Below are 72,089 nucleotides of genomic sequence, written 5' to 3'. Positions count from 1 at the left end.
CTCTCATCTCCTCTCCTCATGGTTCCTTTTCTGTGAACACAACATATACACAATTATTACTTAATTGTCCAAATAGGCCACAATTTTACAACTTGGCTCATATACCACTTGTAACAACCGCCAACAACACAAAAAAATATATTTTCTTTTCTTTTACTTGGATTAGCAATTTATACAAGTTAATGATCTAACATATTGGGGTAATGTTTTATACCCAAATCAACTCTACGTTGCACAAATTTAGAATTTCACGCTTGGCCTTAATAACTAGGCATACATTACATTAGCACTTACATATTTACGTTTCATAGTTATGAATGTTTATACAATAATACAGGACTTATAATTTCGTATTGGGGTTTTGATATGTAACTTTATTAACATACACCATTGTTCTTTGGGGTTTCACACCTCTGTTGATTGGCATGTCTGAGAAGTGTCTTGATCCACCATCTGGCGCTCTCAGCATTTACTCCGGTTCAATCCATATAGGACATGTGTTTCCTTGGTTACTTTTGATCGCACCAGGTTTCAATTCGAAGGCCCAAGCTTTATAAAATAAGTTAAGGGTAACTACCCTACTCCTGGCCTCCCCATCCACCTTTCCATTCTTCATGTTCATCGTCACAACTCTGAAAACAAACCCTTCTGAAGCAAGGGTATTGGTTCGAGTTCACCATTGTAGTCCAAGATTAGACCACGTAAAGCTTCGTCATGGTTTTGTTAATAATATCAACTTTTTATTCACCTCCGAAAATAATTTTTCTTCTGGGGTTCAATTACAGGTGTTAAGTCACATGGATGGTTTGGTAAAGAAGAGTCCCACTATGCTTATGCTAATATTTCCAATGTTCTTCCAAGTAACTAAGTTTTAAGCTTCCATTCTTTTCTACCCTTTACAAGTTTTCAGTTATTCCACTAGGTTCTAAATTAGATATTATCTTTTACAACAAGGGTTTCGACCGAGCGACGCCATGACGCATTTCTTTAGGTCAGATATGAGAATTCTCTTTAATTCAAGAAATCCCCTTCTATATAATAATTCTCTTCTGTGTGTGTATATATATATATATTGAGAACTAACTATAGGAATGTTCAATTTGTTACTTGCAGGTAAAGGGCTCCTACTCCTTAACCTTATTTTTTACTACGGTACCGCTAACAAGGATCATGCGACAATCACTCTTACATAGGCTTCTTTTGTTGTCTAGGTGCTATTTTTCTTGACTGGAGGTTTCACATTGTTAGCTTTCTGAAAGGTCATAGACCTCATACTTCTAGCTTGGGTGTTTAGTTTTCTTGCCTTATGCCTTTGTTAAACTTAATTGTTTTAGACTATCAAGTAGTCCATCATTACTTTGGGTTTTGCATGCCCTCAAGAGTTTTTCTTTCTGGCTGTACCATTTTTAATGAACAATATTCGGTTAATTAATTATACTTCCTTTGAAAGGGATTTTCTTTGTCCAAATGTTAGAGGGTTCAACTCTTTCTATGTGTTAACCCTTCATTTGAAAGTTTATGTACTTAATTATTTTTTAAGGTCTTTTATACAATACGTCATGTTACTTTATATAAGCAATATGATTTTCCTTGACTAAGAGGAAAAAAAAAAAAAAAAAAAAACTGGTTATAAGGTCTTTTATACAATACGTCATGTTACTTTATATAAGCAATATGATTTTCCTTGACTAAGAGGAAAAAAAAAGAAAAAAAACTAGTTATATAGCATCTATATTTCTTGATGGGTGTCTGTTGGTTAATGTTCATTATTTTAAATTTGCATTTAGTACTATGATAAGTATTTGTTTCGGATCTCGGCTTCTCATCTATTGCATGTTCAAACTCAGAATTAATAAATTGTTCTTATGACTATCTATCTCTCAATTTCTTTGATGGGTATACTGGTGCTTTTTATTTTGATTTTTCAAGAATGGTATGAGAGTCAAGATCATATATAATTTATTTATATTGCTTTTGTTTTTACTACAATAGATTTTACATTTCCTAGCAAGGTAGATGGAGCTTGACCCTCCTCGGGATGTTCCCATACCGCGTACGACATTTCCGCTCATTTTGGGTAGGATTGTCCTTAGAACATACCTCCTTGGCCCAAGTATGGGATTAACATACTCACGGTTACCCCTTAATTATATTACTAATTTATTATTGGAAATGCCCTGGTGGCAATAAGCATAAATCTTTGATGTGTTTCATTTACATGTTCAAGTTCCATATAACTAAAAGAGACAAAATTGTTGTCTTTTATCCTAGTACGTTATCTCTATGCATAGCACCTAAACCATGGGCTATTAGGTTACATACCAAATTCATGTTCTTTCTTTGTTTTTCTTGTTCAATGTTCATAGTTCTAAATGTATGTTCCTTTAACACAGAAATTACCTTTTTTTTAGACAGAGGGGTTCACACCAAAATTTTCCCAGGTTATCCTTCTTTCAGGTCTAGGTCTAATGCCTCACTTCTTACATAACAATACATCTTAACGAAGTAGGATTATATTAAAGAAATACTTGAAAAATATTTCCTAGAGGTGGTTAATTAAAGACCCACTAATCCATTTTCTTCCATTCAAAAGAACATAAAAAGAACATTATCCTAGAAGAAATTTATAGATACTCATCTACAACTTACCCCTTATAGGGAATTAACCGAGATAGAAGACTCTTCCACCCAACTAACAAGATTAGAAATTACATCCCATGCAACTTACCCCTTATAGGGAATTAACCGAGATAGAAGACTCTTCCACCGAACCAACGAGATTGGAAATTACATCCCATTCTCCCCTCGAGCCTCTTATAATTTTTCTAGAGAATTTTTGCAGAAAATATTGATTCTTGAACCTCAAGACTTCTCATTCTAGAGCAGAACTCTCTAGATTTAGGGTTTCCACTAGCTTCTCACTAGCTCAAGAACATCCCAACAATGTTTTCACCTTGGCAGCATCATGCTCAAGGCCTTTCATCTTCTCCCTTCTTCTCTCTGTGTCCTTCCTTCCAAACTGAGATGTTTTCATCTCTAAGGGAGGAGAATGTAACTATCCCAACTACTTGGAAAAATTAAAGATTTTTATTTTTATTAATATCTTCTCTCATTAATTCCATGGTTTAGGATAACACATTTCCTTAAAAAACAAACAATAAGTTTTAACTACTAGAATTAGCTTTTACCTAATCTAAAATTAATTATGAAGATCAAATAATGCTAATATATATATATATATATATATATATATATATATATATATATGAGGATATACATTTCTTGTAGTTCTAAAAATATTTCAATACATAAATTAATTAACTATTTGAATATTGAGTTGTCTTTACTGAGGCTTTTTTGAAGCTTTTCCAATGGGTTTTTCTAGTCTAATTTCTCTTAAATCCAGTAGGAATTTATTGAAATCACAAGCTTGATGGGTAACCCCTACACATTCGAACTGCCCTAAGGTTTTTCCAGGGTGTTGAATTGGTTTTTTTAGGGTGTTGAATTCATATATACAGTCAAAACACTAGTTTAAATAACACAAATCAAGATTTCACCTCAAAATTTTGGGAGGGATTCTACCACATGAAACTCTAAGCACTAAAAACAACATTCTTTGAATATCATATTAACTAATTTATTTCCACGCCAACTTCATAAAATTTCAATGTAAAGGGTTAAGTAATATGGATGTATATTTAAAAATATATTGAAAACCATAAAAACATTTTAATGTGAATAATGTAGCCATTTCAAGTGTTTTTGGATCAATTTTATCTAAATCTAGCAAAGATTTATTAAAATCAAGCAGTGAATAAATTTATGTGATAAAAAGATAATTTAAACAATGAAAAATTATATATATATATATATATATATATATATATATATATATATATATCCCAGTACATGGGGGAGTATATATTTGTTGGGTAAACTTAAGTAAATTATTAAAAACTAGTATAGATCCATCTTAACTCTGGATTTACCAAGCGTCTTGAGGGATCAAATTTCTTGAGATGCAAAACTCTTTTAAAATAAAAAGAGATTTGGTGTCTAGACTTTTAAAATGAAAATGAAAAGAGATTTAATCACTCTCAGCCCTTGGTAGATCAAAAATTAAGATGGATCTAAACTATTTTTTAATACTTTACTTAAATTTTAATAAATAATATAATATAATTTTTATTAAATAATATGTATTTTTAAAATAATAAATTTAAAAATATAATTTCATTTAAATAAAATATATCTACTATTTAGTTTTTTGGATTATAAATTTTAACATTATTGGATGATAAATAAAACTAATATTTTATTAAAGATTAGTTCCAAAATTAAACGGATAAAAATACCCATCAATGTTTATTATTAGTATTACCCACATGATCAAACAAAAAGCCTAGAGGGAAAGGTCGTGTGTTAAATTTGGATAAGCCTCAATTATTCTCCTCCGTTAATGCATATCAAATTCAATCGCTATGCTGGCAAAGTTTTGAAGTGTATACAAACTAACCCCAACAAAAAGCCGAGAGTGAAAGGCCCTCTGTTTGAATTTGGATACGCCTCAATTATTCACCTTCATTAATGCATATCACTTTCAATAGCTATGCTGGCAAAGTTTTCAAGTGTGCGAACCCCACGCAGAAGGAAGATGCGAGAATGTTAAACTAATTCCAGAAACATCAAATTGAATAATTGATAGGGGTGATAATATTGGTTAACTAGAACACAAATCAAGTTGGTGAATTTTTTATCAGTATGCAGAAGTTCAGAAATTTCGTAAAGGCGCTGCTGACGTGACTCTATATATTCATTAATGCATATCACTTTCAATGGCTATGCTGGCAAAGTTTTTAAGTGTGTCCGAGCAAACCCCACACAGAAGGAAGATGCGAGAATGTTAAACTAATTCCAGAAACGCCGAATTGAATAATTGATAGTGGTTATAATATTGGTAAACTAGCACACAAATCAAGTTGATGAATTTTTTAACAGTATGCAGAAGTTCAGAAATTTTGTAATGGTGTTGCTGACATTTATAGAGTGGGGGACGAGTCCCATTAGAAGCTATATAAAGCCCATTTATTTCACAATTATTCAGAAATTATCGATATGTACAGATGCGTGATTTGACAAGAGGAAGATGCGAGAATGTTAAACTAATTCCAGAAACGTCGAATTGAATAATTGATGGTGGTGATAATATTGGTAAACTAGCACACAAATCAAGTTGATGAATCTTTAACAGTATGCAGAAGTTCAGAAATTTTGTAATGGTGTTGCTGACATTTATAGAGTGGGGGGCCAGTCTCATTAGAAGCTTAGAAGCTATATAAAACTTATTTATTTCACAATTATTCAGAAATTTTGTAATGGTGTTGCTAACATTTATAGAGTGGGGAACGAGTCCCATTAGAAGCTTAGAAGCTATATAAAGCCCATTTATTTTACAATTATTTAGAAATTTTGTAATGGTGTTGTCATTTATTTCACAATTATTCAGAAATTTTGTAATGGTGTTGCTGATATTTATAGAGTGGGGGCGAAGACATTAGAAGCTATATGAAGCCTATTTATTTCACAATTATTCACATTATCGACAGAAATTTTGTAATGGTGTTGCTGGCATTTATAGAGTGGGGGGCCAGTCTCATTAGAAGCTTAGAAGCTATATAAAACTTATTTATTTCACAATTATTCAGAAATTTTGTAATGGTGTTGCTAACATTTATAGAGTGGGGAACGAGTCCCATTAGAAGCTTAGAAGCTATATAAAGCCAAACTTATTTATTTCACAATTATTCAGAAATTTTGTAATGGTGTTGCTAACATTTATAGAGTGGGGAACGAGTCCCATTAGAAGCTTAGAAGCTATATAAAGCCCATTTATTTTACAATTATTTAGAAATTTTGTAATGGTGTTGTCATTTATTTCACAATTATTCAGAAATTTTGTAATGGTGTTGCTGATATTTATAGAGTGGGGGCGAAGACATTAGAAGCTATATGAAGCCTATTTATTTCACAATTATTCACATTATCGATATGTATAGCTGAGTGATTTGACAAGATAGGCTGTTACTCACAATTATTCACATTATCGATATGTATAGCTGAGTGATTTGACAAGATAGGCTGCCGTAACAGGGAAGTGGAATGGCTAAGTGAAATGGCTAAAATATGCTGCAGAACAGCCAGCATGCAACCGAGAGTCGATCCAGGGTGGGGCAGCGACAAGTCGACCGTCCAACCACTCGGGCTACACTACCCCGTGCATATGGCGCTGCTGACAGTACTCTATGTATATTAGTATAATTATAGCCAGGAGGTTAATTTTTTTTAAATAATGGAAATATAGGGAAGATTGTCATACAATTTGACTGAAATTTTTATATATTCTGGTTACACTTGCTAAGGTTCAGGAATTTGGATACCCAGTGGTTTTTTTTGGTGCTTAATGATTTTTTATGTTCTTGAAAAATGATTAAACACTCTTACAATTAAATATTAAATACTTTTCTAATTAAACATTCTTACAATTAAATATTAAATACTTTTTTAATTAAATAGGTTGAAAACAAAACAATAAAACAAATTCTAATGATTTTAATGATCTTAAATTTATTATATTATTAAAAAAATAATTTAAACACTCTCACAATCAAATGTCTCGAAAATAAAAGAAATAAATTCACATGCTTTATACTCTTGAGAATCCTTTCTGTATGAAAAGAAATTATGCGCATATGATTATAAATTTAATTTGGCAGCATAGGTTGTAAATTAGGAAGCATAAATTGAAATATTTTCATTCATTTCAAAATATCAAATGTCTTGAAAATAAAAGAAATAAATTCAAATGCATATACTCTTGAGAATCATTTTTATATGAAAAGAAATTATGCGCATATGATCATAAATTTAATTTGGTAGCTTAGGTTATAAATTGATAAGCATAAATTGAAATATTTTTTAGAAGCATAAATTGAATTTTTTTGGTAGATAAGATTCATGGTTTTTTGGATAGGTAAGACTCATGGGATTTAAACTAATTACCTATCACACAGAGTGTCTTAACAATGCATTCACACTCAATCCGAAACCCTATAAACATAAATTAAAATATTTTCATTTATTTCAAAATATCTTTGTTAATAAGCATAAAATAACAATATCACTCCTTATATAATTCAAATTTATAATCAACTTCTTCTTATTATTATTCATTTCATTTTGGATTAGCATAAAATGACAAAATCTCCCCTGGTACCATTAACATTTATGGCCAAAATTTTTAATTATTCATTAACATTGTGATTCTTCTAATATGAAAACTCGGTTATGGAAGCTATCGAATCTAGAAAGTTTAAGATACATGCTATAAAAGCCTATCAACTTGGTCATTAAATTAATAACCCTTTTACAGATGCATGTGGCAATGTAGATTAATCGGTTTGTGGTTTTTTTTGTTAAATAGATGCAAGATGGGAGCATGGTGGGTAGGATTCTAGCAATGGATTGTTGATTAAATATTTTTAATATAATTTATAATATTTAATTTTAAAAAATAGATATTTATTTTTCAATATTATTTTAAAAATATCTTTTTTCAAAAAAAATTATGTGGTTGTAATATTTATATCATAAATTATGTATTTCTTTTGTTGACCATTAATTTTTCTATATTATATATTAATTTGTAATTTTTATGAACTTGTAATTTCTATTTAAGTGAGACATACTAAGTTTTTTTTAGTTATTTAATGTATTTTTCTTTATGAAAAGAGAAACTAGATTTTTTCCTAAGCACATTTGACTTGGTATCCCAAAACTGGTCTAATTATATGGGAATAATTACAGGTTAGAGTACAGTTGTTCCTATCCATTAGACCAAGAACATGCATGTTGAGCATTGATTTTAGGTTTTGTTTTTTTTGAATAGGAGGCTTTCTCATTGCACAAGCTACTAACCTATCACATATCACTTAGGGTAGAACATATAACACATCTAGAGAGTGGAATATTAGAATTTGTTTGTAGAGATTATATGGAAAATTACAAATATATGCTTTACATTCACAATCTTGGTATAGAGTGGAACTTTAGAATTTTTTTTTGCAAGATTATGATGAATTACAAATATATAGTTTACATTCATAGACTTGATATTATTTATCTTAAATAAGTCTCAGTGTTTAAGTTATTCGATGATGAAAGAAATGTGTAACTTCATAGAAATGTATCCAAATACACCTGGAATGTGAAAGCCTCGAAGCCCATTTTCCATGCCATACACTAGAAAGGTGGTTTCTTCTGTCAAATTCGGCATACAAGTGCTTCCCATGTGCATGCTATTTGCAAATTTCTTCCATACAAATTGTATGTATAGGATTTAGATTGTGTATTTGCAAATTCCTTCTATGTTGATTATTTGTATTGGAATAAAATAATTTTTCTATTAAAAAATATTAATTTATTTGTTAGTATGAAAACCATTTTATTTCTTTTCCAATGAAACCATTTAATCTATTAACTATATTAAGCTAATATTATTATTTTGATATTTTGTCTATTAATTAGATTAAGCTAATATTATTATTTTGATATAGTTAGTCGAGAAAAGTCACATAATCAACTGGAAGAACTATCTCAGAACAACATGAGTCACAGAACTTTGTGTTGAAAATAGCAACAAGAAATGCTAAAGGATTTCAGGACATACTCCAACTCAGTTGGAAATAACAAAAAATAGAAATGATAAAAATAGCATTGTTATAAATAGCATTTCAGGATAGATTCCAATTTTAATTAGTCCCTGAATTAAAATTTCAATTTAGTCTCACTAGTTGTTTGAAAAATAATTAATTAATTCATCTTCAGTTAATTAGTTGGATAAAATCAAACATGAAGTCTATGTGAAGACATGCAACATCCTTAATTAAGGAGACAAGGATGAGTTGTATTTGAGTTGTAATTAGTTAGCTCATTTAACTGAGTTAAGTCCAGTTAGATTAGTTCCAACAGTTTGTGGAACTGATTGTGAGTTCAGTTAGTCAATGCATGCATGCACGCAACTAGTGTACTTCAAATAATTGAATATTCTCTCATAAATAACTCATGCATGTCAGTTCAGACAGAAACCCAGTTGAGATTAAAGGAAGCTACAATGTACTATCAGTTAGAGGAATTTTCCTATATAGGAAACTCATCCATGCAGAAGGAATCATCTCCTTCAGGATTGCGCAGTTATTTCAGAGGTCAGTGTTGTGTGTGAGGTGAGATTCACACAGGTTGCAGCTGGAGGACCCAGGAGAAACTACGCAAGGAAATAGGAGGCTTGGATGATTGAAGGAAGGCATATGTGTTGTCTATTATGTCTATGAGCAGCAATGAGGGGTTGTACTGAGAGCTAGATAGCTTGTGAGCTAAATCTTTGTGTAATCCTAAGATATTTCCACTTGTATGATAATATAGATAGCGGGGTTTTTAGCTGAGGATTTCCCCAAAGTATTCTTTTGTGTTTCATGTGTATTGTTTCCTCTTCTTGTTATATGTGTTCCATTTGATCTTGCTCAAATTGATTAAGCTTCCGCAAGTTTGATTGTAGAAGTAGATTAAGTATTTTGCTTTAGTTATATTGCATAATTAGATTGATCTACAATTAGAATTTCTACACTTTGAACTCATAGATAATATTATTATATGTTTTTATATTATTATTCTTTTTTGCTAATTGAAAAACATTGTTGTTCATTTCTTTGAATTTTGAATAGATATGGCTAACTGGGTTTATGGAATGTATATTATCAACGGACAGTCTCCCATTCCATCATCAAATTGAAAAATATAAGGAAATATTTTATTTAGAAACCACATGGATTTTGCAAATTATGGCTTTCAATTTGGTAATGATTTTCATGTTGATTCCATAAATGTTATCATACATACTCCCATTCATATTTTTACAAGTAGTCACTTACTAAGTTTTTGTTACCATAATTGTGTGAAATTTTACAAACTACTTTATTTTATTTATTTATTTATTTTAATTAGTATTATATTTATTTTCCTCTTATTCAGGAGAGAGGCTCAATCTATAGCCCAGTATGAGGGGATGTGTAAGTTTTTCTGTCTCTCAATCTATAGCCCAGTATGAGGGGATGTGTAAGTTTGTCCGTCGCTCAATCTACAACCCAATATGAGGGGATGTGTAAGTTTGTCTGTCGCTCAATCTACAACCTAGTATGAGGGGATGTGTAAGTTTGTCCGTCGCTCAATCTACAACCCAATATGAGGGGATGTGTAAGTATGAGGGGATGTGTAAGTTTGTCCATGCATCATCGTCGTGCCCCTTTAAAATAAAAATTAAAATTAAAATTATTTTTCTAAATAGAAAAATAAAGTTGGCTATAGTTAAAAAAAAATGAATATGTTGTAAAGTAATTAGAAGTAAAAAATTGTGTGAATCTCATGTGTCAATTTTATACTTTTCAAAAATATTTCAACAACGCATTTAAATAAACTATTTGAAAATCTATGTTAACTAATTTATGTCGATATGAACTTCATATATATATATATATATATATATATATATATATATATATATATATATATATGGGGTTAAAACTATTTGGTCTTTTATATATATACTTTATTTAGCATTCAAAAATACAATTTAAACAATGAAAAATAACATATTGTATTTGTAACTCTAAAAAAGTTTGCATGTGAAGAAATTTGATCCCTCTGGACTCATGTTAGATTTGTACTTAAAATGGATCTATGCTGGTTAATATTAAATGGTTGCCATATAAATATTCTTTTATCTAATATTATCAATGGAATTGTTTAGTTCTTATTAATCTATGTTAATAATGTATATTCAATAATATTTACAACTTTTCCATTTAACATGTTATTATGATTTTGGATATAATTTGTTTTAATATTTATTAGTAATTTCTAGATATTTTGTTATTAATTAGTAATTAATAATAATAATATATTGTTATTATTTGGTAATAAATTATTTTTCTATTTGTTAATATATTATTATTATTATTATCATCATCATCTAATTTTAAGGTCACTCCCTTGCTTGTGGGACAAGGGACCCACATGTGCACAACGATTTGACTCTTAAGTCTACGAAGGGATACATACTCTACCTCTTTTGGTTTTGAACATATGACTTCTTAGGAGGAAACACATGCTCTTAACCATTAGGCCCACTCAAACTGTATATAAACAATTATTTTATTATTATTATTATTATTATGATGATGATGATGATGATATATTTAAGTATTTTTATATTTAAAATTATTTGGCAAGACTAAGTATATAACTCTTATTTAATATTAAAAAATGAAATTTATTTTATTATAAATGACTTTGTTTATATTTTATAAGTATATTTTTTACATAACAATTGTATATAAATTTTACGTTATTAATTTATTTATTTTTAAACCAATTTTTACTTAATTAAAAATAATTTCTACTTTTATTTAAAAATATATATATATGTTATTAGTGACAAAAACCTATATTTGTCATAGCTAAAGTTATTTCTATAAAATCATTTACTACCTATAGCATCTAACCATGTTTCCATATGTAAAGTTAGATATCATCCTTACATTTTAACTATTGTTTTCGAGAGTTTTATCTCATTCTTTAAAATTATTAATGATTTAATAAAATATTTATATTATATTAAATATTTTAAAATAATTTATATAATCAAGTGTAATAAAAATGTAAAATTTAATATTAATAAATTAAAATAATATAAAATATTACAAATTTTAATATAAAAATTATTTTTACAAAATTATAATAATTAAATAAATTTATTTTAAATTTTAAATGTTTTAAATATTAAAAATTTATTTAAATCTTATTTCTATTTTTATATATTTAATCAATTCAAAATTAAAATAAATTTATCTTTACTATTATTCATTATTTGAAACTACATATAAACTTTTCGTTGTACTTGAATTTTTTAGAAATTCAACCATATGTGAGTTTGTTTTTTGTTTTTAATAAGAGCAAGGTATCTTATACCGAAAATATTTGTAAAAGTATAGTCAAAGTAAATATATAGTTTTTAATAATATAATGCAACAAAATTTTAGAAAGTTATAGTTTTTTTAAGGTCTAGAATGTCATGTGTATATAGTAATGTGTATATAGATACAGTTTAAAAAAAGTTTACAAAATTACAGCACTTTGTTCACATTAATCAAAATTTAAGTGTCAACTATGTTCTTAGTCATTTATTAAAATCAAATTCTACATTGATGTTACGCAGTTAAGATCCGGAATTTCAACTAATGTGGATTGTGCCAAGTTAGATGAAGACATTTGAATTCCATAGTCCTGACTGCCTTGTTGCTACATGCCCTGAGCATTATGCACTGATTGCTCGAGTCTCTATATTCGTACTTTGATCTCATGTACGTGTTAATGATGGGATGATAAGACGTTTTTCAATGTACCCACTTGTGCAATTATATGGTTAAGCTTCCTACTTAGCAATGTAATATCCACTTTTTCATTTTTCTCTGCTTCCTTATGTATCTCTTTTTCCCTTTTTTTTTTCCTTCATTCTTGCAACCTAACTTGCTTGTTTCTTGCAATGCCCTATTGAGTTATATCTTGCTCCCCCGCTGTTAACTATGACAAATTACCTGATTTCCCTATCGATCCCTAGTTCACCCTTGTTCCAAAAGTTGAAATATATTGATGCATAAACTATCACCTACGACATCATGATACCAACACTGCTCAAAATGAGAATATGAGAGATGATTACAACATTAACTACTCTATCCTTCCTCGTTACCTATGCCACAATCCTAGTCTAATTCATAAATCTCCCACTACCTATTCACATTGTTGAGGGGGGCGTGGGGGGGAGGAAGATTGTCATTGAGCTATCCTTTCATGGCCATCCCACATCTGTCACACAAGGAAGTCCCTCTACATCACCTAGTATGCCATCCCATTTGTTGAAATAATTGTCGAGTACATCTCATTTCTCACCAAAGGATTAAGATATTTATCATTGCCACTACATATAAAATGTCAAAAATAGAGAATAGACATAAATACAATCACTAACAACCATAATAATAAAGTATGTGACATGGGAAACCCTTTCGAGAGAAAACCCAACTATAAGGTGAGGTTGCTCTGCTCTCTTTTTCTCTAGATGGAAATGGACGCAAGTAGAAAGGAGTGAGACTTGTGGCCCAGGGGCAACTACAATGCACAAACCCTCTATGTTTTCTATGTCTCTATCCACTCTTAGCTACTCTTCTCATCTATGGAACAAAATACACTAGAATATAATGGAACCCCTTTTCCTCATAGTGGCCCAATTATAACACAAACTAAAAGCTTACTAGTGGAAAATATTGACTCCTTCAAATATCAAACATAGCCGCATTTTTTTACTTTTCTATACTCTTTTTCGTCGTGATCATATGGTTAGCCCCTTTTCCATGAATAATGGGGGTTGATGTGGCATCCTCTCAAACCATGTAGTTAAAATAGGAAGTCACCTTTCGAGTGGCATAAATTTTCCATGTAGCCTCTAATTGAAGTGATTCTTACATTATTGGAAAGGTATATGTGTGTAGAATAGTGATAGTGTGTATTTCTCTTAAGCAAGAAATTTTTACCTGCAAAAAAATATCATTTGATACCTCAAAATGCTTCTAGAAGGTTTTAGATTCCAATTTTTCCAACCAAGACCCACTAGTAAAAATGGTCCTTTGAGCTTATTCCTCCACTTTTTCCTCTATTCAAGCATAAATATGGGTGAAAAATAATATAATGATCCAATTCGAATCAATATTAAGATGTGTTACAACAAAGAGTGCATGATTCATACAAAGCTACCCAAAAATTCTTTCACAATCATTATCACTGAAACTTTGGCTGCAATCTAAAACCATCTCATCACATACATTCATATCATAGTCCCATACAAGGACTTATGCAATGACATTTCTGGTTGTGTCAAACCTTAGGTGGTTGCGCACTTTGTCAAGTCTTGTCACCTATGCCCTGCCTCGTTTGAACCCTTCACCAAATTCTTCATTTCACTGCACACTTTTGACTTGAATGTGCTTGATCTAAATGCCTCTCAAATTAGCTCTCCATCACATACATATACGTGACCACTCCAAGATATGGAGCATCACAATTTTTTTCTTCGAATGGGTTGATGTTCCTATCTCATACTTTTCCCAACCACTAAGTTGGGATGACCCATGCATCAACCCAATCTTGCGTCTGACCTACTCATGTGATGTCCCATTGCATCCACACAATCAACTCAACTCATTCCAAAGGGTGTTATTCTACTTGTTCAATTGTGCAACCTCATTTGATCATATCATGCACTACACACCACCCTTGTCAAAGTATTTATCTTGTCCAATCCATCTTGTGCAAGACCCTTGGCATGTCACACACCTAAGATGGTCCCCTCACATGCTATACAAATGTAATCATAATGTCTAAGGGTTATTCCAATCATTTTTGTTACTTGATCCATTGTTGTCTCCTCTTTATCTGTCACACATCATGAAGGTGTTTTCCTCGATCTAGCACCATGCATCTTACACTGGGGTTTTGTAAAGGTGTCACATAAATAAAATAGGTGAACCATCCAATGATTAAAATTGAATTTTTTTAGGTCTTCTTGGCCCACCAACAATCCCCCTATATTTTGGTCAAAATAATTCCCCTCCCACTATAAATTTCAGATCCTCATTATTCAGTTTTAATGCTTCCTGCACCTTCGAGGTTTCATTACGTCTTGGCACATATTTCGTCTTGATCCTTGAGGTTATTGCTTTGGTTGCTTGGTTTTGATGGATTTTGACTTATCCTTTGAATGATTGATTTGATTGACTTTCATATGCTCTTCCCCTTGAGTTGACTTTAAATGTCGTAACTTCTTGGTAACATCATTCACCTGCTCTTATATGTATATATTGATAACCTGATATTATTACATTTATATATATTATGTCAATATAAAATTTTATATTAAACTTATTACTATTTCTAAATGATGTAAACATAACATTAAGTTAAATTAAGATGTATATACACATATATATTCAATATTATAAAACTTATTTAAACTTAAGATATATTGTGTGTAAATATATTTTTATTTATGTGGTATATAATATAAACCTAAAGTATTTATATATTTATATATAATATTTATATGGAAAGTAATGTAAATACATGTATATTATGTATAATCTAAAAATAAGGCACCATAAAAAAATGTGAAACATAGATATAAATATATAAACCAGAATTAGGTGTATTCAAATAATATAACGTGTCTCTCTTTTAAAATTAATAATCATATTATAAATCGTATCAATGTTGACAAATGTCATGAAATAGATAACACAAGAAATATAAGTTACTAGTATAGATTCATTTTAAATACGAATCTAATATGAATTAAGAGAGATCAAATTTTATATTTCTAGAGTACAAAATACAATATGTTATAAAATTTTAACCAAATTCTATATGTGAAGTTGACAAGCTTACACATTCCTTAGACTAAGTTGTAAAATAAACCTTTCAGCTCAATAAAAAGTCATGGAAAAGACACATTATATTGTGTTATTAATGTGTTATACATACCACTTTAATTTTGATGAGTTATGTAACAAATGATTCAAGCAATGTTTAACTATCCACCAAAACCTCAATCAATTTGAAATATTCCGACCGTGTTACAGTCCATGTATACCATAGTTTGACCGATGCACCCACGTCACCATTTGACAAACTTTGTGTGTAGCCACTTGTTTTAAAGAGTACTGCAATGTTTGGCGTGTGAATTTTCATGCATCAGCAAGCCCAAATAAGTCGACTTACGAACTTACATATATGCATCTAACCAACGATTCATTAGTGTTGCGTTATTGAAATTACATATTATGGGATTAATTTTACAGTGAGTAAATGAGGCAAACAAAAAAACACTAAAACGTGTAGTTTTTGAATGAACTTATAAAGGCTATATCAATCATTTTTTCAGGAAGAAAACGTTGTATATATTCATAAAAGAAGAATTACATATTGCAGATTCCTGAAGCATATGCAGAAATGTGGACCAAGCCATAGACATAAATACTCCAAAAGAAGTATCCAGATATGCCCTCAGACAGGGCAGCAAATAAAGGTATAAACCCCAGAAAAACTGCTTAACAGTGCCCAAAATATTGCGCCCTCGAAAAAACAGTCCTGAAGAGACAACCCATCAATAAGGTGCAGAAGAATGCACCAATGCACCAAGCAGTCAAGCTTCTGTGGATAGAAAATGAGAACAAGTAGCGCTAGATCTGTCCGCCCAATACAAAAGGAGAGGCACAAAATGAGGAAGAGAGCAGCAAAAGTAGCCACTCCTTCCCCTCCCCCTCAAACTCTCCACTCGAATTAGATGAAAAATAGAGGTAGAAACACTGCCTCAATCATCCACATCTGCCTGCAGAAAAAGACCAGCGGGAACATCCATAGATGCGGCACAAAACATTGCAGAGCACCACTGTTCCCTCAACGCGCCAGAGGATATGCCGCGGCCAAAACAAAACCAAGCTGTCGCCGAGCAGGAGAAAACCCATCAGAGCAGAGGCGGAGCCGGGGGCAGAGGCGGCAAGGGCAGCCACCTCGCCCCCGCTCAGAGAAAATTAAAAGACCAGAAGATGAACTGAGCTTGAACGGAGGAGAAAGACAACCCGCGGAGTCGCCGGTGAAACCCTCTCTGCTCGCCTCTCGCCGCTCGCCTCTAGAGAGCTCGCACCCGCGCCGCTGCCAAGGAAGAACTGAGCCTGCAAGACGAGGACGGAGGAGAAAAACTCGCCGGTAAAAACCTCGCCGCTCGCCTCTGGTGAAACCCTCGCTGCTCGCCTCACACCGCTCGCCTCTAGAGAGCCCGCACCCGAGCCGCTGCCAAGGATGAACTGTACCTGAGCCTGCAAGACGAGGACGGAGGCGAAGAACTGTGCGGAGTCGTCAGAGAAACCCTCGCAGCTCGCCTTGTGCCGCTCGCCTCAAGAGAGCCCGCACGCCGCGCCGCTGTCAAGGAAGAAACTGTGCCTGCAAGACGAGGACGAGAAACCCACGCTGCTCGCTGCCCGCTCGCCTCTGGTGAAGCCCTCGCTGCTCGCCGCTCCTCGCAGTCAAAACCATGCTGCTCGCCGCTCCTCACAGTCAGACCCACGCTGCTCGCCGCTCCTCACAGTCAGATCCACGCTGCTCGCTGCTCGCCGCCCACCGCTGCTCGTTGTTCGCTTCTCCATGTATCATCAGAATTGTTCAAAAGGCTATGCTTGTTGCACCATGGCAACAAAACTCAACTTTATATCCCCATGACCTAATTTACTGAAGGGTTGAACTCATTTATAGATACGAAAGCATATGTCTTATTTATTTGTTTGAAGGATTATAATCACACCACTATGGCACATTTAGTAAACTCACTATATATCAATTTTTTTGGTTTGAAACAATTATTCACGAAATATGTTTCGTGGGGCATTATGACTAAAACTTACGTTGACTCTCCACATCAACGGTTGATTAATATACTATGGTTTTACCACGCTCTTTGGATTCATCAAACAACCACGTAGTTAACTGTTGCAGCAAAATACTTGCAAAGAATAACTATGAATACTTGGTGATGGTAAGAGAAGCGGTTATAACAAATCCCGAGAGGACTAGTTACGTTGATTGATGAGTTATAGTTCAACTGTGTTTCATTCTTAGATTAGTTTATATTTATTTAATACTCGATCTATCATGTTCCCAAAGGGATCAAAACCTTTGAGGTGCAAACTTTTCTTTGGAGTGTAGAATTTGAGGAAAAGTTTGACCCTGGAGGCATTTGAACCCTCCTCGCACATGATAGATCCAGTGATAAAAGGATGTTAAAAGGATCTAAGTTGGTCTCAATTGATGGTAACAATGTCACAATTTTAGTTTATCAATATTATGTATATGTTTGAGATTAACTTCAAAATTCACAAAATGTTTTCTTCGTTTGGCATGACCATGTCATTATCTTCTTTAATTTAGTCTTTGTTGCTTGAATGGTTTGTACATCTTTGTTTCGATGCTTTAGAGTAGTTTGTGTGTTTATGTCTTTGAATTTGGATGATAATGTTTTTGAATGGTAGAGTTGTTGTGTTATATTTTTATGTGTACGTAATTATCTATTAGAAATTAGTTGGTGATGAAGAAGCGAGACAACCATGTCAATAGTTTGTAGGAGGATTGATACTGCACATATATTTCATTTAGTTTTAGGTATCACAACTTATCACAACTAATTAATTCCCAATAGTGTCCCACAACATTACTAAATATCTCTAGAAGATTGGTTTTAATAATTTATTGCGTCAAGATTACTCTTGGAAATATTTTTTTCTGTGCTAATGTTTGAAATAATTTATTTCCTTCAAGAATATTTTGATAATTTTTTATCTATTATCTATTCAACAAAGTCAAGAAATAATGTATTTTTGATTTTTTTTTTTTAATGGGTGACTATCTATTTCATTTAATTTTAGGTATCACAACTTATCACAACTAATGGATTCTCAATAGTGTCTGTTAGGTCCTATAATACTAGTGTAACCCCTTTATTGTTATTAGTACAACCCCCTTATTATATTGTTGTGTCCGTGTAGTTCCCATATTGTTATTATTGTGCCCCATAGAAGCCCACTATTGTAATTATTGTGCCCTTACATTATTATTGTTATGTCGGCTCCTATTATATTATGACCCCTTAAAATCCTATATATAGAAAGGAGGTCTTGTCATTTGTATCATCCAAGAATTGTTCATCTGTGTAATGTAAAGGAGGTTGCCCCCTCGAAGAGGTATATTTTGAAGACATTTATCTATCTTTTCTATCTTTTTGTGAGCTGGTTTCATAATATTTGGTATCAGAGCTTTGGATTCTAGGGTTTTGCTGCTCCAAATAGGTCATCATGGAATTTTCGCTAAAATGTTTTTTGCGACGTTCTAGAAGTTCCAAAAAAAACCCATTTGATATGACATCTTACTGAACCTCGGGTCCGAATTTCAGATCTTGTCTCGCTATATTTTCGGAGATATGATCTCAGGAAGTTAAGGTTTTTGCAAGCTCCAGAATTTCATCTCAAACAGGTCATCGTGGAATTTTCACTATAATTGTTTTTCTACAAAGTTTCAGACTATGGAATTAAAACCCATTTGAGACAAAAACATGGTGAATCTCGGGCCCGAATTTCAGATCTTGTTTTGTTATATTTTCGGAGATACAGGGCAAGAAATTTAGGGTTTTTGTAGGCTCCCGAATTACATCCCAAATAGGTGACCTTGGGAAAATTGTCATAACTTTCTCTCTAAGCATCAGATTGAAATTTCGTAAGAAGTTACAGAAAGAGGACAGACTGTAGTTCTCGGTTTATTGGTTTTAAGTCCTAAAGTGGAAACAGTGACACGTGGTACTTCATACAAGTTCACTCTAATGAATTAGTCTATAATCAGGTCATTGTGGGAGATTTGACATAACTCTTCCTTGAAGAATCCAATCTTGATCAGATTTGCGGGGTTAAAAAGAGGACTGAGAGGGCTACTGCAGGACGCAATTTCAGAACTTGGAGATCTGAAATTACAAAGTTATAATCGTTTCAAGATCGAGCTCCTAAAATCAAGGAAAGGCAATATGAGGAAGTTTGATGACAAGGATACGTTAAATTGGATACTATAGGTGGAGCAATATAGTGATCTACATGAGGTGCAATTGTTACAAAAGATACGTATTTCATATTTATATTTAGAACCGACTCAATTTTATGGTATGAAGGGCTTTGTTGTCGTAAACCACTTGTCACGTGGTCAATTTTCACGGAGGAAATGATAGCACATTATGAGGATACAAAGAGAAACACCTTCTTTAGCCAATTGATAAATCTCAAACAAAAGGGTTCAATGGCAGAGCACATTGAGTACTTCCAAAAATTGAATATAAGGGTAAATGATATTCCATAGAAGTAAAGGATTGATGTCTTCACAGGGACTTTAAAGGATAACATTCAACATGAGGTTCGTCTTTGAGAACCTGATTCATTGGAGAAGGCATTCAGGTTGGTAAGAAACATTGAAAGCGAAATTGTGGAAACAAGGAATCCCACCACTCACAACTATAATTATAGAAGTGTTTTTTCTCCTAGTCTTCCACAACCTATAAGGTTTACACCACAACAATTGGAAGACAAAAAAAAGGGCTTTGTTACAATTGTGATAGAAATTACATTAAAGGTCATAAGTGTGCTGAGAATAAATTATTTTACATAGATTATGAAGAGGAGGGAGAAAAGGATCAAGAAACATCAAAAGAAGAGGATATACACCATGAACCAACCCTAGAGAAAGAAGAAATGAAACCGACCATATCTTGTAAATTATTGGCAAGAATTACCACTCCTCAAAATCTCAAGATAGAAGGACATATCAAGAAGAAAAAGGTTCAAGAAGTGAAAGATCACATCGAGAAAGAAGAAATGAATTCGATTATATCTTGTAATGTATTGGATGGAATTACCACTCCTCAAACTATCAAGATAGAAGGATATATCAAGAAGAAAAAAGTTCAAGAAGTGAAAGATCACATCGAGCATCAAGAAATGAATCCAACCATATCTTGTAATGCATTGGAAGAAATTACCACTCCTCAAACTCTCAAGATAGAAGGACATATGAAAAAGAAAAAGATTCAAGCAGCTAAAGATCACATCGAGCATCAACAACAAGTTCTCCAACTTTTAAAGGATAATGCCACTTGGGTGCAGAATCGAATGAAACAACAGGCATATCAACATCGAAGTGAAAGAAGTTTTTATGTGGGCGATTGGGTATTTTTACGACTACATCTCAAGTAGGCTATTTATGAGAAGGAAATGTTGGAAATTCTACATGCACTTAATAAATGATGACCTTACCTAATGGGAAGACACTTCAAGGTAAAAATGGATCATGATAGTCTTAAATACTTTTTAGAACACAGATTATCTTTAGAAGAAGAGAAAAAATGGGTCACAAATATGTTGGGTTATGACTTTGAAATCATCTACAAAAAAGGGAAGCAAAATGTTGTTGCAGATGCACTCTCAAGAAATGATGAGGGTGTGGAAGCATTGTTTTGTGCGAACCCTTCGCTATGCTCTTTGAGGGGAAGAAATATAGGTAGGTGATGTGACCTGGGCTTCTTCTCTTGAGGCTGGCTGCAAAGTATAATGGAGGCTGCTGGTGGAGTGTTAAAGTATAGGCAGACGACGGAGTCTCCATGAGCCTGCTCGACGTATGGATACCCTCCTGGTGAATGGGTGCCATGGCTATAGCCTGACTTACGAAATGAGCACCTTGTTCCCCCATTTTCACCTTTCTCCATAATGAATCACAATTTGAAGTGACTATCTGGAGATTTTCTTTATACCGTCTCGATAGGCTTTCTATTATCCAACTAAATTGGATAAAAAAAGCAAGGGATGAACGTAAGAAGGACGAAGAAGTGTGGTCACTCATTCAAAAGTTCAGAAGATCCTAGTTCAAACAATATTTCCAGAACTTGATGAGGAAGGAAAAATCATATTGGAACCTCGAGCAGTCACAGAAACAAGAACCCAACAGCTACGAAATCAATCAATTTTAAAGTATCTCATCAAGTGGAAGAACTTACCCACTAAAGATTCCACATGGGAGGACAAGAATCCTATACGAAAGCATCAAGAACTACTCAAGCATTGAGGACAACACTTTTTGAAGGAGAGGGGCTTGTTAGATCCCTATAATACTAGTGTAACCCCTTATTGTTATTAGTACAACCCCCTTATTATATTGTTGTGCCCACGTAGTCCCCATATTGTTATTATTGTGCCCCATAGAAGCTCACTATTGTTATTATTGTGCCCTTACATTATTATTGTTATGTCGACTCTGATTATATTATGACCCCTTAGATTCCTATATATAGAAAGGAGGTCTTGTCATTTGTATCATCCAAGAATTGTTCATTTTTGTAATGTAAAGGAGGTTTCCCCCTCGAAGAGGCTTAGTTTTAATAATTTATTGCGTCAAGATTACTCTTGGAAATATTTTTTTCTTTGCTAATGTTTGAAATAATTTATTTCCTTCAAGAATATTTGGATTATTTTTTATCTATAGTCTATTCAGCTCAAGAAATAATGTATTTTTTATTTTATTTTAATGAGTGACTAGAATTATAAAATCTTTACATTATTTGTTTCTCCAAACAATTATCATGTCTCCTTCAAGAATATTTTGATTTGTTTTGAATGTTTATAAATATATATTTTCCTCTTATAGATATTATGAATACATTATTATATTCAATTATCTATTAGTAATTTTAAATATACGAAATTTTGAATATATTTTGAATATATGTAATTGTCTATTAATAATTAGTTGGTGATGTAGAAGGGGGACAATCTTATCAAGGATTAATTTACACTTTGCAAGAGGATTTATTTTGCACATCTATTTCATTTTAATTCTAGGTATCACAACTTTTGACAGCTAATTAATTCTTAATCATGTCCTTTCAAGTATTACTATATATCTTGAAAATATTGTTTCTTAATAATCTACAACTTCAATATTAATAACATCTAATGCAAGAAATCAAATAATATTAGAAAACAACATCTATACTAAAAGAAATGCATCTAATGAAAACAATCAAATGTGATTATAAATCAACATCTACACTAAAAGTAATGCATATAGTGAAAGTAATCAAATAGGATTATAAATCCAACTCTACACTGAAATAAATGCATCTAGTGCAAGTAATGAAAATGGATTAGAAATCAACATCTACACTGAAATCGGTGCATCTAGAGAAAACAATCAAATATGATTAGAAATTAACATCTACACTGAAATCAATGCATCTAGTGCAAGCAATAGAATAGAATTCTAAGAAAACATCATCTACATTGAAATCAATGCATCTAGTGCAAAAAAATATAGTGCAAACAATCAAATATAATTAGAAATAAACTTCTACATTGAAATCAACGCATCTAGTGCAAGCAATCAACTAGGATTATAAACCATCATCTACACTATAATCAATGCATATTGTGTAACAATTTTTTTTCCTTCTCTCCCCCTACATCTATCTCTATATCTCCCTTCATCTCTCCTTCTTTGTCTCTCTATCTCACCCCCCAAACACACACTCTCTCTCTCTCCATATATATCTATCTCTCCCTCCCTCACTCCCTCCCTCTCTCTATCTCTCTCTTCTTCCCTCTCTTCACCTCCCATCTATATCTCTATCTCCCTTTGCCTCCCCTTGGTCTCTCTATATCACCCACAACGCATACACACTCTTTCTCCATATCTATCTATCTCTTCCTCCCTCCTACTCTCCCTCTCAGTCTCTCCCCATTCTATTTCTCTTCGCTCCTACTCTCCTCTCTCTCTCTCTCTCCCTTATCACTCCCTCTCTATCTCTCTCTCTCTCCAATTTTCTCTCTTTAAGTATTTCTTCTTACTTACCTATCTCTCCCCCTCCTTTTCTCCTCTCTATCATGTCCATTCTCTCTTCCTTCCTCTCTATCCTTTCCTCTCCCACCTCACTCTATCTCCCCACCGCCTCTCTCTCTCTTCGCCCTATAACTATGTCATTATCTCCCTCCTTCTCTCCTTTCCCCTTCTCTCCCCCCTTCCTTCCATCTCTGCTTATTTGTCTCTCTATCTCACCCAAAAACATACACACACTCTCCATCTCTCCCTTGTCACTCCCTCTCTCTCTCTCCACTTTTATCTCTCAACATCTTTCTTCTTCACTCCCTCTCTCCTCCTCCAACTCCATCTCTCTGTCCCTTCCTCTCTCCTCCTCTCTCTAGTCCTTCCCCTCTCTCCCTATATCTCCTACCTCCCTCTCTCCCCCCATCTCTCTCTCTCCCTCTCTCTCTGCCCTCTAACCTTGTCATTATCTCCCCCTCCCCTCTCTCTCTCCCTCTATCTTCCCTCCAACCTTGTCAATGTCTCTCCCCCCTCCATCTTTGTGTATCCCCCTCTCTCTCTTACCTTTCTCTCCCTCTCTCATCCCTCTCTTTCTCTCTCTCTTCATTCCTCCTCTTCCCTCTCCTTTATTGTATCCCCTCCTCTCCCTTGTCACTCCCCTCATCTCTCCACCTCTATCATTATATGTCTTTTTTCTTCCCTCCTTACATACCTAAAGTTAATATATATCATGCTATAGTAATTTATATATTATAATATAACAAATTGAATATTATATTAAGTTTAATATTGCATTAATCCAAATTTATTAAATTTAATCATACTAATATTATAATATCAATATTATATTTAGTGACGGTTTTTACATGGCATGATAACATAATTTATAATAAAATTATAGCTAATTAATATTTTCAAATATTACAACTTTGATCTGGAAATATTTATCTTTAAAGTTTTTAATATATCCCTAGGATATGGCTTTTTTTTTTAAGATTCATTTTATAAATGTTTATTTAAAAGAAATATTAAAAGATTCTCAAGGAACTATTATAAGCATGAGATAATTTACTATCCATTCAAATACATAGTTGTATTTTAATAATTAATCTTAGTCCATTAATAAGATTTAAAAGTTATATATAATTTAAGATTGACCTACATTAGTGAAAATTATTTTTATTATTTTTTTAGGACATGACATACTTACACATCGGGGTCATACAAGGCTGTAGAATGTGCCTCTCAGCGCAATCACCTAACATTTTACTTTTGCAGATTTGCAACTCAATTTCTAACAAAGTTAGATGGGATATTAAATGATCACATTATATTCCAATCATTCGTGGAAGCAAACAAAAGCATACAAGCTCTATTAATTGATAATAATAGTGATTTCTCAGTTAGCACAATGGATGTTTGTATGTTTTGCATGCTCATTGGAACATGAAGGAGATACATTTTTAAATTATTTGGCATCAAGTGAAACTGAAGGATTACTTTGGAAAATTCACAGCAAATAGAACATAGAATTTTTGTACAAGAGCATGGCGACACCTCTAGGTCAAAACAGTTGATCAAAACATAATAAGCACAAGGAGCACTTAATTTGTAAACACTAAAATAAACATGGTTGACCATGGTTGATTTTCATACTGAGATGATCCTTGTCACAATGTGACGGACCATGGTTCATTTTCATATTGAGAAAATCATGTCGCAATGCGACATTCAACCATGATTGACCATGGTTGGCTATCATTGACCATTGTTGACAATCATTGATATTATAAACCCAAGGGAACAACAAACCCAAGGGATTGGTATTATAAACCCAAAGGATTACTATTAAAATCCCAAGGGATTATGAACCTAAGGGAATAATATTAAACCCAATGGACTAATATAAAAACCCAAGGTATATAAACTCTAAGATAAATATTATAAATACTAAAATAAGCATGGTTAACCATGGTCGATTTTCATATTGAGAAAATCATTGTCACAATGCGACATTTGACCATGGTTGATCATGGTTGGCTATGATTGACCATGGTTGATCATCATTGATATTATAAACTCAAGGGAATAATAAACCCAAGAGATTGGCATTATAAAGAAAAGAGATTAATACTAAAACGCCAAGGATTATGAACCGAAGGGAATAATATTAAACCCAAGGGACTAATATATAAACCCAAAGTATATAAATACTAAGATAAATATTATAACACTAAAATAAACATGGTTGACCATGGTTGATTTTCATATTGAGACAATCCTTGTCAAAATGTGACCTTTGACTATGGTTGACCAAGGTTGACCATGAATGACCATGGTTGACTATGATTATCATATTGAGACAGTGTTTGTTATAATGCAACATTGGACCATGGTTGAGACAATGATTTATTTTCATATTGAGGCAATCTTTGTCACAATGCGATGTTGGACCATGGTTGACCATGATTGATTTTATAAAATATCGTATACCATAGTTGTACATGATTGAATTATAAAACACGGTTGACCATGATTGATATTATAAACCCAAGAGAATAAGAAACCCTAGTGATTAATACTAAAAACCAAAACATGATTAAAAAAAACAACAACATTTAAATTGAATTATTTCAAGTAACTTTAAATTGTAAATGATTAATATTTATATAAGAAAATCTATTGACCATTTTTTTAAACACTTCCTGAAATTAATAAATAAAATTAATATTACCAATTCAACACTCTTAATATATAACTTTACTATTTCTTTTAAAATGTAACACAATATTCATATGCATAAAATATATATATTTTTTATTTTTTATTTTTTTATTTTTATTTTATTTTTTATTTTTTTTATTTTTTTTCTTTTCAGAAGAAGAAAAAGTTGTATAGTATTTCTATTATATTCAAAAAAGATGATTGTATACATATGAGCAAGATTATATCCCCAGCATAGTATCCTAATCAGAAAGTATTTTCAGTATACATCATTTTTGTTCATAAGACAAGTATGAGGTATGTATAGAGTTTTTATCATCATGGGAAAGTATTCATCAGTTCAAAATTATGACAATACCTAGTCTAATAAAAACATTTAATCCTGAAAATGGGAGCATGAAGCATACCAGATTTTGACCACTTTAAAAACCCGACATAGAGAAAGGCAGGATGACGTATGTTGTAGATTCTACAGAGATGCTCAGATGCCACTTACCATAAGGAGACTGCATACCCTTTTTTAGAGTTCATCCACCTGTTCATTTTGTCCCCGTTTAATATGTGTGATAGGGAATAGTGAAGGCTTCCATAGAGAATTGATCCTGCCCAGCCATCCAGAAAGGCTGTCATTTTTTATGGTTTGATTTCCCTTCACGTGTTCTATGATTATTTTGGAGTCACCATAGATATTGATAGGGCCGATGTCCATGAATATGCAGAAAAGAAGCAGACCATGTAAAGCCATGGCCTCGGCTTTGTTATTTGTTCCATTGCCACCATTCCAATACATGAAGTATTGAAGCTCCCTTGATATACCGATATAAACGCCACATGCGCATTTGCCTTCTTTTGCAGCACCATCAAAATGTGCCCGTGGGAAGAGTAGCTGATGTGAGTCTGAGGCTGTTTTTTGATGCTTCATCTGTTGAGGAATGTTTGGGAGAATCGAATGATAGAAGGGGATAACCTTATCAAAAATATGCCCAAATTCCTCCTTACTGTTTTGAAAGATCCTTTTATTTCTCCACTTCCATATGAACTAGTTGACTATTAGCGGAATGGGATGCCAAACTGTTTTCTGAGAACCCCACCATTCATATGCATATGTTATGGAGGGGTGAGAAGTTTCAGGAAAACCAAAATAAGATGCCATCTGCTTCCATAAGTTCTGAGATAGTGGAAAATTTAAGAAAATGTGCATGTTATCTTCTGTATTAGATAGGCAGATTATGCATATGGCTGGTCCATGCTAGTTTCTTTTCTGTAAATTTGCCCATGTTAGATTTTTGTTATAATATACTAGCCACGAAAACATTATTATTTTTAGTGGACAGCCGGTCCTCCATAAAGAGTAGGGAAAAAGTTTTTGAGAGATTTCTCTTCGATGTTCTATCAAGGATAGATATATGTCTCTCACTAACACATTGGTTCGACCTCTCTTAACCTACCAAACAATCCTATCTCTGTCCTCAATTCCAGCATTTTTCATAGTTCAAATAATCTTGTCCCATTGGACAGCCATTGTACCTCTCAAGCCCAGCTCTCTATTCGATTTGCATAGAGGAATAGCCCCCTTCCATTCTTTTCTTACTTGTGCCCAGTAAAAGAGGCCTTTTTGGTGAAGGAGCGTGAGAAGTTGTGGAGAAATCGGGGAATCCATCTCTACCCCCATGATTGCATCCGATCCTATAAGAATATTGTTTCCTGTATGCAGTTTCCAAACTATATTCCTGATGAAGAAAGGGAGGATCTTTTGAAAACTTCTCTAGATCGTCGATCCTTGTGAGGGCCACATAAATCTGTTCCTGTACCAATAATATATATCCTTGTCCCCCATATATTTCATTCTGATAGCTTGACTCCATAGGCTTTCCCCAAAGACGGCTCTCCAAAATGATTTGCATAATAGTGCCAAGCCGAACAGACAAAGATTCATTAAGCTCCAACCTCCCATTTTTTTGGGGAGGGAGATTTTTTCCAGTTTAGTAGGATGGAATTTCTTCTTATCCTTGCATCCTCCCCAGATAAAGGTAGCCATTAGACAATTTAATTTTTTAATGATAGTTGAAGGAATATAAAACAGATGTGCCCAATAAACAGAAATCTGTGCTAGAGTCGACTGAGAGAGTATCATTCTACTAGCTAAGGATAAACATTTAAATTCCCACCCCGATATTCTCTTGTAAAATCTGTTAATGATCCATGACCAGTCAAAAATGTTGTAACCCATGGGCTTAAGATGGTATCCCAAATATTTGATGCCCTCTTTGATGGAAACTGCCTGGATGTTATATAGCTGAGATATATACTCCATCTCGTCCAAATTAACATTACCGAAATGAAAGGAGGATTTCCCTTCGTTGATAAATAAGCCAGTGGCCCTTTGAAATGATTTTAATATCTCATGCATAATGAGCCAAGATTGTCTACATAGTAAAGCAAACAGTAGGACATCATCCACGAAAAGGTTGTGTATAAGAGTTACCTCTGGAAATGGATAGAGGGCCGATATTTCCCACAGCAACCTCTCTTTTCAGATGTAGACTAAGAGTATCCATGACTAGGATGAATAAGAGAGGTGACAGGGAGCATCCCTGACGCAACCCTCTTTTAGCTAAGAAGAAGGATGTGGGATATCCATTGATGAGAATGGCGAAGTTGACCCCTTCCACACAAGCCATGATCCATTTAGTGCCCAGGTCGTTTAGCCCTATATACAAATATACACATATACATAATATACACATCTTATCACAATTAACCACTAAACCAATAATATATTTAATATATTTAATAAACATCTTACAATAGGAAAAAAAACATTAAAAAATGTTCATCAAATAAAAAAAACTCTAATAAAATATTGTTTATGAAATTTAAAATTTATACAATAAAATAAATAAAATAAAAAATAAAAAATCCAAAAAAATAATGTAAACATTTCATACATTGTATATATGATATATAATTCAGTTTATAATTATAATAATTATACAATATATTTCAATTTTATGTATTATCTGAATTCCCATGAAATGAAAAGAAACGAGACGCTCTGCGTTTGTTTTCTCCGTGGCGCATCTTCCCTCCACTCAAGCCGGACATGGATTAGCCTTCATTTCATTTTCCATTTAACGCGCAATAACGAAGTGATTAAAATGTAATGCTGTGATTAAAATGTAATGCTGGGTCGGTGAAATCACCACCGTAGATAACTTCTCAGACGAAGAATGTTCCACCTACATAAAATCGCAGCCGTCTATAAATAAATAAAATAAAAATCAACGACGGTACATTCACACGGGGCAACCGTCTATAAATAAATAAAATAAAAGTCAACCACGCTACATTCACAGGGGTCAATATAAGGAAGCCTCCAGCTAATTATTAAATATATCGTAACATTATTAATTATAAATTTAATGAAATTTAATAATCTATTTTAATATTATTACTTATTTTTTAATAATAAAATAACATAATAGGTTTCTAAATTTTTTATTTTAAATTAAAAAAATGTGGATATCACTTTTTAAGATTTTTTTCCTACTAATATCAAATATATTTACTTTTACTTAAATTTTTATTTAAAAATTTTGTGATATATAATATTTTCAATAATTATTAACACTTTGAGAGTATCCAATCTTAAGTTGACATCTAAATATTTTAAAATATTAGTATAGAAATGATTTATTAATAAAACTGTGTGATAAAGATACGAAACATCTATTATACCATGATTAACCACTTAAAAATATATATTCACAAATTTTAAAATATTATTATTAATAATAACTATTATTTATATATCTAATTTTATTTTAATTTTAAAAACTTAAAATAATCCTTATTAATTCTATTTTATCTCTACACTATACCTAATTAACATATTATTAATTATTATAAATTCTAAATGTTAGTTAGTTATAACTATACCTAATTAACATATTATTAATGATTATCAATTCTAAATGTTAGTTACTTATAATTATAATTATTAATGGTTCGGCAAATACTGAGTTAAAACATATGCAAAAATAAATTATTATGAAAAAGAAAATAAAGTATAAGATAAATTTTACCAATTTTATAATTATTTTCACATTATACATGATTAACATATTATTAATTATTATAACTTCTAAATATTTTAACTACTTAGAATGGTAAGTTAAAACATTTACAAAAATAAATTATTATTATAAAGAAAATAAATTACATCTTATAAAAATAAAACCCAAGTTATTTTTACATTATATATAATTAATATATTATAAGAAGAAATATTTGAAGAAATCACTATACATATTTAACATATTATAAAAAGAATTTATTCGGAAGAAATCACATCAAAGAATATGTCTACCTGTTTCGAACTAATCAGTGTGGTTCATCAATGAACCACGTTGGTTGGTTCGAAAATGAACCACACTGATGTGATTTCTTCCGAAATATTTCTTCTTATAATATGTTAATTATGTATATTGAGGTTGGTTCTAAACACGTCGACATACATTTTTTGACGTGATTTCTGCAAAAATATTTCTTTTTATAATGTAGATATAGATCACAAAAGATTAAACTCGTTAATTAACATATTATTAACCAACAGATCCATCTTAACTACAAATCTAACCTGAGCTGAGAGGAATCAAAATTCTTAAAGTGCAAATTTCTTTAGAGTGCAAAATACAATGTGTTAATTTTCATTGTTTTATTTCTAATTACTTTACAACATATTCATTTTTTTTTATTACAGTGGACATTATTTTTCTATTTAAAACTTAATTTTTTATTTTGAAAAAAATAGACAAATAAACATATTTTCACATCCCGTCATATTGGACCTTAAATTGTAAAATAAATCTCTAAACTCAATCAAATGTTTTAGCTAAATTATTAAACTGAATGTTAAGTTAAAACATTTACAAAAATAAACCAGAGATAAACAGCTTTGTCCCTTTATGCAATTATAATTAGTTAATCTTCAGCGTTAAAGTATAAAAATGTATTTACGATTAATGGTGAACTTTAATTCAGACTAGATCGCTATATTAATCAGTCGCAAGTGGGAAATAACAGTAGCATCGCACTACAAATTTCGTGAAAGGTGCTGGTGACAATGACGTAGTTCTTCGTAACGATTCAGCAATACTGCTCGCTAAATATCGGCCAATGATCATTATTAATTCAGAGGGCATTATAGTACATGAAATCTCGCATCTCTGTTCAATGTCGGCACATAGATGCAAGCTGTATGTCGATCCTTACAGCACGCGGATTCATCTAGAAAGTGATGCGATTCTATGTGACGAGTCAGCAATTCTGCTCGATAGATATCAACACATTATTATGAATCCAGTGGCATCATACTACTGGGAATCTCACATACTCTGTTCAGTGCCGCACACAGAACAAAGTTGTATGCCGGCGTTCTCTGTACGTTGATTTACCTGCTCAGGGCAGTGTCAGATCATATTATATAAATGGAGTTGACATTCAATCTTTGGGACAATCGAAGTTGTTCGTTGAGAAAATTTAGAGCATTACCTTCCTACGCAGACGATTTTCTTTGCCCTGTTACAGGTTTGTTCTGTAGTAAATTCTGTTTGGCTTCATTTTTTTCTGCTATTTGGTTTTTGTTTGGCTTTTAGGTTTTTTCCAATTCTATGTTTCAATAGAGACCTAGGCTAGTATCCTGTGTGGTAGAATTTAGCATCATTGACTCTGCCATAGTATACATTCCAGACCTTGTGACGCTATTAGTGCGAAAGAGGGTTATTTTCTTTTTGCGTTTCAGGGAATGGTTATTTTCAGAGAAATTGATAGTCTGTATCCGCTTGTACTTTGGGTACCAAACTGATCATCTAGATTTCTGCATGAAAATAAAAGCAGATAGCTTCATGGTATGCTGGAGAGTGACATATCTGATGCCAGGATTCAGGTAAAGCATTCAAAACATGAAACCATGGCTTTGTTTTTGCTAAATTTAGTTACAGTTCAGAGTCACGAGTTCATGGCTGGTGAAACAGGTCCAAAGGCCCTTTAGGGTTTGTCCAATAAATAGGTAGATTCAGTGTTATACAGCTATATGTAGCATTGGATGACTTAGGAATTTTTCGGCACTTGGCTCTGAAGCCATGTATTGCTACATGCATTTTCCACCATTGCAAAGTAGTCAGTCCAAATTTCAAAATTGTAAGTTACAAAGATAGTGGTTTCAATGGATCTATAAGTTGTCTGCTAATATGCTTCATGCTTGACAAATCTGCATTTGTTTGAATTTGGGATAAACAATACCGATTTTGTCTTGTCACATCATATCTTTCATACTTTCCACATTAGAGATGTGTGAGCCTCTTTACTCTTGAGTCTTTCCCTTAGGCTGGTAGTTGCAGTTGACTGCCACTACCCCTTCAACCTTCTACAATGCTCTTTGTAGCTTTTCAAGGCTCTCAGAAATAGGTTTACTGAAATTCAGAGAAAAATATTTATATATTCTTATAACTAGGCTCACTAGGTTCCAAAACTAATTAAGACCGTGATACTCAGCTGCTGGGTGCTCTCCACATAGTACAGGGGGCCATAATGGCAGAAGAAATTAAAGGATATCAGGGTCCCTAGAGGAGAAGCCCAAGAGAATGGAATAGGGGCATCAACCCTGCTTCAGCTCTAGTATGCTCTGTTTGGATTTTAACTTTGACTCAAGGATGCAGCCTGCAGGAAACAATGTTTAAAGTAAATGTCTGCAAATGTTAGTCCTTGATCTAAATTGCATAATTGTTTGGCTCTGAGAAACTGAAGGAGCATCTAATTTATGACATTTTCTGTTGCTGCTATTATTTCTAGATTATAAAGACTGAATTTGTCATTTCTTTATTCTTCAAACCAATGAAAAATTCAGTTTCTTAATCTTCCCTTTTTCTCAGGGATCGTCCCGCTCTTCTATTGGATTTCTTACAGTGTCTTAGCCAGAGGCTTCACCCAATATACAGAAGGCTTGCATTTGCTATGGGGTTATAGCGAGTGAATCAAGGCATAGAGAGGCATTGATTCTAAGAACTAACCAAAGTATTCATTAAAAACCCGAGAAAGAACTAAGAAAACAGGATGGCATTCTGGGACCTTCTGACTGTGGCATGTATGCCCATTGTGAACGTTCTTTTCATAAGTGGTCTTGGGGCTGGTCTGTCAACTCAATATGCTGGAGTGCTAACGGAAGAAATTCGGAGAAGTTTAAATAAGGTAAGGGTTAACCTGCTGCATAAATATACTGATGTCTACCTATTAGTTCAGCATACAGGAACTTCAACTTTTACACTGCCATTGGCGTTGTTAACTGTGAATTGGGTTTGCATATTTTAATGTTGTTTGAATCGCAATGTTACCTTCAACTAGTATAGTGCTGTTGGCCTTTTAGACTATACACAGCTATTTACTGAGATAATTAGGCATAATTGACTTGTGAAAGAAAACAAAACTAATTGAAATAAAAAAAAGAGAGGGAGGTGCTTGTGCCAGTAAGATATGGTGATGAGAGAAAACAATCGGAAGGATAGATTGAGTACAGAATAGTTCAATTCATTCAGGACCACATAAGTGCTGTCGCCTGTGAGATTGTTTACTTGCATAATCATGGAATTTTATGTTTGTCTCTCAACAGGTCGTATTCACTGTATTTACACCAGCTCTTATGTTTGCAAGCCTGGCACAGTCAGTGACATTCGATGATCTCATTTCCTGGTATGTAATATTTTTAGTTTCTAGGGCATTGATTGCAAGGAGGGCTTCCTTTTATTTTTAAGTTGTTTGTTATATTAATAAAATTGGTTTTTCAATGGGCATGGAATTGTACCACATACAATCTTTTGATATGAATTTTACTAACAGATAGTGATATAATAGAGACTTCTTATTAGATGAAATTGGTCAAAAGGAAATCTCTAGGACTGTATCATAGGAATTTTTTTGATAATAAATTTTAATTGGTAATATTGTAATTTTTTTTTTATTAAAGATCAAATTGACAAAAAGACAAACTAGGAGAACATCAATATGTGAGCAATAATTGAGAAATAGATCTGTCTACAGTAGAGCTATAGCTATGCTAGAGACAGATCTGTTTCTCAATTATTTTTAACACCTCCCCCTTAATTGAGGAATACATACCATATCCATTATATCTCTACAAATTAAAATGTTGGTCTTTCCCAAAGGCTTAGCAAAATATCAAAATCATTATCAATAATCTTTTCCTGATTTTCCATCAAGTCTTCTCTTATGGCTCTTCTTTCAACATTTGTCATGGGTGGCTTCTCTTTGCTTGGTCTCGAAACTACAACTCAATTTGGATTTTTCATTGTGGCCTTCATCCTTAAACTTTCTGCTCCTTCCTATAGCACCTGAAAAAATTAATTGCTGATATTCGTATAAAAAGAAATTCATCTACCAGGATACATGGCTTGCCAACCGCTGTACCTGCCAGTTGTCTAGGAAATCAACATGTTAGGCTTCCCCTTACTCATAACTTGGTCCCAAAAACTCTGAGATTGATATACTCTTCCCCATTTTAATCAAAAATTCATCTACTCTGATTAGCATATGGGTAAACCTTACCACATCCATACCTACCATGGTAGTTTATTCCACAAATTGAAATAACATCCTCTCTGTGCATGAGAGGGAATCACAACATGTGATTAGATAAGCCATCATGCTGCAACATGCCTACGTGAAAAACAAGGCTTCCAACTAACATGAGGAATACAATCTACCTATCACTAGGCTTTACAACTTGAACCAATTCAAGAATAATTGTCTTTTTCTTTGTTTGCTAAGTTGTGTGAGTCCTAAGATGACTGCACTCTTAACCTTTGGCTTGAGAAACTGCGACCCATGGGCATATAAGCCATCAAAATCACCCTGGGATTGCACCTAGTCTGGGCCACACCAGCCCTTAACATGGTTGGATTTTTTCCCCCAAAAGTTTTGAACCGGTGACTTTCACATCACAGAGTGCTTTAACAGTACACCATCACCATCTATTCTATGCCCCGTAGGAAATTCAAAAGTAATTGTTAACCTATAAAGCCTCTAAATATTTAAGCATGACACAAGGTTGACTTGGATTATTCCGAAATTCTTAAATAACCTTGATTTAGCCTTTAAAGCCTATAAATATTTAAGCATGACACATGGTTGGCTTGGATTATTCCTTAAATTCTTAAATAGCCTTGATGAAAGGTGATGAGGAAAAGAATAACTTCAGAATATATTATATGTACCTTGGATAACAAATGTAACGTGGCCATAATCATAGAATAGGTTCCCTATGTAGTTAAAGAAAATAATATAATAATCAGGTTAGTAGGTATAGACTCCCTATAAATACCCATGAGAAAGTACACATGGGATGTGGAAGCTATAGTTCATGTAGAGACAAAGATGATTTTATCAGCTCCCACTTAGTAAATATGTCATTGTCCAGAGAACATTTTTTAAAGGATCTGAGATGAATTTAAAATAATGATGCAATGAAGCAAACTGTAAAATGAAACAGAGCAAACAATCATGGGTGCATTATTATACATGGTAATTGAACTATGATAGGTTTCTTGGAGTAGTTACGACTTAACTTTTAATGAAAAAATTGAAAATAAAATGTAGTCCTACAATTCACAAAGATATTAGTTTTCCTTGTGACTTTCATATTCTCATGTCAAAACTTTTAAAATTATAGATGGAAAGAAATCACACTAAAACAATGATGGTGTTACTTATATAATCAAAATTCAATCAAGCTTGCTTCCCTCGAAGAAGGAACCTTAAGTACTAGTTTCATGGGAGAATATCTACAAGAATGAGTGAGCTTCCTAACAGAGAGTTGTTGGTACTGCTGCTTTTGTCAAAATCATGGCCATCACAAACAAAACAATAGTAAACTAGCCCTAAGAAGAGGTTATTTGACTCAAACAATAGGCTAGAAGATGGAAGATCAATTGGGCAACTTGTTATAATTCCAATTTCCTACGCTTATATATGAATAATGAAATTATTGCAAAATTGATTGCATGTATACCCTGAAACTTGGCCATATGCTTTACTTTTGGGCTGGAGGGGTACATTTGGAGTATATGGAATTTCTAAGTGACATAATGAAAAGGATAAATCTATTTTAACATTTTGAACAAAGAAAAGAAGATGGTTCTCGAAGACCTTGGTCTAACCCTGAGTTGTTGTTTCAAATACATGGTTGGTAGGCTGTCGGGGAATCAAGAGAATGAAGATCCTTTTGATGTTTAGATTACGATTGAAACAATGGTAATTCTCAAAAGAGAGATTTAGAAGACATTAGTTCAATTTTTTCCCAAGAAAGTTTATTTTAATTGGTCAAAGAGAAAACTTTCTGTTTAACAGACTTTGCTAAATGTCTTGGACAATAGCCAAGTACAATAATCTTGTAAGTGCTGACTTGATTACCGATTTCTTCACTTACCAATTTCAGTTGGATAAGTCTTGATGAATTTGAATCAAATTCTTGTAGAAATTGTTCATTAGCCATGCCTAGAAAATTGGGCATTTCCTTGGAAAATAGACGCTGTTAACTTTTCTGCTAATATTCCTTGGAGATTCTACTATGAAGTCATAATCTATTGGTATTCCTATGCCCCACTTTTTTAAACCATCTAATTTACAAAGTTTCTAAAGGCGCCATCCCTAGAAAATTGGGCATTTCCTTGGAAAATAGATGCCGTTTTATTCTAATATTCCTGGGAGATTTTACTATGAAGTCATAATTTATTGGTATTCCTATGACGCACATTAAACCATGTAAAATTACAAAGATTCTAAAGGTTATGGGAGAGTGTTTGCTGGTAGCCTTTATTTCTGAAACAGAAGAATTTTCATTACCATTTGCTTCTTATCACATTATTACTCAAAATGCCATGTCTATTTTTTCTATATTTCTTTTTCCTTCCTTAAAGCTAGCTGCATTTTTCTTTTCTCAGGTGGTCTATGCCATTCAATGTTTTTCTTACATTTTTCATTGGAGCTATCCTCGGATGGATTATTGTTAAAATAACCAAGCCTCCAGAATATTTAAATGGCATAGTTGTTGCAAACTGCTGTGGAGGTATGTGTACTTATATCTGTTGCATTGTACAGTTTTGAACATTTATAGCATAGGTTGTGCAGTTTTGAATATTTATAGTATAGCTGATTTTAGATGTAACATAAGGAAAGACAATGGAGCAACTAAATGCATGTTCTTCTGTTATGAAATGAAGGTTAAAAACCAGGTTGATCTTTGATGTATTGATCCAATGTTCCTTTTATTTCAAAAATAGTTTGTTGTGTTATATTCATTTGTCTGTGAAAGAGCAGACAGCGTAATTCTTAACCACATTAAGTTGTCTCTGTTAATTAGTTTTCAGAAATAGTTTAGCTGAAGGAGAAACAGACTACATTTTTAAATTAACAGTCCCAAATTTTGAAACAGAAGGAACTGCATCCTGAATAACATTGTCAAATTCTCATTGTATACAGGAAACATGGGAAATCTTCTTATCATCGTTGTTCCTGCATTGTGTCATGAACGGGAAAGTCCTTTTGGAGAGCCTGGAATTTGCAAACTAAATGGGATAGCGTATGTTTCACTTTCTATGGCGGTATGATTCTAACTAATTTTCTGGACTTTAAACTTAGCATTGACAATGTTTCTTTATTATTAGTAACCCAAATATGCTCATTTCCACACTTAAGAAGTTTACTTCCTTCTGTAGATGATAAATCCAAGCAGGGTGTATCCTTTGTTATTTTCTGATTGTTTCAAATTGGCTTTCTAGATTGGCAGTATCTTCACATGGACTTATACCTACAATCTTATACGATCAGCAAGCCTAATTAATGAAATGAAGGAATTAGAAAATGGACTTCACGAGAATATCCCAAATATCAATTATTTAAATGCTGGAGAAACATCTAAACTTTTGCAGAGAATAGAAATTATTCCAGCAGTGCCAAGTTCTGGAGGAGATTATCCTTCTGATAAGCCAAAGGCAAACGGCATGGTAAGGATTTCATTGCCATTCAAGAATTTCAATTAAGAGGTTGGAATATGCAATCTAAACGTTTGATTTGGAATTATTCTAGCATTTGTTGAAGTCATCTTGATGCCTTTGCAACATCTTCAAAATGAAGGTGGGCTGTGTATCCATTGCAATCTCACCATATCTTCTTATTTAGAAACTCTTGATCACCTTCACATTGAACATGTACCATGGTTTAAAATATTTGAATTTGAAAGTGCTTGTATCCCTGAACAAAATTTACTTGAGTGAGAATTTTTTGTTAGAGTTGAAACTTTCCTTCAATGTGGGAACGGTCCCATCACAGCACTTGGAAGTTCTGCTTAGACACACAATTTTTTTTGTGTAAGAAGTTGTTGCACTAAGAATGCATATATGATATTTGAGGAGGATTATCTTCTTATGTGTCATTTCCAACTTCACTGAATGCCACTAAGGAGAAAAGAAAGATGTTAACAATAGTTGGTCAGATTTTGCTTTTGATAGAAAGGCAGAATAGACAAGCATCTATGTAGTTTTGACACTATGTTCTGAAGCATATTTGATTAAGTATTAATTTTTTCCGGATCATACTGACTGAAATATATTGTGCTTTTCTTGTAGGTGGTATTCCATTCCTCGGATGAAAATCCAAGCTGTTTTCAAACCTTTCTCAGAAAAGGTAAACACTACATGAATGAAACTGCAAATCTAATTCTTGAGGAGTTAAAAGCACCTCCTACCATTGGTGTGGTAAGTCGTTCAGATATCGATGTGGATGGTTTTTTCCTTCTATATTTGTTGTTTTCTACTTTTAGAATTGCAATGAAACTTGTAAAGGAGTTGCTTGAAAATTGGCTGTGTTTATCCTAAGTTGTCAGAGAGTCTAACATCTAAAAGAAAATCAAATAGAGTCAAAAATATGAAATGGGCATGTTGAAACCAATTTTCCGCCAAGTTTTTGAGATGTGAGGACGTAGGAGTGGGAAAACACATCCTGGGGATGTGTGGAAGCACCCAGGGACATCATAGGGGATGTTAGGTCTCCAACATTTGGTACTTCACTTAAACAACTAAAAATTTAATAGTAAAACATATGAAAATTGAAACATAAATCATTGAAGCCCATGGGGTGTAGCTGAATTGGAAATCGCCATGATATGAAGTATTATGTAAAAAATAAGATTCAGGGTTCAAATCCCTGTGGTTCAAGCCAACAAAAAAAGAGAAACATAAATCATTGAAGTATTATACGCTAGTGCATAGCTATATTAACCTTAAATCTAATAAGCCCCAAGAAAGATCAAAATAAATAGAGACATAATTCCTTCTATGATTAAAAGATAAGGGGCTAAGACATAAGAATGTTGGATATATCTGGTTTTTATAGGCTTACTTTTTTTTCAATGTAGTTTATTAAATTGCAAACATGACCCTTTTGCTTGGGCTGTTGATACTGCAGATACTCCATGCTACTCTAGGTTCTAGGTGCAATAACAATGCACCAATAACATACATCATTACATAAACTATACAAAACTATACATGTAATGATGTAACTAATTATGATTCACAAATCAACTACCGCTATTTTATTTCTTAGTATATTTACAAATTTTAGCTGCAGATCTGTCTTAATATAACTAATATAAGAACATGCCAACGTCAATTTCTTAAGGCAATACCGCCCTAGACTTCTTTGTATGCAACTATTGCATGAAAGAATAAGGACCAACCGTGGACATGTCATGAAATCAAAATTATTTGCATTCTTTAGGATACTCCTTGGCATGCCAACCAACTGAAGGTGTTTCATTAGGTGCCTCCTCATCTACCTATGTATTAACTTACATACAGGATTGAGGAACAACCATGGGAATGTCCCTATCAAGACTGCTTGGGAGTGGGAGCGGAAGCGAGAGCGGGGAGCGACATTTTCAAAAGCTCCCGGGTCGAAAGCGAAACAGGGAGCAAATTTTTATATAATATATACTCTTATATATTTTGATGCATATATTTCAACAAAAGCATGTAGACTGATGAGTTAGGTATAAAAAGCATAAAAACATGGATTAAACCATATAACATCAATCATCTAGAAGTTATAATCTTCATCAACCATGCCCACAAGTTAGTAACATACAAGTTACAACATATTGAGTCTCATGATTGAAGATTCATCAATCTTAAAGTTTTGAGCTTTCAAAATTCAATATATAACATTTGTCATCATTGATCACTAAATTTGTACTTGTAACCATTACCATTACCAAGTAACCAAACTATAACAAAGAATATCTAACATGAAACGAAATGTTTCAGCTTTCAACTTTCACGAAGTATCATATTCCTAATTCATTATCAATGAGTTATAATTGCCAACCTCAAACTTAAATTGTCATAAATTGTTTAAAAAAATTATAGTAATAAATATGAAAGAGTCAATAGTTATAAAAACTACTAGAAACTAGAAAAGACAAGTAAATCTATTGTCTACTGCTTGGGCCTCTTGCCATGAGAAATGTCGAATTTATGAGGAGCTCGTGGTGTACTGGGAGTCTCCTCCCGCATAGTCGGACGACCATGTCCAAAACTAGAACCAGAAGATACATGACCTTCACATGAGGATGTAGATGGAGGTGGTGGCAGGAAAGCTTGTGGAACTGGAGCACTGCTACTAGATGATGGAGGTCGCATGGCTGCTGTTGTTGCACTTGCTTCATCATCATCTTTCAAAGGTTTTATTTTTAATTCTTCTAGATGTATAGCTCCACCCTCCAAATTATCTTCCTTTGGATTTTTGTCCCAAGTCAGATATGATATATCAGCACGAGCCCACTCACAATAATATGTCAAAAAGCTCAGTTGTTGTGCACAAAGCACAAAAACTAAGCTTTCTGCCTCGTTTTCATTGAGGTTGTTTCTTCTCACATTATGGATGAAGCTATAGGTGCTCCAACACCTCTCTACAGAGCAAGTATTTGCAACCTGTGAAAGCACTTTTTTTGTTAATTTTTCCAAAGCACCTTGGTGCCATACATGTCTCACCATGTTATAGCATCCAATCTATCCCTATCTTCCATTGCATGCAAAGAACCAAACACTTTAGTGATAGTGAAGTATTTTCCTAATTCTCCATGCAATTTAGCGCACTCCTTGTCAGGGACTAGCTTGTTTAATGTTGTCATATGGCCATTTTGTATCTCTGGATCTGTATGGGATTCGGTCCTAACCCCACCCCTAGGTGTAGGTTTGCACAACCAATATGGAGAGTAGTGTTTTGGCATAAGGATATATGCCGAGGCATGTAGTGGAACGTTAAGTTTATCCCACTGTGCACACACAAAATTGTAAATATGATCATACAAATTGGGATCTTTTGACTAAAAAATATATTTTATTTTCCCCAACATGTTATCCATCTACTCATACACCTCCCCAATCACTAGTGCATCTGTATTTGCAAAACGAATCATGGGAGAGCGACCAGGGGAGCACTCCCCCGCAGCCCTGGTCCCTATCTAAATGAGAATTATTTTCATTCTAAAAAACACTGCCTATGTATTAGGTTCACATTCATTTATTTTTTTACTCCTTTTGTCCTTGGTTGAAAGGGAGCATGGGAGTGTCTCATTTTTTTTGATGTGGATAAATTCCCCACTTCCCTCCCTTAGAGAAACCACATGCTAGGGTCACGGGGAGCATATTCCCTACCCTTTGGAATGCATCCCTGTGTAACATTGGTTGAAACAATATTGCAGGGTTAGGGGGAATGCGAACCAGGTACTAGTCCGTGCTCTAGAATCACCATTAAAAAGAAAAAAAAAGTTGATAATAAAGCAGATTTAAATGACAATAAAGTCAAAGGGGAATAGGTTATAGACTGAAAACTCTAGGCTACTGACAAATGAAAAACACATAAAAGGTGAGAGAAACCATTATTTCACTGTTTTTTATTTGGTGCCCCCATATTAAGCATTGTGTTTAAGAAGCAATAAAGGAGGAATTTTCCCAGAGAGTATTCTTATCAATAGTGAGCAGTGTGTGAGTTTGTCAAGAAGAACCAATTTTTTTTCAAGCGTGGGAATTTTGTAACGATTGGTTAGTTTTTTTTCACTTCATTGGGTTTTATCAAACATTTTCTCAGGCTTTCATTTTTCATTTAAATTTTCTCATGAATGAACAATGGAAGGCCTAGGGATGCAACACAAAACTTCCTTTATCATGAGAATAATGTTACCAAAAGTGGAACATCTTCCACAATCCCTTGAAGTTTACTGCCTTCATCAGAAATTAAAAGCACTTATTGTATGAAGAAACGTTTGATAGATGCACTTGTGGATATGTTTGATATCAAGGGTGTGGTGGGTGCTGATTTTTCTATAGCAAGGTTTTTCTTTGCATGCTATATCCCATTTGATGTAGCCCATTCCCCATGGTCTAAGCAAATGGTCTGTCATTGATGATGGTTTTGTAGGGTATAAAACAGATAGCTACGAGAGGCTTTGCACAGTGTTGTTTAACAAGAAGAAAGCATGCATTAAAAAGGTTATGGCCCCTTTGTAGGTGTCATGAAGAATTAATGGATGTTCCATTGTGATGTTTGGAAAGACACCTGAAATCATCCACTTTTGAACATCATTGTATCTTTAATATCTTGCCCCTATCTTTTGAGAGCAACCATTGTTCAAGGAAAAGCAAAAATCTTTGTTCTTGAAGGACTAGTTATTTGAGGCTATTGATGAGAAGGGGCCACCTAAGGTTGTGCAAATGATTACAAAGAAAACCCCCCTTAGCAAAGCTGTAAGGCTGATAGTCCAAAAGCAATACAAACGTATTTTTTTTTAATGTATCGAATAATGCACTAAAGGACATTGACAAAATGACTTGGATTGCCAAGTTAATTGAAGATGGGTAAATATTCAGATTTTTATATGTAACCATCACCAATCACATCCCATTTTCCAAAAGTTTGACAAGGTGGACTTGCTTAAGCCAACCTATACTAGAGTGTTTCATACTACATTATTCGGCAATGGCTATGCAATTTAAAAGGGGTTTTATGTATCACTGTCATCAATGACAAGTGGGCACTCAGACATTGCCATTGAGAGGTGGGCATTCAGACATTCTCATTGAGGTGAGGCATAAGACTCTCAATAGTTATTTTTAGGATGATGTTAAATTTGTAGTTGATTTCATTGAACCACTATGTGATATGATCCACTACATGGAAATAGATAGATGATGTTAAGGAGAGATATATGAAAAGCTAAAACATTAGTTGTGTGAGTAAATTAAATCCATCACCAATAAGATAGATCCTAACTTATATCCACGATTAGAGTGATGTATAAATGGGCATAAAACAAGTTGATCGCACTTCTCCTTATGACATCTTATTCCTTGAATCCAAAATATGATATGATGAAAGAAGGTCCCCTTTCAAAAAAAAATATGGGTAATGGAGGGATTCCCGATTACAATGAATAAAGTTGATTGTATAAGAGAGGAGGCATCCATCATCCATTGTTAGTGTTGCCAAATTTTTACATGGCTAAGGTGAGGTTGTCACAAAGGAGGCTAGGTATAGTAGGTTAGTCTGCATGGATTCAATGGATTAGTGTACACTTCATGGTAGACATGTCCCAAAGTTACAAATATTTGCGATATGATTATTGTCACAAGTAGCTAGGTCCTCAGCCATATGGGAGGAATTGTCCTTGGTGTTTTTCACTCAATGAAGAGAAAATGATTAGGATCAAAGATTGAAGAAAATCCAGTTTACAATAACAATGCCCTTCAACTTAGTTCTTGGAAAAACCTCTAGTACTGTTGTCACTCACTGCTTTTTAGTCACGAGTTGTTTTAAATGCCCAATAGCAGTGAAGTTTGATGCCAAATTCTGAGCCACATAAGCTAATAGAGCTAGATGGGACCCTCTCCATTGCGTAGTTCTCGGAAAAAGCTTTCCAATGGTATATAGAAGTCTAAAAAAGGGTTCCTGGATCAGAAGTTAGACCCTATTGAAGAATTCCTTTGAAAAACTCAGAAAACAAGAAAAATGGCTAAGTCTGAGGGAAAAATCACAATCGGGACCTGGGAGGTTCATCGCAATCACATATCTGCGTCGGCAGGTCCAGGCGGGTAAAGAGCATTGGCAAGATCCTTGGGGCACATGATTAAGGTTATCGGCCTATCACAGTCCCGAATGTCGATATATTGTTGCACCGTCGGGGAAGGGCTGAAATGTGTTTACAAATAAACTCATCAAAAACCAAGGCGAGAGCTTCCCCTTTCTCTCACCTCTAGGGGGCATCAGCGATCGGCGATTCAGCGGGGTTTCAACTTAAAAGGACATGCAAACCGTTGATAGTGCAATAATATGGTGCATCGCTGGGGGACCGAGAAAACCAAATACAACGGAAAAGCATGAAAAAATAGGGTCGGGTAGGCCTTTTTTGCTCCCTTCTCTCGTCCAGGGCACCACGTGGCGGCCTCTAATTGGTCCACCGAGCTGACATGGCAGCTGACGTTAGCAATGATTTGGCACCTATGGATGATGACATGGCGGGTGGACACGTGTCACTTGTTTTTGGCATTTTTAGGGGTCCTATGGGGTTGTTTCCGAGTGCCACATGTCACCACTCATAGGGTGACACGTGGCAGTGATGAGATCAGTAGGTTTATCGGAGATCGGCGATCTACGGTTCTTTGTTTCAGGCTTATCGATGATTTCGATAAGGAAAGGCCCTGAATGCAATATATAATGAGCTGGGATTTATAAAGATTTCGGGTCTGGGAAATCAGCCGATGTGGGACTTTTGCGATATAAAGAAAAAGTCCCCCCCCCTCGCATAGTTATTGAGAGCTTTAGTGCCAAACACATGGGCCTTTGGTTCTAGCCCCAGTCGTATAAGGAAATTCATAAAAAGGGCTATAAATAAAGGGGGCCTAAGAGTCAATTGAAAATGTCTGCTTGTTTGTTTGTTTTAAATAATTTAAAGGCCTGCAACATGGTACATCGATAGCACTGTACAAAGATTTAAATGGGCGGATGGGTTAGCAATGGTGATATTAAATAAGACATGGCGCGACTGCAGATCAGTATGGGGAGGATTCAGGAAGTTTTAATGGCACGACATGGTGCTCTACTTCATCACGCAGCAAAGGACCACTCAGGCACACACCTTTCCCACTCCACTCCCTACTCCACTGAACAGGTCACTCAGGCATTTAAAGGAGAATTGATAGAAGTTAGCTAAGTAGCACTGAACCGCCTCAAGCAGTTGAAAAGAGCCTGATGACAGCAACAACGTGGCTCTATCCAAGGCCTCCACTGAAGCAGCAAGGGGACACCTCCTCTTTCCTCTCTTGATTTTCTTTCTCTGTGCATTTATTTCTGCATTTTTTCCAAGAAAGGGATTCGATCCCTGTTGTAATCTTTAGGTAGGTGGTAACAGAGCCTTACATAGCCGAGACAAATAGTCTAACATGAAAGTTGGGGCTTGGGCTCAAACATTTTGATTGTAACTCAAACCTCTCCCCCTCTTCTTATAAATAAGGGGATGAAATCTATAACAAAGGTTCCGACATTTCTCACCCTAGGGGGGTCTGAGTTCTGTGGTACCATTTGGTTCTAATATGTTTATTCATGGGGGCTTCACTAATATCGTGTTGAATGTATGGACTGATTATTTGGACCCTTTGAGATAAATGGTGTTTCCCTGTTGATTCCAAGCATGATTAATGAGCAGGATGTTCCTCTCGGTAATCTCATTTCATCTGTGTTTTTCTTCCTTTGAAATAGTATAATGAATGCAGTTGATTCCTCTTCAATCTATGGATTTATCTTAGTTGCTCATAGAAGACAGTACCTGTGCTTATCACATAGCTATATGTGTTATTGACTAGCGTTTCAGTACCTATAAAATTACAGATTTACTTGTGCATTTGATTAACCTGTAGAACCTGTATTAGCCCAGGTTTACGTTCGCTTTGGCAGAGAATGACACCTATGTTGTGTTTGATCTGAAGCCTTCTTTCGCATGCCCCTATTTCTATCATTCCATTGGAAAACTGTGATTAGGATTTCATGTTGTTTACAGCCCTATCCATCGACTTCCACTTTCTGTTGGAACATTGTTGCCTAGCATTCTGTTTGTTACAACCTTATGCATATTTTTCCTTCCTTCCTTTCCTCCTCTCCATCATTACTACGACTTCATTTTTAAGCTGTCTCATTTCTGTGTGTTGGCCAATAGAGGAAGAAGCCATTTCTCTTTGAGATTACCCCAATATACCCCCAGAATTTGGATCAATGAGTTGGCTTGAATCTACCTTAATGAAGGCTTATTGAACCAAGCACCTCCTATTACCTTTTTATGTGACAATTGGAGTGTTGATAACCCCTCACAGATAATCTCTTAAGCACTCCTCTATGTAAGATGTCCTAGGCACTGGTCTACAATCAACCCAGAGGTTGTCTCTAGGAGGCTTTCTATCTCCCCTGCAGCACTTGTGCTGCTAGTGCGATTTGAAGCGACAACATCTTTCTGGCGCCCTTGTCGAGGGAACGGATTAGAATATTCTTCCCTGGGTACGACAAATTTTTACATTCCCTTTGTTAGGTGAACAAGGGAAGTGTGGGTTGAAGATCTCTCACCTTGGTGACTCCACTGTTTCATTCTATGGTAAACATCCTGGCGACTCCACTGTCTGAATTTCTACCTCCTTTGATTAATGATTCATATGATTCAGAGGAGGATGATCTGGGTACAAATTGTCAATGGGATCCACTTACAAACAATTGGGGAGAAGGCTCCCAACACCATGTTTTTCAAGAAAAGCCCAAAGCTAAAGGACCACGCAGAGTCTGCTACTGCCTATGGCAAAAAGATCCTTGCTAGGGATTCTTAGTAGTTTCCCCAATCTACGACACTTACAGTTCAGACAATGAAGAATTTGTTGTAGATTTCCAAGAGGATTGGCCATTGAAAAATGGGTAGTAAAAGATCAGCAACAAGTTTTCCTTGAAAAAGCTATAAAGTTGAGGAGTTGGACAGTAATTGTGGCTGCCTTGACCAAGAAGATATTGGTTAGCAGAGTGTTTGTGAAAAAGAGGCAACTGCAAATTTTCCTGGTCAATTCCATGACCCTGTGGCTGGGACATGAGCATATTCTTAAGCCAGCAGTAGAGGTTGTTTCAGCAACATGTATCAGGTTCTTTGCTTGAAGACTTTTCATGGTGCATGCTTGTTTTAATTTTTACTTTTCAGCAACATGAAGGCACTAGGTCTAGCACCCAAATGTTGGCTTGGCTCCATTGGAGGGTTGAACTCGCTTAGGTGAATTGAGCCCTATGCATAAATAGGAATGGATATAAATAAGATCACTAGCTGAGCATTTACTTTGTAGTTGTTAGAATTTTTATTTTTGCATTTTAGTTTGATGAGGAAAGTACCCCAACAAATAAAGTCCCATGGAGATTTTGTTGATTACAAAGATGCATTTATTACTGACTCCATGCCCAGTGGTGAAGGATACTGGTCTGCAGGTTCTCAGCACCTTGCAAGCAAAGGCAATGTCATCAGTGGGAGCCAATGTTGTCACTCACAGATTTTTAGTCATTAGTTGCTGCAAATGCCCAATAGCAGTGAAGTTTGATGCCAAATTCTGAGCCATATAAACTATTAGAGCTAGATGGGACCCTCTCCATTGCGTAGTGCTTAGAAAAATATTTTTGGTGGTATATAGAAGTCTAAAAAAGGGTTCCTTCATCAGAGGTTAGACCTTATTGAAGAATTCCTTTGAAAAACACAGAAAACAAGAAAAATGACTCAGTCTAAGGGAGAAATCGCAATCGGGACCTGGGAGGTTCATCGCAATCGGGACCTGGGAGGTTCATCGCAATCGCATATTGGCGTTGGTGGGTCTAGGTAGATAAAGAGCATCAACAAGATCCTTGGGGCACATGGCTAAGGTTATCGACATATCGCAGTCTCGAACACCGATATATTGTTGCATCGCCGGGGAAGGGATGGAAAGTGTTAACAAAGAAAATCATGAAAAAACCAAGGCGGGAGCTTCCCCTTTCTCTCTCCTCCAGGGGCCTCGACGATCGGTGATTTGGCGGCGTTTCAACTTAAAAGGACCTGCAAACCGCTGATAGTGCGATAATGTGGTGCATCACCACGGGGCTGAGAAAACCAAATACAAAGGAAAAGCATGGAAAAACAAGGTCAGGTAGGCATTTTTCTCTCTTCTCTAGGGGGCATGTGGCGGCCTTTGATTGGTCCACTGAGCTGACATGGCTGCTGACACCAGCAATGATGTGGCACTTACAGATGATGACGTGGCGGGTGGACATGTGTCACTCGTTTTTGGCATTTTTAGGGGTCCTATGGGACTGTTTTCGGGTGCCACTTGTCACCACTCACAGGGTGACACATGGCAGTGATTACATCAGAAGGTTTATTGGCGATCGGTGGTTCTTTGTTTCAGGCTTATCGGCGATTGCGATTGCGATAAGGAAAGGCCTCGGATGCGATATACAATGAGCTAGGATTTATAAAGGTTTCAGGTCCGGGAAATCGGCTGATGTGGGACTTCTGCGATACAAAGAAATAGGCCCCCCCACACGGTTATTGGGAGCTTTAGCGCCAAACACATGGGCCTTTGGTTCCAACCCTCGGTCGTACAAGGAAATTCATAAAAGGGGCTATAAATAAAGGGGGCCTAAGAGTTAATTGAAAATGCTCGCCTGTTCATCTGTTTTAAATAATTTAAAGGCTCGCGGCACATGTCACTAATAGCACTGTACAGAGATTTAAATAGGCAGATGGGTTGGCAGCGGTGATATTAAATAAGACATGGCATGACATTAGATCGGTATGGGGAGGATTCATGAAGTTTTAATGGCACGACATGGTGCTCTACTTCGTCATGCAGGAAAGGACCACTCAGGAACACACCTTTCCCACTCAACTCCCTACTCCTCCAAACAGGTCACTCAGGGATTTAAAGGAGAATTGACAGAAGCCAGCTGAGTAGCAGTGAACCGCCTAAAGCAGCCGAAAAGAGCCTGATGATAGCAAGGACGTGGGTTTATCCAAGGCCTCCACTGAAGCATCAAGGGGACACCTCCTCTTTCCTCTCTCAATTTTCTTTCTCTGTGCATTTATTTCTGCATTTTTTCCAAGAAAGGGATTCAATCTCTATTGTAATCTTTAGGTAGGCGGTAGCAGAGCCTTACAAAGCCGAGATAGCTAGTCTCGCATGACAGCTGGGGCTTGGGCTCAGATATTTTGATTGTAACTCAAAGCTCTCTCCCTCTTCTTATAAATAGGGGGATGAAATATATAATAGAGGTTTTGTAATTTCTCACCTTAGGGGGGGTCTGAGTTCTGTGATACCATTTGGTTCTAATGTGTTTATTCATTGGGGCTTCACTGATATCGTGTTGAATGTATGGACTGGTTATTTGGACCCTTTGAGATAAATGGTGTTTCCCTGTTGATTCCAAGCATGATTAATGTGCAGCATGTTCCTCTCGGTAATCTCATTTCATTTGTGTTTTTCTTCCTTTGAAATAGTATAATGAATGCAGTTGGTTCCTCTTCAATCTATGGATTTATCTTAGTTGCTCATAGAAGACAGTACCTGTGCTTATCACAGACCTATATGTGTTATTCACTAGCATTGCAGTACCTGTAAAATTACAGATTTACTTGTGCATTTGATTAACCTATAGGACTTGTATTAGCCCATATCTACGTTAGCTTTGGCAGAGAATGATACCCATGTCGTGTTTGATCTGAAACCTTCTTTCGCATGCCTCTATTTCTATCATTCCACTGGAAAACCGTGGTTTAGGATTCTGTGTTGTTTACAGCCCTATCCATCGAATTCCACTTTCTGCTGGAACATTGCTGCCTAGGATTTTGTTTGTTACAGCCCTATGCATCTTTTCCCTCCTTCCTTTCCTCCTCTCCATCATTACTATGACTTCAGTTTTAAGCTGTCTCATTTCCGTGTGTCAGCCACCAGAGGAAGAAGCCATTTCTCTTTGAGATTACCCCAATATACCTCTAGCATTTGGATCCATGAGTTGGCTTGAATCTACCTCAGTGAAGGCTTATTGAACCAAGCCCCTCCTATTACCTTTTTATGTGACAATTGGAGTGCTGATAACCCCTCACAGATAATCTCTTAAGCACTCCTCTATTTAAGATGTCCTAGGCATTGGTCTACAGTCAACCCAAAGGTTGTCTCTAGGAGGCTTTCTATCTCCCCTGCAGCACTTGTGCTGCTGGTGTGATTTGAAGCGACAATAGGTACTATGAAGGTACTGCTAAAAAATGAGATTAATTTATGGTGCAATATCTGTCTCCCATAGCTTTTGTTACCCAAAGAACTTGATGTATTTGGGAATCTAGATATATATGTTTCAAATAAAAGTTGATTCATGTATTTGTGTTCTAGTCTGATATTCTATTGGTTATTGCAGGTTGCAGGATTTATCGTTGGAGCAATCCCACAAGCAAAGGCTTTACTTGTTGGTGTATCTTCTCCTCTTCCAGTAATTCAAGACTCCATTTCTTTACTGGGGTATGCATCTCTATGATCAATCTTTACTACATCTTGTGTAATGTTGAGTTTTATTTTATAATAATAAGTAAACATTATAGTTGCTACCTCCGATAGTTCATGGTTGAAGGTATCGTTGAAAAACGTAAGCATTCAGTTCTTGAATCAGCTTACTTCCTTTTTCTCAGCTTTTTCGTCAAGTATATTTGTTTCTGACCATTTCAGAATTTATTGATATTCGGTTGTTGGGAACCAATATGAAATGCTAGAATCAGGCATTTACACAACTGAATTTCTGATTGTCTTTGTATCATTGGTGTAGAGATGGAACCATCCCAGGCATCACCCTTGTATTGGGAGGAAATTTAGTCAAAGGTACTCTACATTTGTCTTGAAAATGTTTCTAGTCAGAATGTAGCATTGCTTTTTATGCTGGATGTGAAAGCTTTTGATTTTGTTGATCTTAATAATGCATTATGATGAACGGTAATATATTTCCTTTTCCTTTTCTTTGCTAAATGATGTCTGATCCAACGCATGGCTATCTTTGCAGGTTTAAGCTCTTCAAAGCTAAGACCTTTGATTATTGTACTGGTTATCTGTGTGAAGCTTGTATTACTTCCATTGATTGGAATATTTGTAGTTAAAGGAGCCTCCGATCTTGGGTTATTGCCAGAAGATCCATTGTATCACTTTGTTCTGATGATCCAATACGCAGTCCCACCAGCTATGAATATTGGTTAGTAGCATGGTTCACATATCTCAACTGTACATGCAATTTTAATCACATGATTTTTCCAATTCATCATAATATTTTCATTTCAACTATCCTAATAGTTACTTTGACAGCTCAATTTTTTTTGTTAATTTTAGGAAGTCCCAACAATGGGACATGTTCTAGTCATTGTTGTTTTATTATTTGATCAAAGACTGAAAATTATAGAAATTAAGAACTATCAGGTTACACCAAAATCAAGCAACTTCTCTCATGCAAACAATTCTAGTTTGGTCAATATATATTTCTAATTTTCTAGTCTTTAAGCATATGAGTTCTTTCTGGCTAAGAGGAGGTGAATTTGTGTTAATGCAGGAACAATGGCACAATTATTCAATGTGGGGGAACAAGAGTGCTCTGTGCTTTTCTTATGGACTTATCTTCTGGCAGCTATTTCCATCATCTTCTGGTCAACAGTCTACATGTGGATATTGTTTCCATAAAAAAATTCTAAGTTCATTTTGTAAAGCTCATTGGATGCATCATTCAATGAATATTGAAGACTGATTAGTGTTCTTTGGTTCCATTCATTCTTTATATTTATATAATGCATTGTGGAAATTCCCTTTTAAGAATATCATTCATCTTCTTCCCACTTGGGATGGTTCAATATTTCTCTGGAAATCATTATATATTCTTACAAACCATAGACAAGTTTATCCATGTTCCGTTATTCATGGGAAAATTGTAAACTCGAATCAGTTGTCTAGAGAAATTTTGTAATTTCTGTGTATCATCTCAGTTTGTTTGGATTTGCAGTCAACTTGTATCAAATGTTGTTTTCCACATTGATTAATGAAAATTAAATTTTGATTCGTCTATGTTACGAGCGAGATCATGATAGATGTAAGTTGCATCGGAAAAAGCAAAGTTCTGGCATGCTATTATCATGATTTATATAACTGGGTACTAAAATATTATATGCTCCAAATCTTGCAAGTTGCTCTCTTATGTTATTATTTCACAGTGGACAAAGCATTTGCAAGGCAACATGTAGTATATTGACTTCTAGATTCATTGTATCTTAGCCACAACTATGGCTGATTTCAACATTGCCAGATGTCATTTTCACACATTATATGGTAGTTGGCATACCACTACTGTGACCCTTTCTTAACGTAAACACTTATCGTAAGTTTTACCTCTTGAGTGTTCATTGTTCTCCTTCACCACACCATGGCACACAACAGATCTGTACAACATTGATTTCTATGTAGCATGAAAATTTGTACATGACGGAAGAGCACTTGAAATACTATGAGGAATCCCACGATTTTCGTAGTCTTCCAAAAGTGAGGAAATATGCATGCATGCACCAACCTTAGATATAAAGTGCTACTTTTATCATTAGTTAAATTGTTGCTAAATAAGATTTCTAGTTTTAAGAAAAGTGCTGATCCCTGGGAGACAAAGCATTGGTTTGCGTCCTTTACTGCTCTTTGAAGGCACAATTGACTTGAGGACTGAGGCACCAGTCAACAGTCAACACCCATTGTAAAGCACCTCTTCTTATTCTATAAAAACAAAAGGGTGCTACAGTATTCTTGAAAGGCACAATTGATTTACAAACTGAGCCACATGCATTCATTCATGGTTGATACTCTATTCAAGGCACATAGGGCTAAGATGTTTCTTATCTAGGGAGCTGCACCAATCAACAACATTCATCGTATAGCCCCTCCTTTTATTCTATGAAAACAAGAGGGTGCTCCACTATTATAGAGTGAATTTTGATATTGCTACTGATTAGCAAGTTCGCTAAAATTTTCCTTTTTGAGTTGGTAAAGAGTGACGTGATTGATCATTACAATTTTGTAGCTTGTTCATTTTCTTGATTTATGTATAAGCAAATTTGCTAAGTCACATGGTACAAGGAGATGGAAATATAAGTGCCTAACACTAGACACAATGACCTCAAACACAGGACACTAAGCACATCATATATATAAAATAACTTGCATGTACAAAAATGAAATATAGACATAAGTATTCAAAATTTGTTAAAAGATAGAACATTTAGAAATTATTAATACATCATGATTCATACACAATACAAATTCAACCATTCATCTAGTAACTAGTAATACATAAATGATTATCAAATGAAAAACATGAGAAATTAGAACCATAAACTACGGTTTTCTCATTAAATCATCAAAATCAAAATGTGTTGCGTAGGTAGGTACTCAATGATTGATACTATAGTTGAGATTGCTGATGAAAAATACAAAATAGGGTAGATTCTAGAAACATAGATGGAATAATCTTATAGCTCATGGCTATAAGTGCTCCTCCTTTGTGTCAAAATCATCAAAATCAACATCACTACCACTACTTTCTCCTCCATCCTCCTCATTTTCTATATCTATTCAATATCATCATATACTAGTTTGGAGGATAACCCCTCAAGAGGATCACCATTATCAAAAGTTATTGACCCTAGCACCAGTTCATTAAGATCCAATTTGGCTAATCCAAACTCAATATTGTGGTCCGAATGCATATGGTCAACAAATATCTTCCACATCATTGTCTTTATTTTCAATCACTTCTCCCTCTATTTGTAAATAGAATGGAGGTTCGTGTGCACATACATCATTGTCTTCACCTTAAATTGCTTAGGGCTTCTTTTCTTCAAATTGTACAAATTCTCATGTGTACTCCAATTCCTCTCACAAAGAAAGGATGAGATAACCTAAGGGAGGAAGCTAAGTACTATAGAATAGGGAATGCTCATTGATGAGTTTCTCATCAAGCATAGGGCTTCTCAACATCCCCATATTTGAGCATCTTAGCCTCCAAATTTGTAATTACCACTAGTAAACTCTATGAATCTGTCCACCTCATCAAGGGACGCTCTATCTTGATATATCCTTCTAAATGCATCATTTCTCCCTTGTGAAATGTATCTGTCCATGTGAGGAGGGAATTTTCGTGAAGTCCTACCATTGAGTCAATCATAACTATAGTATTTTGGGATTCAATGAGTGAGCCAAACAATACAAAGGTGTGCAATTCTTATTCCACGTGTTGATAAAATTATCCTGTATGGTGGTGAATAAGGTCTTTGTTGATATTGTTGTGACAACCCTTTTTGTCAATGGTATTGTAAATATTGTTATGAGCTATAAAGACATGTAAGTAATACTTAATTATAAATGATGATTGGCTGAGAGGGAACAAAGATTTAGAAGTCTGCATGAGGAGGAGTCGTTTGTAACCATTACCTTTCATTTAAGTTATCACCTAAATGCCTATTGAGAGGGATGGCACTGTTGTGCAACCATTAATTGAGGAGAATTGGTGCTTGAACAAGAGGATGAGTCTGTAGACTGCCTTGTAGATCATGTTCATAGATACACACCTAGGATGAAAGTTAGGGGTGGGTAGGATGCATGAGGCATTATGTGTAAGTTTCAAAGATGATGGGAGAGGAAGAATTTTTTTGGGAGGAGAAGAACTAGGGATTGGTGTTTTCTCTTTCCTTTGTATTCCCTAAGTTCAAGAGGCCAACATTGTGCTTATGTATCATTGCTTGAGGACTAAACATGCTTGTGTGTTGAATGCAAGAATAAATTTTAGTGGAATAGTGATGCTCTGGTGATATCCGAGTTGCGAAACCCGCAGGGCTTGTTGAGAATCTCCTGAGTCGTGGCTTGACCTGGGGCTGAGACACCATTGGAGACTCACTGGTTGAAAAATTATTGATAGGGTGAGGTACCCCAGTGGTAGTCGGATTGATAACACCTCGTGTAGCCTTGGGGCCGAGAACACAGGTGCAAATACCACTGAGAAGTTTTGGACAAATGTGCTCTTACTCCTACATAAATTATAAAACTAATAAACCTCCTTTTTATTCATGCATATCCTTCTCTAAGACTAAATTGAGACTTTTAGTTCCCTACTTGAACCCTTGTGTTATTTTTTTGTTAGTTGAGAGCCATTGTGGTGTTATAGCTGGGAGTTGCGGAGAAACACTTTAGAAATGGGCTTTGTTCCTTGTACGTGAGTGATTGGTTGAGAACTCCTAAGCAAATTACCTCCTCAGTCTTTAAATACAGCTTGGAGGTGGTCGGGTGCAAGAAAGAATAGGAGTGTAGTGAGGCTATGGTTGGGTGGAGAACTGAGGTCCCACTCTCAGTCATCAACCATCTACTTCATAAGATAAGTTCCTTACTTGTGTCAATGTGTATCTCAATGCAATGTAAATGTCTATTGCTATTGTTATATAACTTGTGTTGTTGATGAGGAATGTGTATTCCTGTGCAATATGATAAGATTGATGCCTATTCATTGCCATGATGTGGGAGATATGTGGAATCTCTTTTTCATTGGTTAATTTCTTGTATTGAAATGGCTTGTATCACTTGGCCTTGGGTTGTCAAATTATTTAAAGGAATTCTCTCTCTCTCTCTCTCTCTCTCTCTCTATGACTGTAAATGGTAGGGATGTGGAAGATTGCCATCATATTGCTAAGGGACTGATATGCCAATGTGTTGAGTTCCCTTAAGAATATAACACAGGTACTCCTAGGTTGTTAAGTTGCATGACATTTCCCTAAGCTTCGTAGTCATAGCTCTAGATAGCGGAGGCCATGAAATCATAGCCTTTGTCTATGAGAGAAGTAGGCTCTTTACTATTAATATAGCTCAAGAGGGATAGCCCCAAATCTGTCTAAGTGTCAAAAAACGTCCCTGTTTATATATATGTGTGTGTGTGTGTGTCATGTTGTGGCCCTTTGGGAGGCCTTATTCCATTTTGTATGTCTGCAAGGAGGGCATGGGCAAAAGAAGAAATATTTCTTGTCAGTAAGATGAAGACATTTATGTCACGCCATAGGCCCTCATGGGTGTCATCCTTGTATGTGTTTCGTTAAGAGGGAGGGGCGAGAGATTGAAAGACTGATGAAGAACTATTCCATCGTGAGAAGGGAACATTCACATCCCAATTGCGGGCCCTTGGGATAATCGACCCATTGGATTGTGGCGAGAGGGATCAGGGAAAGATTACATGGATGTCCGAAGGCTAGGATCCTTCATGATGCCTAAGTATTATAATGGGAAAATGTTGTTTCACATGCATAGCTGGACCTCAATGAGACCCAAGTTGAAGGATGAGGTGGCAGAGTCATGTGGAAAGGTGATGACGTGGTGTGTAGATGGCATGACACGTGGCAGGTACCAGAGGCCTTTTTGAAGGGCCAAGTGGCCTAGATTTGGGTGACAAGTGGAATCCTTGGAGAGGACCACATGGCTGTTATATATGATGTTAGTGTGAGATCATCATGGGATGACATCGACACGATGTCAACATGACGTCATCTCAGGACCTCAAACCTGAAAAGGAAAGAGAGGAGCATCATCTGAGGAGACTGATATTAACAGAGGCTTGGGGACAAGAAATCTCCTCGATACTCGACAAGAATTTGTACGTCTCAAGAGATCAAAACCTCGAACCTCAGGAGGAAGGAGAGGTGCATCGTGAGGGTGACCTACAATTGACAGAGGTAAAGGGATGGGAAGTCTCCTCAACACTTGACAATATATTTATGTCACAAGGTCTTGGGTATTGAAGTTTCTTCGTTGTGGTAGTGCATGTAGCAGAGGATGCCGATGGACGAGAATAGTTTTTGATAGAAGATAGTCGAAATCTTCATCCCACCTCGGAGGCTAGCAAAGTGTTATATGTTGTGGGCCCAAAAAATGCCTAAAATCCATTATAACATGGTTGGGCTACTACATAGGTAAAGGGTCAGTCCAGTGGAGCCCAAACGAGGGGGTGACGTGGAAAGTGCCACGGGAGGCAAGTAAATGGCCAAGTTTGATGATGTGGACCTACCAAGTGAGGTGGGGTTGCCATGTGAGCGTTACGTGGGAGTCACGTGGCAATAACTGGTTGACGTGGCAAGGGGTTAATGATCAAACTTCAAGCGGCCATAACTTTTGATCTGGGTGTCAGATTAAGATAAAATTTATATTGATGGAAAGCTATCGACAAGCCGGTTGTGATGGTGGTATTACATTTTTTTTTGGGGGAACTCGAAATTTTATGAATCTTGTAAAAGTATTTCCACGACAAGAATATTAAGGTTGAGTTAAGACAAGTAATACCTCTCATTCATCTTGATTTATCTAAGGTGGTGGGAGGGTGCGTTATAATCACATGCTCAAGGTATTCATTTTGTAAAATGATATGGTCTTCGTAGATTCAATCATGGAATCCCACCCCTAATAAACATCTCCTAAGATGGGTTGGTTTATTTTAAATCCCTAGATAGACCCCATGTTAACCATAAAAACTTTAATTAAGCCCTATATATTAAATTATTATATTCTTATGTAGGCTAGAACCTTTCATTGTACCCTTTCATTATAATTGTACCTTTTGTCTCATATACACACACGAAGGAAACCTAGTCATTGAATCATCAAATCTTGTCTTATACAATGTATTTATTGTAAAAGGATGTTTCCTCCTCGAAGTGGATTGTACTTATTGAATTCTTATCATTTTTAATGCACCTAGTTCATAACATTTGGTATCATAGCATATGAACATAGGGTTTTGCTACTTCAAACAAGTCATTGTGACAATTTTGCTATATATATATAATTTTTTTATTTTTTTTTATTTTTTTTATGGGAAATGTCATACCGTGAAGTTTGAGGCAATTAAGGAAATATCTTAAAGTACATTTGATTAAAATTTCATAATTTGGTTCACTATACTTTTAAATATATACCCTATGGAATTTAATGTTTTTGACTAGTCCTAAATTAGTTTCAAATGAATGATATTGGAATTTTCACTACACACTTTCTTTGGGAATTTGTAGAAATTGAAATTTTGAGGATGTCAAGGAAGCATATTTAAGTACAAGTGGTCAATATTTAATATTTTATTTCACTATACTTTTGGAGATATACTATATGGAAGTTTGGATTGTGACTAGTTTTGAAGTCATTTTCAAAAAAGTCATCTCAGTAGATTTGATATAATGCTTCCTAAAGAAGTTTCCAATTATGAAATTTTTAGGATTTTGAGGAGACACATTGAAGTATCTCAAGTAAAAATTTCAAAATCAGATTTGAATAATTGGACATATGACATGCTATATAATTTCAATTTTGGGAAGAAACAAAAAATCAACGAGTCTAGGGAAAGTTATCCTAATTTTCACTTGGCACATCAAATTTCGATCATACCCATAGAATTTTAGAGAAGAAATATCAAAATACTATATGCCAAAAGTGCATACCCTGAAGAACTCAAATTTCAGATCTATATCAGAACAAAAATCAACCATCCAAAAAATCTCCAAATTAGAGCTTGAAAGGTACATAACTTACAAGTAGAATATTTTTTTATTTTTGGTGATTGAATTTTTTTAATAAAGAGTATTATTATTTTCTAATATGGAAAATGGGTATGCAATAAATACTATTGGTATTCCTCATTAAAAAAACTCAAACATGGCATCCAGAGAAAGTGAAGACTTAAAATTCGTGTTCATTCTCTCAATTGAGAACAAAGTTAATGAAATGAATGACAATATATTGAAAAAGTTGGATATATAATATTCTCAAGAAAATTTTAAAAGAGAAATGATAGATGAAATGCAAAAGATAACAAGGAAGAAATACAAAAATCCATGAATTCTAGGGAAAAACTTTTCTTGAAGAGACTTTTTGAAAGGGATATGGAGATCCAAGGAAGTCATAAAAATAGGGAGAACAATTTTGTTGGAACTTAGTCATTTATGGGTAGTGTTTTATCACAATTGGAGAGAAAAATATTGAACCAACCTAGATCCATCTTAACTTTGGATCTAACAAGCATTGAGAGAGGGATCAAACCTTTTTGCATCTCAAGATATTTGATCCCTCTCGGTGCTTGGTAGATCCAGAGTTAAGATAGATCTAGGCTGGTTTAATTCCCCCCTTTAAATAGACTATATTCCACATAAATACCATAGGATTTTATAAACCTGGAGCTCAAAAACCATTGGTAACTTGACCAATTTAAGTCTACCTTAACTACTCAACAAAAATTAATAAAAAAAATCATAATATAAATTTTTTATTTTAATATAGGGTTATTTTTATTTTTATTTCAAATTTACCTTAAATACTCAACAAAAAATGATTAAAAAAAACCAATATCGTAGAACTTTTATTTTAACGTAAGGTTATTTTTATTTTATTTTATTTTGACGGAGTCAAAATGTTTATAGGACACAACATTACAACATCTCTTGTATAATGGGCTAGAGTTCCCCTCTTGCGGCAATTCAAACAAGATATTTATAAAATATTTTCATTTTCAAATGAGTTATGGTTTTTTGGCATCTAGTATTGATGGTATTGGCCCATCATATCGTAACAATGTCTATTTACAAAGCCTATTTATAAGTTAATAGTATCCAAGGCAAAATGGGTTGAATATCCATGCTTATGAATCTTGTTATATTGTAAGTTTATTGTATGTAGTATTAAATAAATCCATACCTTTTTCCTTTTAGATTTAATTTGAAAAATGTTATTTGATTTTTATTTTTTTTAAATATTTATAAAATATTTTGATGATGAAATGATTTATGACTTTTGGGCATCTTGCATTCATGATAAGCCATGATATTGGCCCATGGTATTGTAATAGAGCCTATTTATTAGCTAATAATATCCATAGTATAATAAGATGAATATCTATAGTTATGAATCTTGTAATATTATAAATTTATTGTAATAACTTTTTATGTGCTTATTAATTAAATTTAAATATGGTAACATCATTATTTTACACCAATATATCTCTCTAATACCTTTTTTGCTTTTAGATTAATTTTTTAAAATGTTATAAAATTAAATATTTTAAAAACGTTGACATACAATCTTTCTTACATTACATCTAACACCTACACATCTCTCCCATACTGGATTGTAGAGTGCCTTTTGCCTGCAATCGTAGAACTATAATCATGATTTGTTACTCCAAGACTACGTCATCGGGTCTTCAATTTGTTATCACTAAGGGAAAACCCTAGCTGCAGGGAAAAACCCTAAGGTAACCTCAAAACTTCTTATAGGTTGAAGTTGGCCCTTCAACCTAGAAAGGGATTTCTCCATAAAACTCAACTACCCTATGATCAATGTAGTAGAAGGTTTTCTACAATTGATGTAGGGATGAAATTGTTTGGGTAGTTTTTGAAAACATACCATTGGGCATAGTGTCTAGTTCTTAAAACACGTGAAATTACAGATCTAATGAGCGAGTTGTACAAATAATGAAATTCACAAGTTCTTTGACTGTTTTGGATATTTAGAAGAAAGGAGGACTGGAAGAAAACATAGTTTATAAATGACTAGAGTAAAAAATATTAATGATTGATAATTTAAGAGAGAAGCGTCAATGAAATCCAATCTCATAAACTAACATTATCATACATGGAAGAAAACAATTATATATCAGAGAAACACTGACAAGGAGATGTAACACATGAATTTCCTACTAATTGCTCATTAAACATTGTAAATACATTTAAGATTGCTCAAATATATTTAGATTACAAATATGTTTTTCAATTAATTTCCAACCCTGTTTCATTATTCATAAACTGTTTATATAAGTCTTACATAATAGCTTGCATGATAATAGTCACCACATAGTTATAAAAACTGAGATATTTTAAATATCTTTCAAGTTCATGTATGCAAAATATAAACTCAAATATTTTTTCTTTCCTAGAATAACTATAGGAAATATGTTCATGTTTAGGCAAAATAAAATATCTATTTAATAGCTTCCCTTGAAAGTAGAACAGGTCCCTAAACTGTAGCTCAGCCTCCTTGCTGGCGAAATAGGTCCCTCTGCAAACTCTATCAAAATTTCTCCTTTGTTCATCCTGTTTTCCTTCAGTTCTGTTGGGAAAAATGTTGATAATGTAGATGTCAACGTTACTGGTTTTTTGTTCATAGTTTTTGCTAAAAACCAGGAGGTCAACCTTTCCACCTGTTTAGATATTGCTGACAATGGAGATGTCAACGTTTTTCGCTTGCCCCAAAATCGCTCACAGGAAGACTATCGTCCTTTATCCTGTATCGTTTTCTTATAAACCACTATGCATAGTTTTTAGTTAAAAATAGCTGATAGTGGCCCCATCAACATTATCAAAAATTCTGACAACGGGATGGTCAACTCTCCTAACTATCATGTTGTGTATAAAAACTATTGAGTTGACTGTCAATGATAAGGTGAAAAATGTGTTTTCATTGGATAGGTAGGAAAAATATGAGTCTTAATACCTTGGCACCCTAGCTGAGAGCATTAGTAGCTTCAAGCAACACATCTACCTTATCCAACCTCTATTTTTTACTCTTCCTGGTCTCCGTGGTTCTTCTTTTTACAACTTCTCTGTTTCGACTCATCTTAGAGTTGGTAGGCTTCTTCTTCCTATTAATAATCAAGTCCTTCAGGGGCATATCATCAATATGGATTATCTCTTTGGCCAACTCTAGGTTACTTTTATGTTTGATCTTGTATCTCAGTTTGTTAGTTGGTTTGGTATGTCTGTTACCTTGCTTGACTACACTAGGTGAAGGCCCCTCTTCTTTGTTTTCTATCCCTAGTTTTTTTCCCTTCAGGTCCTCTGGTTCTTTCTCAGTAGGATTTTTTGGTTCATTTATGTCTGCAAGGGAAAATTCTGAGGGTATTGTGGAAGGATGGGAAGAGTCAATACCAACTACTAGGTTCTCTAGGGATGTCGGCTCTGCTTCATGAGGTCGGGCACACTTTCTTTGATACACCTTAGGTATCTTAGGACCAAATGAGGTATATGGGATCCCAAGGATTTTGTGACTGGTAGGGAGTTCAACAGGAGCCTAGCTTCTTGTTTTCTTTACTTTTCTGGTAGTCTATGGTCTACCTCTTTTTCTCCTAATGGGTTGAGGTTGAAAACCTCCCCAGAAAAGGAAATGATTCCATGTTCTCCCTAATTTAGCTAACTAGTTTTCTATTAGAAATTTAATTAATGCCTTATGGTATTTGAAATGAAATGAAGGATTAACTCGGGCTCTGTATCTAGCAGCCATATGTCTCAGGCTCTCTAACAGGTAAAAGCATGGATTAATTCTGATCTGTCCAGCTAGATGAGCTAGAAAATAAAAATGATACAAGTTCACTCTATTGTATCGACCTTCACAGGTAAAATATTGTTGACAAAGGCATAGGGGGACATACCACTAGTCCTGTAGCCACTCCTTTCGAACTCCAACCCTCCAATTCTGCCCTCTGTGTTCTTCTTTGAAGAAGAAGGGAACGTTGATTCCTGCCAAAATGTGACTGTGAAATATCTTCTCACCATCCATCAGTAAGGTCGTGGCCTCAATAATGGTGTGCTCTATAACTTCGAACAACAGACCTCCCACCTCCAAACAGTTCCCATTGAACCCTTATGCAAAATACTGAGCCACCAAGTCGTGGTAGTCAGAACACCGGTAGAGAAATCTTCTCCACCCTGTTTGTTGTAACAAATGGATAACATCAGGGTAGATGTCCAACAAATCTGGCTTCTTGGGCTCGATCCGGTCTAGCTTACCACCTTTTCCCATTCCGGTGTATGTTATCCCTGGGATTTGATCCTAAAACCTTGAAACAAAAATATCTTTCAATGCCAAGTGTGAAAATCCCTGGATTAGTCACCAACCAACTACTTACATGACAGATTGAGGTGGCTTGACATAATGGTGGAGGTAAACAGGTGAGGCGGTTTAACATACGGTTGAGGTAACATAAGGTAAGTGGAAGATCAAATCATTTCTTGGTTATGATTGCGAATACTATTCACATCATATGAAAGAACGTGTTACATGACCCTTTTACTGATTACAACGGATAAAACATGATTTAACCCTATACTTTAACCCTTCAAAAACAATGGAGACATGTTCAAACAAAATCATTGACGCTGACGTGGTCAACACAATCACCACTTTTTAAATTTGAAAACTCATTTTGGCATTGACAATTGGCCTATCAGCTAAAACAAAAAATGGTTCTACCCTTGTTGTCAGTGATTTCTTTCTCAAGACCATATCAGATTTCAAAAAACGTTGATAGCCTGTTGTAAAAAAAAAAGTTCCCTGTTTATCACAATTTTAAATGATGACACTGCAACTGTTAGGATTTTCTAAAACAATTTAAAATGTGAATTGCTTATTGTGATAACACAATTCAATACCAAGGAGCTACTACATTTTAAATAATGATATGAAAAATTTTGATGGTAAGAACCCTATAACATGGATATTAGAGATGGATAAATACTTTGATATACACCATCTAGCAACCTTAAAAAAGGTAAATATTACATCCATGTTTTTAGAACAAGATCAATTTGTATGGTATCAATGGCTTTATGAAAATAAAAGATAATTCTATTATATTTTGGTCTATTTTTAAAGAGGAATTCATATCACATTATGAGAATATTAAGAGAAATACATTTTTATTTAATTGGTAAATCTTCAACAAAAAGTTTAGATATAGAATAAATTGAACAATTCCAAAAGTTGAGCCTTAGGGTAAAAAACATTTCAAATGATAATTTGTAGACTTCTTCATGAAAAAAAGGAAAACATTTAAGATGAGTTATGTTTCATTGAATCTAAATCCCTTGACAATGTTTTTAATCTATTAAGGAAAGTTGAAAATAAAATTATCACTACTAGAAGAGGTCACTAACAATTATAGATAACATCATGTTCCCTTACGTAATATGACACCCCTTTTATTTTGATAATTTTGTGATGTAAATGAAAAATTATTGTAACACCCTCCTCCCAAATCAACCTAAGTTAACTAGTTTGTTAGGGTAAACATGTGATGCGAGGATACTATGATCTGATTCAAATCTCCATGTACAATTAAGGAAGTGGAACTGACACTACACAACCAATTTGACCTTCCACACATGCCACGGAACCTATATGCACCAAAAAAGCTTTCTAGGTGACCAACCCCTGAGGTAAATTAACATTTCACTGACCCAGAGCCTCAGTCGTGCCCATGACATGGGCATGCATGCAACTGGGACCCTCCAGTCACTCTCATAGGAAGGGCCTGCAAGTGACTGGGGCCTTTTTCAACTAGTTTTGAGCCCGTGACCCTAGATTCTATGCCACTTTTTCAAGGCGACGACTCAGGCCATTTCCCAGAACGCCATGAAACCTTCAAGAATGAAATGTAACACCAAAACAATGATACTAATGTAAATAATCGAACAAAGACTTAACTGGACCCCTACTAGCTATGATGGGAATTTAGTCAAACATGTGACAAATATGCAATCTACAGTTCATAACAACATATCTGAATGTAGGGGTCTCATACTTATCTGAGAATTGCTAATAAGTATTTATGCCTTATCACATTAGCTACATTATTCTCTATTAGGTCATATATTCATTGTTCATTCATTTAGAAATCAAAACATGATGAGAGCCATACATCATCACTGTCATAAAACATACTCATAGGCAATATATAAACAACAAAAATAATAAGGATACAACAACGATAGATTCCACATATAAACCAATAAATTTACACATGATATACAAAGGATAAGGAACTATTATTAATGAATGCAAAATCCAACTAGGTTTGGGACTTCCACGAACCACCCAACCATAAATTGGTTGAACCAAATATTTTTGTCAGCCAATCACCCTTGTGCCATATTCCAGGCATGAATGTGGAACTCATAATTAGAACTCAACCCGAGCTTCTCGAGGCTACACCACCTCACCCTCATCAATAGAATTTGTCTTTACGACAACCCATAGTTCGGTTTAGAGGTTACTAGGCCAAGACTTTACCACAATCCACAATCTAGTTTAGGGATCACTAAGCCATGTGTTCTTTCTTTTAGAGCCCACCTCACTCAATTTTGAATACATTTGACAATCTAGCTCAACCAAAAAACATCAGAACCCCATCACACCATGGATATTTGGAAATGGAAAGGCAAGGTTAAAAAACATTGTCACACCTGAAAAAACCCATGCCAATGACATCAAGAGAACCAAGAACACACATGCATAACCATGCATGTAAAAACTAGCAAGGAAATCATACATGCAACTAGATACCAACAAATAATCCCATTGTAACTGCTTGATCCTACTTTTCCTTGCTTGATCCTTTCTTTCCTTTTCTTTATTTTCTTTCTTGATCCAATGTTGAAGTGATCCAAGAAAACATTGTGTCCAAGAACGAGGGAAAGAGAGAGTAGAGAGAGAGAGCTCCAAAATAGAACTGACAAAAGGTTACAAACTGATCCTCAAAAACCTTTTTATTAATGAGGCCTCTATTTTCTTCAATTTTCCATTATTTTCCTTCATTTTCCTTGATCCAGGTGGATATTGGTGGCCACCTGCCAAGTCCACCTGGACCCCCACCATTGTCTTTCTCAGCATTTTCAGTTTCCTTAATTGTAGCACAACTTACTATTTTTAGCAGTTTTTCGGGTCTTGAACTTCCGGAGCCGTTTTGAGACCCTAAACGACGTTTTTTTGGGAATCCAGGGGCAACATGGGTCCATGGAATGGACCGATGTTTCCCGTTCCAACAATGATAGTGCTTGGATAGATCTTTCTAATGAGCTATTGTACGCGTCAAACGGAGATCATATGCCAAAGTTACGACCCCGGGAAGTTGATGTACCAATTTACCCCAAACGGGGCCCACAGTTTGGCGTTTCATCTCCTAGGGTTAGGTTTTGGAATGTTAAGGGTTTTTCCATTGTTTCTCAACAATAAATAGGCCTTCGAGCCTCATTGTAACACAGTTCAGAGGCATGTAGCCATCACATCTCTTCTCAGAGATAAGCTACCATCGCCCTAACTGGTTTATTTCCATTTCTGGTTGTAAGCATATTTCAGTATTTTCCATTAATGAAATGAAGTATTATTTCCACTGCATCTTTGTGTATATGGTTATCTCTGTAATTTGTTGCGTTCCTATTTAAATCCGGATCAGTGGTATCAGAGCGGTCTGCTTTTTCTCTGTTTTTCTTTGCATGTCCCCAACAAGGTCGGGATATAAGGAGTTAGGGCTTGAACTGGTTGAACCTTTGCAAGACCAGCCTCGCAAATCCCGACGGCCTCCCATGGCGGACGAGAAGAAAGACGAGGGGGCAGGAGATCCCATCAAAATCTTGCTCGAAGAAGCCCTCGAGCGACAACGGAACGCGATGATGGACAGCTTTGCCCAGATCCTTCAGCGGCTACCCAGAAGCGGCGCATCGGCTTCCAGCAGCTCCTCTGGAAACGCCACACCCTTTAAGGTACAAGTTAATTTTGAAATCCCCATATTCGAGGGTCAGATAGACGCCGATGCCGTAGATAAATGGTTAAATCTGCTAGAGGGTTATTTTTCTGTTCATGAATTTTCGAGTCGGGAAAAGATTGTTTTTGCTCTTCTCAAAGCAGCCCCCCACGTCAAGGACTGGTGGGAAACCTACTGCGAGCAGAAGGATGAAAGTACTGGCTCACTATTTTCAGCCGCACCCACCTGGGATTCGTTCTGGGATGCCATCAAGGAGCAGTACTACCCCGTCGGAAGCTATGAGGATGAATACATAAAGTGGACCACGCTGCGGCAGGGAAGGGACCAAGACGTGCCGGAGTTCACCAATCTTTTCCATACCCTTCGCACAAAGTTGGGTATCAAGGATTCAGAGCAACATTTGATACTCAAATACCGTGGCTGCCTGCACAAGTACATCCAGGAAGAAATACAATTCCTAAACATCCCCTCGCTCGGCGCAGCATACCGATATGCCGTCAAGGTCGAGCAGAAGTTTAAACAAAAGAAGCGAGACTTTGGATCTGTGAATCCAAAGCAGGGGAAAGGTGCCCCTAAACCACAGAACAAAGGACAGAGCCAAGGCGGGACAGCCCAAGACAACCAGCCAAAGCTGCAAGCAAAGAACAACGCCGCGAAGCCAAGAAAGGACACTGGAAAATGGTGCGAGTTCCATAAGAGCTCCACTCACAACACAAGTGAGTGTCGGGCCAAGCAGTCACTGGTGGCTAAGCTAAAGGTTTCAGAATTAGATGCATGCTCCGACTCTAAGTCAGAACCCGATAAGGGGTATGAAAAAGGGAAGCAGATCATTGATGCGGATCCCAGCGCCACTGTTGCTACCGCAAAGATCTAGAAAAATGAACCCGAAGATCCAGAGGAGGAGGAGCGTCTCTTCCACTCCCAGATGTGGGTAAAGGGCTCCCCGATACAGTTCATTGTTGATAGCGGGAGTCAAAAGAACCTCATTTCGGCAGAGGTCGTGAAGCGGTTGGGCTTACCGACCATAGCACATCCACAACCATACACCATTGGGTGGCTTCACCAAGGGCGAGATCTTCGCGTGAGCCAGGAGTGTCGTCTTCCATACAACATCAAGCCCTTCACGGATGAGGTATTGTGTGACATTGCTCCCCTTGAAGTTTGTGATGTATTACTAGGACAACCATACTTGTGGAAGCAACATGCTGTGTATGAATCAAGGCCCCGTGCTGTTATTATTACATTGGGAAATAAGTTTTTCAGGATACCTTAGGTAGTACCACCTGCCACCATCTCTTTGATTACTGCAAAACTCGAGTCATTCTCACACATTCACACACATTCACACACATTCTTGAGCATTATGCACCGAAAGCTCGAGTCTCTATATTTGTACCTTGATCTCATGTACGTGTTAATGATGGGATGATAAGACATTTGTCAATGTATCTACTTGTGCAATTATATGGTTAAACTTCCTACTTAGCAATGTAATATCCATTTTTTCATTTTTCTCTGCTTCCCTATGTTTCTCTTTTTCCCTTTTTTTCCCTTCATTCTTGCAACCTAACTTGCTTGTTTCTAGCAATGCCCTATGAAGTTATATCTTGCTCCCCACTGTTAACTATGACAAATTACCTAATTTCCCTATCAATCCCTAGTTCACCCTTGTTCCAAAAGTTGAAAATTTTGATGCATAAACTATCACCTACGACATCATGATACCAACACTGCTCAAAATGAGAATATGAGAGATGATTACGAAATTAACTACTCTATCCTTCCTCGTTATCTATGCCACAATCCTAGTCTAATTCATAAATCTCCCACTACCTATTCACATTGTTGAGGGAGCTGTTGGGGGGGGGGGGGGGGAGGAAGATTATCATTGAGCTATCCTTTCATGGCCATCCCACATCTGTCACACAAGGAAGTCCCTCTACATCACCTAGTATGCCATCCCATTTGTTGAAATAATTGTCGAGTGCATCTCATTTCTCACCAAAGGATTAAGATATTTATCATTGCCACTACATATAAAATGTCAAAAATAGAGAATAGACGTAAATATAATCACTAACAACCATAATAATAAAATATGTGACATGGGAAACCCTTTCGAGAGAAAACCCAACTATAAGGTGAGGTTGCTTTGCTCTCTTTTTCTCTAGATGGAAATGGATGCAAGTAGAAATGAGTGAGACTTGTGGCCCATGGGCAGCTACAATGCACAAACCCTCTATGTTTTCTCTGTCTCTATCCACTCTTAGCTACTCTTCTCATCTATGGAACAAAATACACTAGAATATAATGGAACCCCTTTTCCTCATAGTGGCCCAATTATAACACAAACTAAAAGCTTACTACTGGAAAATATTGACTCCTTCAAATATCAAACATAGCCACATTTTTTTACTTTTCTATACTCTTTTTCATCATGATCATATGGTTACCCCTTTTCCATGAATAATGGGGGTTGATGTGGCATCCTCTCAAACCATGTAGTTAAAATAGGAAATCAACTTTCGAGTGTCATAAATTTTCCATATAGACTCTAATTGAGGTGATTCTTACATTATTGGAAAGGTATATGTGTGTAGAATAGTGATAGTGTGTATTTCTCTTAAGCAAGAAATTTGTACCCGCAAAAAAATATCATTTGATACCTCAAAATGCTTCTAGAAGGTTTTAGATTCCAATTTTTCCAACCAAGACCTTCTAGTAAAAATGGTTCTTTCAGTTTATTCCTCCACTTTTTCCTCTATTAAAGCATAAAGATGGGTGAAAAATAATATAATGATCCAATTCAAATCAATATTACAATGTGTTACAACAGAGAGAGCCCTAGGCTCATACAACATTTACAAATTACAAGAGTGCATGATTCATACAAAGCTACCCCAAAATTATTTCACAATCATTATCACTGAAACTTTGGCTGTAGCCTAAAACCATCTCATCACATACATTCATATAATAGTCCCATGCAAGGACTCGTGCAATGACATTCCTGGTTGTGTCAGACCTTAGGTGGTTGCGCACTTTGTCAACTCTTGTCACCTATGCCTTGCTTCGTTTGAACCCCTCACCAAACGCTTCATTTCACTGGACACTTGTAACTTGAATTTGCTTGGTCTAAATGCCTCTCAAATTAGCTCTCCATCACATACATATACGTGACCACTCCAAGATATGGTGCATCACAATGTTTTTCTTGGAATAGGTCGATCTTCCCATCTCATACTTTTCCCAACCACTAAGTTGGGATGACCCATGCATCAACCCAATCTTGTGTTTGACCTACTCATGTGATGTCCCATTGCATCCACATAATCAACTCAACTCATTCCAAAGGGTGTTATTCTGCTTGTTCAATTCTACAATCTCATTTGAACATATCATGCACTACACACCACCCTTGTCAAAGTATTTATCTTGTCCAATCCATCTTGTGCAAGCCCCTTGGAATGTCACACACCTAAGACGGTCCCCTCACATGCTATACAAATGTAATCATAATGTCTAAGGATTATGCTAATCATTTTTCCTACTTGATCCATCATCTTACATTGGGGCTTTGTAAAGGTGTCACATAAATAAAAGAGGTGAACCATCCAATGATTAAAATTGAATTTTTTTAGGTCTTCTTGGCCCACCAACAACCCCCCATATTTTGGTCAAAATAATTCCCCCCTGCTATAAATTTCAGATCCTCATTATTCGGTTTTCATGCTTCCTACTCCTTCAAGGTTTCATTACGCCTTGGCACATATTTCATCTTGATCCTTGAGGTTATTGCTTTGGTTGCTTGGTTTTGATGGATTTTGACTTATCCTTTGAATGCAGGGAAAATTTTAAGGATGGAAGTTTATTATAATGTTTATAAACCTTGGTGAATCTTACTAGTCCCTAATATCCAAATTTTACAGTGTTTGATGATAATTTTGTATAAATGTTTAGATTTCTAATTATTTTATATTAGACAATATATAATATTGGTGATTTTCAAGGTAAAATAATTTTGCACTGTAAAATTTGGGCGGATTCATTTTTAGAAAAATGGAAATTGGCGAAACTTTTTTTTGGAAAAAGAATGGAATATTAGCCCATCTGTGAATATTAGCCCCTAAAATTTTCCCTATTTAAATAATTGATTTGATTGACTTTCATATGCTCTTCCCCTTGAGTTAACTTTAAACGCCGTAATTTCTTGATAACATCATTCACCTACTCTTGTATATATATATATTGATAACCTAATATTGTTACATTTATATATATTATGTCAATATAAAATTTTATATTAAACTTATTACTATTTTTAAAGATATAAACATAACATTAAGTTAAATTAAAAATATATATATATATATATATATATATATATATATATATATATATTATAAAACGTTTTTAAACTTAAAACCTATTGTGTAAATATATTTTTATTTATGGTGTATATAGTATAAACTTATATATAATCTAAAAATAAGGCACCATAAAAATAAAAATAAAATGTGAAACATAGATATAAATATATAAAGCATAATTAGGTCTTTACAAATAATATAACGTGTTCGTCATTTAAAATTAATAATTATATTATAAATCGTATTAATGTTGACAAATATCATGAAATAGATAATACAAGAAATGAAAGTTACTAGTATAGATTTATTTTAAGTACCGTTCTAATATGAATTAAGAGGGATCAAATTTCTCTACATGCAAATATTTTTAGAGTACAAAATCCAATATGTCATAAAATTTAACCAAATTTTATATATGAAGTTGACAAACTTACACATCTATCACACTGAATTGTAAAATAAACCTTTGGGCTCAATAAAAAATAACGGAAAAGACACATTATCTTGTGTTATACCAGAGTAATACCAGAGTTCTGTTAAGCACTATGTCATGACATACCACTTTAACTTTATTGAGTTATATAACAAATGATTTACCCT

The 72,089-nt window shown here is 35.0% G+C and overlaps 1 protein-coding gene across 8 annotated transcripts; it reads left to right on the top strand.

The window, feature by feature from the left end:
- Positions 1–31,447: 31,447 nt before the first annotated feature.
- On the top strand, positions 31,448–52,560 carry LOC149241656 (protein PIN-LIKES 7-like). 8 transcript variants are annotated; one of them, XM_089374039.1, is made up of 12 exons: positions 31,448–31,929; positions 32,239–32,287; positions 33,273–33,588; positions 34,007–34,086; positions 37,353–37,477; positions 37,891–38,012; positions 38,340–38,414; positions 39,036–39,164; positions 50,920–51,020; positions 51,322–51,374; positions 51,553–51,738; positions 52,090–52,560. In XM_089374039.1, the coding sequence occupies exons 3-12, from the start codon at positions 33,454–33,456 to the stop codon at positions 52,215–52,217; spliced, it is 1,134 nt and encodes a 377-aa protein (XP_089230165.1). In that variant the 5' UTR covers positions 31,448–31,929; positions 32,239–32,287; positions 33,273–33,453; the 3' UTR covers positions 52,218–52,560. The 8 variants fall into 8 exon arrangements, with proteins under 8 accessions (XP_089230165.1, XP_089230161.1, XP_089230158.1 ...); XM_089374035.1 differs by having other exon boundaries at positions 31,450–31,929; positions 33,307–33,588; positions 38,190–38,414; positions 52,090–52,558; XM_089374032.1 differs by having other exon boundaries at positions 31,450–31,929; positions 38,190–38,414; positions 52,090–52,558.
- The last annotated feature ends 19,529 nt before the right edge of the window (positions 52,561–72,089 follow it).

Source organism: Pinus tabuliformis, chromosome 8, assembly GCF_031772625.1.
Source record: "Pinus tabuliformis cultivar Carrire ecotype Pingquan chromosome 8, CPIR1, whole genome shotgun sequence".
NCBI classification, from domain to species: Eukaryota; Viridiplantae; Streptophyta; class Pinopsida; order Pinales; family Pinaceae; genus Pinus; species Pinus tabuliformis.
This window is presented reverse-complemented; position numbering and strand designations above follow the sequence as displayed.

Excerpts from the sequence above, each read along its gene's own strand:
- LOC149241656 (XM_089374038.1), top strand. The coding sequence starts at position 33,454 with ATGGCATTCTGGGACCTTCTGACTGTGGCATGTATGCCCATTGTGAAC. Across the intron at positions 39,165-50,919 it reads CACCTCCTACCATTGGTGTG|GTTGCAGGATTTATCGTTGG; the intron begins GTAAGTCGTTCA and ends TGGTTATTGCAG. Across the intron at positions 51,375-51,552 it reads GGGAGGAAATTTAGTCAAAG|GTTTAAGCTCTTCAAAGCTA; the intron begins GTACTCTACATT and ends CTATCTTTGCAG.